This window comes from Eumetopias jubatus, unplaced genomic scaffold (genome assembly GCF_037043125.1).
Source record: "Eumetopias jubatus isolate StellerSeaLion01/CBP00866 unplaced genomic scaffold, mEumJub1_p1.0 scaffold_26, whole genome shotgun sequence".
Lineage (NCBI taxonomy): Eukaryota > Metazoa > Chordata > Mammalia > Carnivora > Otariidae > Eumetopias > Eumetopias jubatus.
In genome coordinates this window covers 627,207-698,920 of record NW_028274832.1, presented here as the reverse complement: position 1 = coordinate 698,920, position 71,714 = coordinate 627,207, and the positions used below count along the sequence as shown (strand labels likewise).

The 71,714-nt window shown below is 49.5% G+C and overlaps 1 long non-coding RNA gene across 1 annotated transcript; it reads right to left on the bottom strand.

Moving 5' to 3' along the window:
• Positions 1–35,456: 35,456 nt before the first annotated feature.
• LOC148162033 (uncharacterized) lies at positions 35,457–44,695 on the bottom strand. The gene is made up of 3 exons (XR_015767219.1): positions 44,568–44,695; positions 42,841–42,921; positions 35,457–35,723 (listed from the first exon to the last, which is right to left on the bottom strand). It is a non-coding gene; the product is annotated as an uncharacterized LOC148162033 (long non-coding RNA).
• Between the last annotated feature and the right edge of the window lie 27,019 nt (positions 44,696–71,714).

Sequence of the window (71,714 nt, the reverse complement as noted above, 5' to 3'; positions counted from 1 at the left end):
CATAATCATAATGAAACTGGGTAATTATCTTAGTAATGGATATAACCACCAGACAAAAAAAACACTAAGAAAACAGAAGATGTGAATAGTATGTTATAAGTTAGCTGAATGGAATGTATAGAACATTGAACCTAATTCTTTTCAAGCACACAGGAATGTGTGAGAAAACTTATAGTCCATATTCTGGGCCATGAGGCACATCAGCAAATTTCAAAGAATTAAAATCATAAAGAGCAAGATTTGGGGGCAATGAAATTGTGCTGGAAAAGAATAAGAAAATATGCGTATGTTTGGAAAATTTTAAATATTCTTCTAAACGACCTATAAATTTAAAAAATCATACTGGAAATTAGAAAATATAACTGCCTTCATCTCCTTGGGCTGCTGTACCAAAACACCATAGACTGAGGGGCTTAAACGATGGACATTTATTTCTCACAGTTCTGGGGGCTGGGAAGTCTGAGATCAGACAGAATGCCAGCATGGGAGAGCTCTGGTCAGGGGCCTCTTCCTGGCTTGTGGATAGTTGTCTTCCTGCTGTACCCTCACATGGCAAGAAAGAGAAAACGAGCAAGTTCTCTGGTCTCTTCTAATAAAGTACTAATCCCATCACACTCATGACCTCAACTAAACTTAATTATCTCCCAAAAGCTCCATCTCCAATACCATCATATTGGAGGCCAGGGCTCAACATATGTATTTGAGAGGGGCACAATTTGGTGTATAGTATATACTAAACAATAAGGAAAATACCTCAAATCAAATTCCGTATGATACAACTGAATCATTATTTTATAAGGAAATGTATCACCTTAAATACACATATTAGTAGGGGGAAAAAGCTGCAAATTAATAAACCAAGTAGTCATCTCAAATTGGAGAGAAAACAGCTACGGAAAAGGAAAATTACGGGCCAATTTCACTCGGAGACATGAATGCATGAATCTCAGGCAAAACATTAGTCACTGAAATTTAATCAATATATTCTAAGAATAAGCTAATATGAACACGTTATGTTTATACAGTGGTCATCTGTGAGTGACAGAATGAAATACTTTTATTTTGCTTTTGATACTAATCTTTATTTTGCAAATTTTCTAAATAAATACTCATTTATGAATCAGGAAAAATATTTTCAATATTTTTAAATTAATAATTTTCTGCTGATCTCTCATACTTATGAAGCCAACTAGTTCATAAATGGCAAGAAGAAAAGAGCAAGAGGTAGCTCAGAAAAGCCCTTTAATTTGAGTAATCACAAGGCTACAAGACCTACTGCGTCTCAGTGTCTCTATTTGGTTGAGAACAAAGAAAGGATGGATAGGAGTAGAAACGGATGTACAAAGGTAGGGATGTGATAAGAGCAATTCGTAGGCTTTTTGCCCAGGCACTAAGGGAGCGATCTCATACACAAATGTGTCTATAAACAGAATCCATACTGCACTTTAAAGAATAATTTAAAAGCACTTTGCAAATAGGGTTAAGAAAACAGGAACCTAAAATGCTCAAAAATCAATAGTTCTGTCCTATCCCAACCTGGTGAGTTACACAAACAGATATTTGAGCTTTATATCATTTTTTAGAAACACTGGAAGCTGGGGGGCACCTGGGTGGCTCAGTTAAGTGTCCGACTCTTGGTTTTGGCTCAGGTCGTGATCTCAGGGTTGTGAGACTGAGTCCTGCATTGGGCTCCGTGAGTCTGCTTGAGATTCCCTCCCTCTCCCCCTTCTCTCCGCCCCGCTTGCACTCTCTCTCTAAAATAGAGTAAATAAATAAAATCTTAAAAAAAAAAGAAACATTGGAAGCTGGATGGTTAAGTATCAAAAGGTTTAAAAACATCTACAAGCTCTTACCTAATAATTCTGCCTTTAGAAACTTGTCCTTCATAAATTATCAGTGATACAAACAATGATTTTGGTATAGGTTATTGATTATTGATCAAAGCATTATTTATGATGATAAATATTTTAAAGCAGCATAAATGTCCAACTATATTCAATCAATTGGGACATCCACTGGAATAGTATGCAGCCATTTAAAATCATGTTTTATAAGACTATGATATGACACAAGAAATTCTCACTATCTAGTACAAAGAAAGAAAGCTGTTCATAAAACACTATGGAATGAATCCCAACTTAGGATATTCATATCATACCACACATAAAGGTAGAAAGACACAATGGCTATGGTCGTGTAGTAAGATTATGAATGTTTGTTTTGTCCTTTATACTTCCTGCTTGCTTCAATTTTTCTACACAAAACATTTGTATCACTTTCAAAAATAGAAAAAAAGTTTCAAAAAATAATTTTTAAAAATTGCTTATCTCAACTAGATTCAAGTACCCTTCATCAATCCAAATCTACTTCTAGTAAGGGTAAAGGGGAGGTCAATAAAGAACTGATACATTAGTTTTCTACAGCTGTATAACAAACTGAGCAACTTAAAATTTACATTTATTATCTCGCAGTTTCTGTGAGTTAAGAGTCTGAGCAGGTTTACCTAGGTTCCCCGCCCAGGGTCTCACAAGGCTGCAATCATGGTGTTGACCAGGCTATGTTCTCATTAGAAGGCTCAAGTGGGGGGAAGAATTCCCTTCCAAGCTCACTTGGGTTATTGGTAGAGGTTGTTTCCTTTGCTGTAGGACTGAGCTCCCCTGCTTCTTACTGGCTATCCCTAAAGGCCACCCTCAACTTCTAGAGGCCACCTGAAGTTCTTGCCATGTGGGCTTCCCCAGCATAGCTGCTACCAAACAGAATCTCTAAATGAGTTTCTAGCAAAATGGAATTTTATGTAATGTAAAATAATCAAGGAAGTGACATTCCATTACTTTTCCATATTCTATTGGTTAGAAGCAAGTCCTACTTCAATAGGAAAAGATTATACAAAGGCATGAATCATGGGGATCATGGTGAGGCCATCGTCATACAGTCATACAGTCTGTCCACTATATCTAGTCTCCCAGGGCAGAGCCCAGGCAAAGGAGGGAAACATGTGCTTGCATCTGAAGGCTCTTCTCATCAACTGACTACCCATAAACAAAACTGAACCCTGCTCTCTCTCCACAGCTGGAGCAGAATGGTACTGTAAGAAGTGAAGGGAGAGTTCATCATGAGTCAGAGTTAACACAGAGAATTTAAGCAGGGAGGTGGGAACTGTGCCAGCCCTGAAGGATAGTTAAGACTTAGATCCCTGGAAAGAATAAGAAAGGGAGGCTAGACTAAGGAGAGCTAGAGAGACAGAATTTCCAAGGCGGGCTTCTGGAGAGAGTAAGTAGGATGGTTTGTTCACAACAAATATAAACCAACATATTGGTAGTTTCACATTCTAGTCAGTCCCCTGATGACCAACATACCTGCAGACCTTGCACACTTGTAAAACTTCAAACAAGACCTAGAGAGGAACGCGGTTTGAGTTTTGGCTAACTGTGCAGTACTGACATCAATTAACCTCCAGAGTTTGGTAAATGTTACTAGTATTTGTCCTGAGCTTCTGGGACATGGAAGACTCAACCTCCCTGCTCCATTTGAAACTAAGTATGGCCGAAAAGACTCCTCCTGGCCAACAAAATGTGAGAAGAACGGTACTGCAACCCTTCTAAAGCGGTAACTGCTGGTGTAAGGCTCTCCATGTTCTAAAAGGATCCAGATCCAGAATATTTAAGAATCAATTTTGCCAAACTTCCAAGGAACAAAAATCCTTCCCTTTCAGAAACTATTACAGGGAAGATGAAGCATCACCATGATACCAAATCTGAATAAGGGCAACACAAGAAAAGATTAATATTGGTCAATACTTCTTACGAAAATATATGCCAAAACTGTAAATGAAATATTACTATATTGGATCCAATAATAATTTTTTAAAATAGTCTGTCATGACAAGGTAATGTTTATCCCAAGAAATCAATGATGGCTTAAAAGTAAAAGATTAAAATATTTCATCTCAGTCACAATTTATTTTTTTCTTTTTCTTTTATTTTATTTAAAGATTTTATTTATTTATTTGACAGAGACAGAGACAGAGAGAGAGAGAGAGAGAGAGCACCAGCAGGGGGAGCAGCAGGCAGAGGGAGAGGGAGAAGCAGGCTCCCCGCTGAGTAGGGAGCCCCATGCGGGGTGATCCCAGGACCCCGGGATCATGACCTAAGCCAAAGGCAGACGTTTAACTGACTGAGCCACCCAGACGCCCCATCAGTCACAATTTAAAAAAGAAAAAACATAAAATCATCTAAGTAGGTAAAGAAAATCATTTGTTAACATTCAAAATCTATTAATGGTGTTTTTAAAATCTTTTATCAAACTATTAGCAGAGGAGACCATCCTTAACCTAATAAAAGGAATCTACCAAAAAACAGGAGCAAACCTCATATTTAAGGCTCTAAAAGTATTGCCTTTAAAGTGTAAAACAGTATTAGCATAGCCCTATCATTCTACGCAACTTTGTCTAGTGTCCAAACAATGGAAATAAGACAAGAGATAAATAAAAGACTTAAAGGCTAGGAAGGAAGAAATGAAATTATCATTATTTACATGGAGAAATCAGAAACAGATCCACATGTTTGTAAAATTTTGTGTTTCAAAGGAAGCACTGCAGATCATTGGGGTAAGGATGCTATTCAATAAATAGTACTGATACAACTGGTTATGCATTTGGAAAAGTTCTAAAATTATATCTCTACCTCACACCTCACACAAAAATAAGTTCCAAGTAGAATATAAAAAGCAAACATTCAATTTTTTATAAAGATGAGAATACCCTATGACCTTGGGGTAGCAAAGAATTTCTTAAATAAGACTCAATAACCACAAACCATAAGGAAAAGATTAATAAATCTGACTACATTAAAATTAAACATCTGTTCATCAAAACAGCATTTTTAAAAGGATAAAAAAATAAGCATAAATAGAATCCAGAATATATAAAGGACTTCTAAAAAGCAGTAAAAAGGACAACCCAGGTAACAAATGGACAAACAATACACAAATACAATTTATAGAAGAGGAAACCTAAGTGGCCCCTAAATGGATAAAAAATCCTCACACTTACTAGTAATCAAGAAAATGTAAATTAAACAGTGAGATATTTCACACAAGTTGACTAACAACAATTAAAACATCTGAAGATGCAAGGGATTAGAGAGGCTGTGAAGAAATAAACCTTTGGAAAATACTTTGACGACACGCCTGAGACTGGAATTGGCCCACCCTATGACCCCTACAATCCCACTTGTACATGTAGACCTGAGTGCCCAGCACAGAGAAAAGGTGGGTCAGCAGGAAGCGGCAGTAAGCAAGGGTAGAGATTAGACAGACTGCTAGGAGAAAGACTTCAGATGGGAGTTAGGCCAGGAAAGAGTATTAAATGCCAGTCTGCCCAGGAGATGAAAGTAAGCATCAGAACCAAGCTCACCTGGGGCAACTTCTTCCCAACAGCAGCTACATCATTTTGTGTTCTACTGCCTATATCTGATCATATCCTCTTTAAACTCCGCCAGCTAAAACTTTCTAGAACAGTTCCAACTTGTGTCAGGTTCCTATGGCTGCTCTAACAAACGTCCACAAACTCAGTGGCTTAACATAACAGAAATTAATTATCTTTCAGTTCTGGAGGTCAGAAGTCAGACACAAGGTCTTACTGGGCTAGAATCAAGGTGTAGGCAGGGCTGTGTTCCCTTCAAGAGGCTCTGGGTGAGTATCCATTTTCCCACGTTTTCCTGCTTCTACAGCTTGCCCACATTCCTTGTCTTGTAACCCCTTCCATCTTCTAAGCCAGCAATGACGGGTCCTCTTCCTCATTTCACATCACTCTGACACTAGCTCTTCTGCCTCCCTCTTCCATATTTAAGGACCCTCTGATTAGTTTGGGCCCACCCAGGGAAATCCCGAATAATCATCTCCTTGTTTTAAAATCAGCTGAGTAGCAACTTTCATTCCATCTATTACCTTAAATTCTCCTTGCCATGTAACATAACATATCCATAGGTTCTGGTGATTAGAATGTGGAGAGCTTTGGGAGACCATTATTCTGCCTGCCACACCACCTCCAGTCAACTCTCCCCCACACCTCTGAGTTCCAACACTTTCACAATGCCATCCAACCTTCACCACCACACATTCTGTTCTCCAGTTACATCAACCTTCTGGTCTTTTTGTAATCAATTTTAGACCCATCCATGCCCAATTACAATTCGCCCTTCAGGTCTCAGCCCAAGGCCACCTCCCTTCTGAAGCCTTCCCTGATTCCCAGCCTAAATGAATTACCCCACTTCAACACACCAACCCAACTTTCTGTGTATCCAAATTGCAGCACTCAGTGTGGCCCCCTGTAACCATCAATTTACATGTCCTTTTGTCAGTCCAAAGTAGAGCCCTTCCATGATAAATACTACGTCTCCTTCCCCTGTGGGTTTTCAAATCACAGCACTGGGCCAGGCAAAGAGTGGGCACTCAGAGAGTATTTCTGAAGTTTACAGGAGGCAGAAAGAAGCTGCCCTGGGTTTCCCTCAACAAAACAGGTTACTCTTTCACAGAGTAATGTGAGTTAAGTGCACAGCTGATGGGGCCAAAGAACTAGTTCAGATGCTCATAGCAAAAACACCTTAACAATTCACTGCATAGTTTGATGCACAATTTACAATCATGTGGAAGAATCTCTGTACCCATTATTTCTTATTGCTAAACTGTGGGGCAATTCTAAAGGAACTGACAAAAATTAACCTCAAGAGGATAAAGAATTTATCTAAAATGATTTACAAAGATTTCCTCAAAATTATAGAAAAGAGAGTAGATGTTGCTCCAACACAGCAGAAATGCCTGACAACTGACAACTGCCCAACAGCCCTACCACATACGCAGAGGGTTCCAGTCCCTTTCTGCGAAGGCTGAAAAGCACCACATGAGTGTGAGGGGTGCTACAACTGACCTTGTTTAGGGAAAAACAAATTGCCTCTATGTACAAATATATGTATACATTACAATAAAGAGCACATTTTTAAGAGGGTGGTTGTTTAAGGAAACAGGATCCCATTTAATTTCAATGATTTGTTACTTGATGTCCATACTACAGCAAGAAAATTCCCACATGCTGAGACTAAGTGAAGGAAAGGAAATGTTGAGTCGACACAATTATCCACTTGAAAAAAAGAGACAACATGCTCAACTGTTCAACTTTTCTTTAAATGTGTAAATTTTGAGAATGATTTTATTTTTTTAATTTGAATGCGATTAGTCAACACATAGTACATCATTAGTTTCAGATACAGTGTTCAACAATTCATCAGTTGCGTATAACACCTAGTGCTCATCACCTCACGTGAACATACTCCAAAAAACCCTCTCACACTGGAAAGGAAATTTAAGACAAAGAAACTGAAAAAGAGGACCTGTGTTCAGCACCATGGACAGCGGGCACACAACCTTGCGGCAGTCCCAGCTACCAGGCCTGAGAGCTCAGACATAGCCAGGCCGCCCCCAAATCTACAGTATTCATTGCAATGTTTAAGTTGGGACTGATTCGAATACATTAGAGGGTATTTTTCTTTGTTCTGGCCAACAAGGACCAGGCTTCACCAAAGGGATGTACAATTCCCATCTACCAAGATCTGCTTCAGTGATCTCTGTTACAGTAAAGCCCTGAGGTTTCTGTGAAAATAGGAATGACTTTGCCACTGACACATGGCAACCAGCCCAGGAGATGGCTACACCTCCAGGAATGAAACTGTTCAAACTGAAACACAACATCCAGCCTTGAATGGCTACATTGTTTCAAGGACCTCACGACACAGCCTGCTCTCAGCCTCTCTGCAACAACAGGGAAAAAGATAACTTCCTTTTAAACGTCCGGCCAAATGAACCCATGTGTTGAAATTTTCACCTAATTACCTTAAAAATATAATCACAAAGTTGTATATCTTCTCCAATGCTGAGTATTAATAAGGGTATCTGGAAAAGTGATATTCTGAGGTCCAGTATCACCACTAATCAGCACTACCTACAGCAACACCAGTCACAAAGCCCTGAATTCTACACCGGATGCCCAATCTTTCCAGTGAGAGGGACACAACTTTCCTCCTTTTACCATCAAAGCTTTTTCAAAACCTTAAAATATTGAGTATCAGCTAAGAATATAATGAAGTCATGTAAGTTCCAAAACACCGGCAATGAACTTGCACTGTACAGACAACAGCATCTACGTACCAGTGAAGAATAACAGTGCTCGCAACAGCAGTGCTCTGGAGCATCGGCGCGGCAGGGAGCGCACGCGCCTCTGAAGACCCCGGGACCGCGGGGGGATCTCCGAGTCTGAAAACGCCAGCCGCAACTTCTCCAGCTGCTGGGATGGGAGGCTGGGCGAGGTCTTCCCCCTTCCCGTCCGCCGCCCCTCCGGGGGGCCGCTGGGCTGCGCACAGTCTCTCCGCCCCGCAGCGGTGTCTCTGAGACGCCTGAAGACGAGGCGCCGTCCTGCGCACGGCGGGGCCGGGCATCGGTTCCCGTCGGGGGGACGCACACCTGCGGCCAACATCTAAGCCAAGGCCAAAGCGCGGACCAGGGGCCCCACTCCCCGCGAACGCAGCCGAGGTCCGGCGGGAGCGGCGAGGGCCCGCGGACGCAGCCGAGGTCCGGCGGGAGCGGCGAGGACCCCCCGGACGCAGCCGAGGTCCGGAGGGAGCGGCGAGGACCCCCGGACGCAGCCGAGGTCCGGCGGGAGCGGCGAGGGCCCCCGGACGCAGCCGAGGTCCGGCGGGAGCGGCGAGGGCCCCCGGACGCAGCCGAGGTCCGGCGGGAGCGGCGAGGACCCCCCGGACGCAGCCGAGGTCCGGCGGGAGCGGCGAGGACCCGCGCCACGGGAGCGGCCGGCACTGCAGGGTGCGTGTGTCGCCGTCCAGGGTCCAGCCGCGCCGCCCGACGGCCCCTCCCGAAGCGCCGCACGCCGCCAACCCCGCCCGCGACCGGCCGCGCTGAGCTCACGGCGGAGCCGCGGAGGCTCCGAAGCCCGCGCTGCGCTCCAGAAAGGCAGGAGGAGGACGCGCAAACCCGGGCCGCCCGACAGCGCACTTTCGGCCGACTTTCCAATTCGGGAGGAGCCGGCACTACGCTCCCGACCCCGCAGCAGCAGCAGCGACACGCAGACCCCGCCGCGTGCCCCCGCCGCCCCCGCGGCCGCGCACCGCCGCCCGCGCGCGGGGAGCCCCGGGAGGTCCCGCCGCCCGCGCCCCTCGCCGCCGCGCCCAGCCTGACGGCCACCCCGCGCCGCCGCGGGAGACGCTGCCCGGAGTCCGGGCCAGGGGTCAGCCGCCCAGCACCAGCGCCCGGACCCCGCGGCCAGCAGCGCCGTCCCTGCCCCTGACTTCGGGAGCCGCGGGGCGGCCCGCGGGCGGAGCGCGGCCGAGGCCGTGGGCGCCCCCGGGGCGGCGGGGCGCACGCGCGGACCCCCGGCCCCGGCCCCGCGCGCCCGCCCCGCGGCCGCCCACCAACTTGGTGGGGCCCCCGCGGGGCCCTCGGGCCCTCCCGCCCGGCCGGCGCCAGGCGTGCGCCGCGCAGCCCCCGGAGCCCCGCGGGCAAAGTTGGCGGGGCTCCCCCGGCCCCCGGCCGGCGCCTCGCTCAGGCCCCGGGCTGCGACCCCAGTCCCTGCGCGCGACCCCGGCTCGACCCCTGGACCCGGGCCAGGACCCCCGCCCCCGGCCCCGCCCGCGACCACTCACCTGTCCGCGGAGGAGGGCGTGCCCGCCGGCTGGCCCGGGCCGGAGCCCGGGGTGGGGCCGGGATGGTGGGGGAGCGGGTGACGACGGGGCGATCGAGGCGGCGACAGAGCCTGAGGCGACCGAGTCTGAGGCGACTGAGGCGGCGGGAGCTGCTCCTCGCGCTCCAGCCGAGGCGCTGCGCGCGGCGCGGGCCCACCCCCTCCGAGACGCTGACCAATCCCCCGCCGCCCGCCGCCGCTGGCCCCGCCCCCCGCCCAAGGACTGGGCCTCGCGAAAGCGGGCGCGGCGGGCCAATCGAAAGGAGGAACGGCGACGGATGAGGCCAATCGGAACCCGGGAAGCTCTACGGAAAGAAACCAATGAGCGTCGCGGGGGGTGGGAGGGAGGTGGTGAAGCAGGACCAATGGTGATGGGGGCGTGACGGAAATTAGGGCGGGGTCTTGGGCTTCCGAGTCACTGGTCGTGGGCGGGGCCGCGAGCCTGTCACTGGGCAGGGGCGGTGCCAGACTTGAGGCAGCGCCCAGGGTGGGGCGGGGCCATAAGTGAAAGGGGCGGGGTCTCGGGCGAAAGGGTCACTGGCTGGGGCGGGGGCAGGGGCGGGAACCACAAGTGGGCGGGTCCTAGAACTGGGGCGAGGCCACAAATGGGGCAGGGTAAGAGGCGGGCTAGTAGCCGGGGACGTGGCCTGGGGGGGGGGCTCCGTCGTAGGTGGAGGCGAAGCAGGGCCACAGTGGGGCGGGGAGGGGACGGGGAGGGGACGGGAGAAGGGGGAGCGGGTCACTGACTGGGGGCGTGGCCTGGGGCGGTTCCTGGGAGTGGCGGAGGCAAGCCCTGGGAAGGGGAGGAGATATGGCGGGGGAAGGGCAGGTCCCTGGAGCGTCGGGGGCGTGGCCTGGGCTGGGACAGTGAAGACGGAGGCGGGGCCAAAGGTGGGGGTGGGAAGGGCGGGTCCCTGGAGGGAAAGGGGTGGGGCGTTGGCCGGGCGCTTCCCAGGGCTAGGCGAGGATGGGGAGGGCGGGGAGGGGAGAGGGAAGGTAAGGGGCGGTAACTTGCCGTGGGCGTGGCCTGTGGCGGGGACGGGTCACTAACCGGGGAGTGGCCTGGTTGCTCTCGGCCGTGGGACCGGCCCAGTGGACCTGGACCTGGGCCCTCCGCGGCCGGCGCCCTCCCCCTCCTCTCTCCGCAGGTCTCGGAGGCGCTGGGCAGGGGTCCTGTAGCAGTCTACATAGCGGGCAGTCTCCCGGCCTGCGGGGCCTGGTCCTGAGACCCCGCCCCTCTCGGGCCGCCGGCCTTGCCAAGTCGCCCCGCCCCGGGCGAGCCTGCCCAGCACCTGTCCCCGCCCCTCAGCAGGTGCCCGGCCTTCCTGCCGGCCTTGGAATCCATGTGCCAGTCTGCGGGTCCCGACGCCCCTGACGCGGCTGCGCTTCTGCCTCGACGTTCGCAGGTGCGTGGCTCAACACACCTGCCCGCAGGTGACCCAGGAAGGTGACCAAGACCGTCTGAAGAGCTACTAGGCTCTCCTCAGGGGACACAATGCCTCTCCTGTTTTTACTTTATTATCCTTTCTTGACTACCTCCTGGCCTTCGTTCTGCTTTATTTGTATTACGGTCACTTCCGTGCAGCTGAACCCTTGTGTCTCATCTGTGCATTTGGGGCCTGTTTTTAGCAAAGATTATTTCTTCCAGTGCAGGATCGCACAGCAGAGCCACGTCACAGGCACCGCGGCGACCTCCGACTGCGCAGGAGTGACCCGCGGGGCAGCCAGGCCTACAGGGGTCCCGGACTCCCTACCCCGCACCCCTCGGGGAGCCACGGGAAGGAACTCGCCCTCGCTCGGCCTCCTTAGGCCTCCCTGGGCCTCCTTAGCACCCGGAGGGGTCAGCTGGCTGCCAGGGCAGGGACTGGGGGATGGGCCTGGGGATGCAGCTGTGACGCTGGGCGCCCGTATTGGTACCGGTTGCCCCTAGCCTGGGGCAGGAGACATTTCCCAGGCTTCTCCTTTGTGAACCCTACTCCTTCGTGGGCCACTGGAAGCCCACCCACTGAAAGATCACCATCATGACCACTTCTTTTTGTAGGATCCTCGCCCCGGTACACAAAGGCCCCTTTGGGCATTCAGAGACGGGCGAGGCTGGGCGACACTCAGACACAAGGCAGCAGTCCGTACAAGCATGGGGGGGTCGGGAAGAGCTGTGTCTCATTTGTCTTCACATGTCACTTGTGTATTCAAAGACAGCCTTTTAAAAAGAAAGGGCCCCAGACTTCAGGGTGAGAGGGTGTAGGTGGGACCCACCCAGAAGGGCGGGAGCTCTGGGGAGGCAAGAACACAAACAGCATCTGGGTCGCGAGTCCTTCCAAAGAAAGGGGTCACAGAGGCAAGGGCCACCGCAGCAGTGTGGACAGCAGCTGTCACTTGGAGCAGAGGGACATGCTCAACCGTGTGCTCTGGGAGGACCGCTCTGGGGGTAGGAAGTCGGAGGAGGCAGAAGCCCTGACTGGATCTCACAGTCAGGGTGAGGGAGCACAGTGCTGGGAAGTGAGCAAGAAGGAACAGTGGCAGAGCATCCCGCAGGACGGGGACCCGGAGACCGGGGTTGCAAGGATTTATCACGTCCGGACTACACGGCTGTGGCTATCTCCCTCACCTTGACTCTGTGGGCAGAGAGGATGGAAGGACCCTGGGGTCTCCGCTACCAAGGCCAGAGTGGGGGGGTGGGGGTACAGGCAGAGCAGCTTCAGTCCACCCCCGAGATTGCAGGCTGCCAGCCTCGCACTTCCCCATCCTCTCCAGGGGCCCTCGTCCCCTCAGCTGCCTTCATTGCCTCCTGAAAGACACAGTTAGTCATTAGGGAATTAATGATAGTGTTTTTGGGACAGCATGTTGGACCCTAACAACTTTCAATTATTTCCAGTTCCTGCCAGCCCTGGGAGGAAAAAAGCAGCTCATCTCGTGCCTCCGCCCTTGACACACAAGACAATCCACGTCTGCTGGTGTATTATCATATGTTAGCAGATCTCTGAGAGCCAAACTGCAGACCACAGCAGCTGGGCCGGGGCCTGGAGCAGGCCTGGGCTCCTCCCCCTAAGCAGGACCAGCCTGCCTCGAATTCCCCACACACTGTGCTCCCTGCACTTCCCCTTCATTAGCACCGTGTGTGCGCTGTTCACCACCCTCTCAGTCGCTGTCACTGCAGTCCTTCCCGTGAGGAGTGCACCCAGGGGCCCGCATTTATAAATAACTCCATGGTGTCTTGTTGGGGGATACAGAGAGAGAAGAGGCTTGTAATTATCATCTGCTTGGAATGACGTCAGACCAAGCCCTAGGAAGCCTCAGAGTGCCCGGCCTTCCTGATCGTCACTCACACCCCACCACCAAAGAGTCGAGGGTGGCCTCATTATCTCCGGCCAGAGCATGGCAGGTGGGGGCAAGGAGCCTTCCCGGCTCCATATCAGGTGGCTAACAGGGTCAGGAAAAGAGTTGCACAGAAAACAGTCCCAGTGGCCAACTGTGTCTGAGTCTTCTGGAGGAGCGCAGGCTCCAAGGCGTGACCGCACGTGGCACCCAGCACCCGTGGCTACAGAGGTCCCCTCACCTGCTACGGAGAGAGGTCTGGTGTGGCATGCGGGTGTCTGCAGGCCTGTGGGAAGACTTTGCCTCCAGTCTGGGCCTGTTTTCTGCAGGGAAAGCTCGCATTGTCATCTCAGCCACCCCTTGCGCTCAGCCTAAAACACAAGGACACTACCTGGGGACAAGTCGGCAGCCTAGGGAACCAGCGTTGCTGCTAAAACCGCCTTCACAAAATGCTGAGGCAGGACCAGACCGCCAGGGGCTGGTCCGCACAGCTGCCTCTGTCTTGTCATAAAGCACGGCCTTGGGGGCGGCAGGGCTGGGTCAGCTGAGCTCAAAGGAGATTCTATGATGGCCAGAGTGGTGGAGTGAAAATCGGAAAGTGAGTAAACCAGTCCCCGCACCAGCTGCCCTGGTCAGGGAAATATACCCAATGCTGCAGATGTAGGTTCCTCCCTTGTGATGTGGGAATCGAAAGCTGTGCACCTGACCTTTCTTACCTGGTTGCTATTTTATTAGGCGAGGCAATCAAGGCGGCTCCTCTCGTAACCCCCTGGCTGAAGGAGCAGCTCCTAACCCGTCACGAGCCACGTCCCTGGCCCGTGACTGGGACGGGGGTGGGAGGAGGTGAGGCTGCACCTGCACAGAGGCAAAGCACTAGCCAGCTGGGCTTCTGAGGTGCCCCTGCCTGGCTGGAAATGTGCTCCAGAAGGAGAGGTGAGCATGCATGGAGCCTCCAAGACAGATGTGCGGGAAGAGGAGAGAGAGAGAAGCATGCCCATTAACAGCGCTGCCGCCCACCAGGACTCACAGATGCTTTCTCCTGTGGGGCTGGCAAACTGACCCACACTCTACAGCTGCCCTGCGTCCTGAGCCTGTCCTGGAACCGCATGCTGCCCCGCTCTGCATTCCCGTTTAGCCGGGCACACCCCCGACAACAGCCAGCAGACTGCTCTGTGGGTATAAGGGGCTGGGGGACAGCAAAAGCTGTCCTTATGGTGGACACGGAAAGTTACCCCCATGCTGGGAAGTTGGGCTCAAACCACGCATGGCAGCCGTGGCTCTGACCCCAAAGGATAAACATGCTGGGGGTGAGCAGAAGTCCTGCTGTCACCTGCCGGGACACTGGCTTCCCTGGTGGGGCTCCCTGCTTTTAGTCTGTTACAGGCATGGTTGTACTCCAGGGTCTGCTTGTGGGTGGGGGCCTGGGTTTCGTCCAGAGTGTTGTTATCATTCCCAGGGAACTGGAATCACTGACCTATGTCCTCTCGGCCCTTCACATGAAAAAGCAAGTGAGTCACAGCTGCCCTTGACTGCATCTCCCAGTTCAGACAGCAGGCTCTGGAGCCGATGCGCCACTGCCAACAGGGAGAGAGAGCGGAGCTCGAGACAGAGAGGGGGACGGAGCCAGAGCCAGAGAGGGGGACGGAGCCCGAGACAGAGGGGGGGATGGGGCCCGAGATGGAGAGGGTGACAGAGCCCAAGCTGGAGAGGGGGACAGAGCTCGAGACAGGGAGGGGGACGGAGGCAGAGCCAGAGAGGGGGACGGAGCCTGAGACAGAGGGGGGTGATGGGGCCCAAGACAGAGGGGGGGGACGGGGCCCAAGACAGAGGGGTGATGGGGCCCGAGACAGAGAGGGGGGACGGGGCCCAAGACAGAGGGGGGATGGGGCCCGAGACAGAGAGGGGGGACGGGGCCCAAGACAGAGAGGGGAGAAAGAAACAGAAAAGGAGGAACAGAGAAAGGGAATGAGACTGAGAGGGAGAGACAAAGAGGGGGAGAGAAACAGAGAGACAGGCTGCTCCTTGTGTGGGCTCCTGGCCGGATCTCTGGGACCACCCCCGCACACACTGCCAGCAGAGCATGGCACACATAAACCTTTATACGTGCAAGGTCTCTAGTGTTTGCTGTAAGGCAGAGAGGTGTGGCTTCTTCCTTCTCTCTCACAGGAGTGCGAGCCCTTCTACCTCAGGAAGACTCCTCCCAGTGAAAGTGGCAGCAGAAATCCCACCTCTTCCCACGGCGCCTCCACGGAGGCTCTAGAGTGAGAACTGCTGTCTGTGTTTCAGTGACTCCCCACCTCCCCACCCTGCACACCTGTTTGGCCAGCAGGAAGAGGCTGGGAGGGCAAAGCAGAGCTTCTAAATCCCTGACCCGAGGGAGGATCCGCCAGGCTACGCGGCTGGATGCAGGGGTGCTTATGGATGCCTGGATTTGCCAAGTGGATCGAATGCTCCTCAGTGGACTCCTGCAGTGGCTGTGTTTCAATTAGGGTCATGGGCAAGTTTTCTGTTGACATAAATAACCTCAAATTAACATCAGTGGAGATGGATTTAAACACACAGAATATTCGTGCAATAGCAAGAGTGTGAGGGGGCAGGCATGGCTTAGCTCTTCCCACGGGAGGGTCCTATCTCCTTAGAACCCCAATTTTCTTAGGGTTTCATCCATGGCATCCTTCAGCAACTGCACAGCCTTTCAGCTTTATTGGTTTAGTCCCTTGCTGGCAAAGACCTCTGATGAGAACTTTAAGGTGGAATTCAAGAATGTAAGTGTTGAGAAGCCATTAAAATGTAAATTATGGGGCTCTGAGGGCTGTCTGTAGCCCTCTCCCAATTGCCCCCTTCACCACTGCCTCTGTCGGGTCCTTCACACATGCTATCCCAGGCCAGTGGGGAGCTGAGGAGCTTGCAGACCCATGAACAAAGGCAAGGCAACAAAGCAAATCATCGAAAGCTCTCGGGTGCACTGCACCTGCCACTCCCCCCACCAAGATGGGGAGCCAGGGGTCTAACACTAGGCAGTGTGAGCAAAATCAGAGCAGTAGCACCTAGTAGGTGTGTTGCAGATGCAGCTTCCTTCCCCCCAACCAACCCAACATCCAAAGCAGCCTGAGGTCAGTCCCTCTGCGCCATGCTTGGTGACCCACTCATAGACAGATGGTCCAAATCACAAAACCGCAGTGGAGAAGAAGCACGTCCCCACAGCCGCCTGCCCTGGGCTGCTGGACAGGCTGACTCTCACAGCAGTCAAACCTCCCAAAATGCAAATTAAAGGTGCTTGGTTGCACTAATAATACGACAAACTCAGGAGCTAGGCAAATTGCCACCGTGTCTAATGCTAGTGGGCCCACGGCTCCATGCTGCGAGTTTCCACAGAGGGGCACGGAGGTGGCAGTCTGGATGAAGCTGGGGAAGTTTGAAGTGTGTTTGCAGAGCACTTTATATACGGTAGCACACGGCTGAACAGGGCTGTGGGCCTGATGGCAGCTGAGACGCCAGGCTGAGAGAATGCACCGCTCCCCCCACGAACCAACCACACAGGCACACACACACTCTGAAGACAGTGGCCAAAACTAAAAACTGATGCCTGTCCCTGCCAACCCCTGTCCATGTGGGGAAAGGATCAGGGTGGGCAGAAGTCCTAGAAGGCTCTGCCTTATCAGGATGACACTGTTCGGGAGAAGAGGTCCCCCACCTCTCTCCCCTCCACCCAATGGAGGAGACGCTCTAAGACACTCACTCACTGGGGCCAGGCGGACAAGAGGGACACTGACACTTCAGAAACCGCCAGTGCCCACCAGTGTCCACCAGTGTCCCCCCTGCGTGGGACAGGGTAAGAGACCGCAGGAGAGTGGGGTACTCATCCCCGCCACATGACACGGACCAGGGCTGGCTCCTCAGCTCCAGACCCCTGAAGGCAGGAGGCGAGCGGGAGCATGCTGACCAGCGGGACCACACTTCCAGGGTGCAGCACGCCTGGAGGAAAGGACGCCCCTCCGGTTCACTGGGCACCCTCCTGGCTGCCTGGGAAAGAGCGTGGATGGAAGGCTGGCAGGAGAAGAGCTGTGGGGCAGACCAGTGACCTCAAACCCCTTCCACCTCCGAAGAAAAGTTATTCGTCCTTACAGAAGTTGATAGATCCTTCAGCATGGGCTTCCCTGCCTTGTCTCCCAGCACCCCAGTGCTTAGGGAGTTCCCAATCTATTGACGTACTGTCCGCGGAAGATAAAGATGGTTGCAAATTCTTTGAAAATGTGACATCCATGCTCCTTCTCCTTGAAACTAGGTGGGTTCTTTGACCAACAGAATAGAACAGAGGGGATGCCGTGCTAGTTTCTGGGGCTAGGCCTCAAGTGGCTTCCAGTTTTTCTCTCTTGGAATACTTGCTCTCGGGAAGCCAGCCAACATGTAGGAAGTCCCACCACCCCGGACGGCCGTGTTGTGAGGAACCGCAAGCTAGCCCCATGTCGGGGCCGAACACAGAGAAAGAGGCATCTGCAGCCCCAGTTCTCACAGCCTTCCGGCCCAGGGAAGAGGGCTCAGATGGTGCCAGCCTTAGCCACCGTATGACTGCAACCACATGAAGGCCACACGGGGCCTGCCACCCCCCAAAGGGTGAAAGAAAATTATAAATCATGGTTTGAAGCAGCTACGTTTTTAAGCAGTGTATTGTGCTGTAGGAGACCATCAAACAGGATTCCACACAACATTGTTTTCTACCAAGAGACCTATTTCAAAGTAAAGAAGGCATGAACGTCGGCACATGACCCTGGCTTCACAGCTGTTACCCTCACCCCATCACCCAGAAGCAGCGACCTAGTAAGGAGGGTGGGAAGGCGTGTTAATGGCTGAGCTAAGGTGCCCACCCTGGGCCAGAATCCCGCAGGATTCAGTCACTGTCCCCCAGGACGCACGGTTTGTGCTGAAGCGATGGTCCGTGAGTGGCCCTGGGTCCCCAGCACCTTGAATACAAGCTCCAGGAGCCGCAGAACAGAGCATGCTCGCCCTGTTGCCGCTGTTCCCGTGAGCCCCAGCACGATCGGTGCTTCCTCTCACTGCAGATACCGGCTCTGCGGGGTGGGGTATCCCGGTCCCTGCTTGGGGGGACGTTTCTGCCTACGTCTCCACCACACTGGAAGCCACGGTTACATTCGGCTACGTCAGGCTTCCCATGCCTGCGGTCGAGCACTCGGGGAGCCGACTTACTGTACTGCTAGGTAGTCAACCCCAACTCCATGAAGGGCGAGGCATGCTGATACTCACTGGGGACGGGACAGAAATGTCTGGAACTGGCAGGTTCACTGGGACACTTCCACGTCCATGCCAAGTGGTAAACTCTAAGTGGACAGTGGCAGCACCCATGGCCCATCAGAGGCAAGGCAACCGCGGGACAAACACATCAGACCAGCCAAGCTTCGAGCTGGGAGAGACCAGCCCGAAAGGGGGGTGGAGGAAGGAGTATGATTTCAGCCGTGGGGCCGGTAGCAGGGACCACTGCTTGGCTGGACAACCTGTGTTCTAACCTTTTAGTAGACGGCAGCTAGATAACATCATGAAGGATCATGCTGCACTGCCCTCTCAGGAAGTAAGTCAGGGCATCTGTCCCCGGGCCAAACGTGCATGGCATGCCCTGGGATGGACTCACTTGTGGGTCTCGTCAGGTCGCCCGGCGGGAGCAGCTCTGCCAATGCGAGCGCCGGAGCCCGAGAGCTTCACAGAGCGTCGGAGCCTGATGACGACAGCTTGCGGCGAAGGGAGGGCACAAAAGGCGGCGGCGTTAAGAGGCTCTGTCCCGCGTCCGGCCCGATGGCGTCCCCGCGGCGCGCGGAGGGGGTGTGTCCCGGCGGCCCCGCCCCGGGCTCTGGGCGCTGGGGGCTGGGCGCGTGCGCGTGCGCGAGGGCGCGCGCCGGAGGCCGGCCCGGGGCTGTGCCCCAGGTGCGCGTGTCCGGGGACGGCGGCGGCCGCGGCCCCCGGAGTCCTGCCTTTCCCGGTCGCCGGGGGCTTCCCGGTCCCTTAACTCGCCGCCTTGTCGGGCTTCCCCTGCGCGCAGGTGTGTGCGGCGTTGTCCCGCACCTACGGAATACGATTCCCGTAAGTGGCCTCCAAAGAGTGGGCCAACAGTCGAGCCAAGAGAGTGCTCAACTTCGCGCTCCTGTTGTTAAAGTTTGTTACTGATTCATAGCTTGGAAGTGTGGTCTGAACTCTTTCCCTGCTTTAAAATTGAGGTTTTTTTCTGATCAAAAATAAAGCCAGCTGTCCGCGATGTAATTGACCCAGGACCGACAGAGTTAGCTGTGCCTGCTCCCCTCAGTCATAATTGTTGACCGAAAAAACTTGACTTCCAATGCCTGCTGTTGGCCGGAAGCCTTACCGGTAAAGTAAACGGTGATGAACGCGTTTTGTATGTTGTGTGTATAACATACTGTGTTCTTACGATAAAAAGCTAAAGAAAAGAAAATGTTAGAGAGGAGCTCATGAGTTAGAGAAAATGCATTTACAGCACTGTTATGTATATTTATTGGGAAAAACCCCCGTAGAAACCCATATTATTCGGGGGCGCCTGGGTGGCTCAGTTGGTTAAGGGACTGCCTTGGGCTCAGGTCATGATCCCGGAGTCCCGGGATCGAGTCCCGCATCGAGTCCCGCATCGAGTCCCGCATCGAGTCCCGCATCGAGTCCCGCATCGAGCCCCGCATCGAGCCCCGCATCGAGCCCCACATCAGGCTCCCTGCTCGGCAGGGGATCGACCTCTCTCTCTGACCCTCCCCCCTCTCATGCTCTCTCTCATTCTCTCTCTCCCTCTCTCTCAAAAAAAAAAAAAAAGTTATTCAAGGGTCATGTGTCTTGGCAAATAGATTTTCTGGTCCAAGATGGAAATGCTACCGGAGTAGTGGTGTTCTTGGAGACCTCCTTCTAACCCACCCCAGTAGGTGGTCATTTCCTTAATGCTCCTTGAGAGTCGGTTTGGAGGCACCTTTATCATGGGGTCACTTCTCAAGAGGAGACTCACTCTAAAGAGTCCCAGCGGCCCCACTGGTTCCAAGGTGCAGCCCCCTGCAGAACACCTGTCTCTCCTAGCATCCCACAGTCCGTCTTCTTGGAAGTTGCCCAAACTGCTTCCTGGCCCCCTTCAGACAACCAAGGACGGTCAGAAGTACCTGCAGACAAACTGAAGTCTCTTCTACTCCAAAATCCCACCTTAATAGGATGCTTCCCAGTCCAAGACTTTTCCCCTTCTACCTGATAAAACTCAATTTCCTTTCTAAAACCCTTGAAAGTGACATCAGAAGGGCTCCCTTGCTGCAAGTTGATGGGTAAACAGCCTTTATTAATTTTGTCTTGAGGTCGTTTTGTTTGTGATAGTTTGAGGTATTTATTTCAATGACTTTTATTTTTTACTTTGAAGATTTTAATTGGTCCTTTTTCCTATCCATCTATTCTTATTTCATTTCTGTCTTTTGTTTCTTACTTTCAATTATCTAAGGAGAAGAAAATGTTTTGACTGTTGACTTGTTAACTTTCTTAGCATTGGGTTTCTTCACATGTCCTGGAATTTAGGTTTGCGGGCAGCGGGCAGGAGATAGCGGCTCTTCCCCCTTCCCCTCCTGCTCCTCACCCTTCCCTAGTCAGTGGCCTTGCCATCGCTTCCACCTTCAGCCCAGAACGGGGTCCCACGTGGCATGTCAAGGCTTTCAATAACAGGGAGAGCATGTCAGATGCAGGGTCTGCAGGCAGTGGTATTCATTCTTGGTCTTCAGTTTGGGTCTCTGTCTTTGTACTCCTAAGCCCCCACTGTGTTCAAAAGCCCTAGGCAGCTGTCAGCAACAGGGTTTTGTTGGTTGTTTGGTTTAGTTTCCTACACCACGTAGGACAGCCTCACCCAAGCCTGTGGGGTGAGCCCCTTGCCCACTCCGGTGGCCAACTTCCAGCCCCAGAAACCAGCCGACAGGAGCCACTCTCACCTCTGTTTCTGGTCCAAGAACTTTGGTGTTTTCGAGCCCTGCTGTGTCTTTTTGTTTTCTGTTTCCATAATTTATAAATCCATTATGACTATGTGTTTGAAGCAATGTGTTCAACATAAACTTCTAAATTCTAGTCTCATCTTGACTATTTTCATGTATTACCTTCTCCATTTGAAAACTTATTTTTAAAAAAGTTAATATTCTTGAGTAGTTGCTCCAACTTTCTGGTTCCAGTTTGCTATTTCACTGCTTTTTATGTGGCTTGAATACAGGCCACTTTGTGGACACCCCTCTCAAATGACGCCGTGGCCTCCTATGTGCAAAATGAACTTGTGCTCATTCTTTTCCTTACTCCGACTCACTGCGGCAGCTGACATTCACCTCTTTCAACAGCTGACATTTGTTACACCAAGTGCTCGACCACACTCCACAGAGGACACTGTTAACACAACAGCTCAACCACACTGAAGACTTAACATTGTAACACCAGGTCCTTACATATTTCCCTTCTGTGATAACTTTGAGACAAATCCTCTGGCTCTCCTCGATTAACTCACTCTCTCCTGGATAGTTCTCTTTCACAACCTACCCACTTTAAATAAGAACCCCTCCAGTCTTTTTTCTACATGCTGACCTCTCCTGGCTCCATTTCTGCATTGCTAATTTAGGTCAGTTTAGCCAAGATTCTTCAGTCCCATTTTGTGCCCAGGTGAGGGATGGGTGTGGTGGGGATGCAAATATAACTAAGACATGGCGTCTGCCCTGCAGGAGGCTCTTCCTGGGCAGGGAGGCCATTCTGCAAACTGCTGGCTGCAACTTGGGCCACAGTGGAATGAATACGTGCATGCTGTAAGCCTAAAGTTCCGTTAGGGTCTTTGCAGGAGCTGGATGGCCTGCTGCAGCATTCAGTTGAAGAGTTTACTGGAGGAACTGTTTACAGATGTGTGGGTGGGAATAAAAAACCAAAGCAGTTGGAGGGACTCCCGGGGACAGGTAGATGGGAAACCGTTCTCACCTCCAGGCTCAAAGAGACCGGAAGAGGAAGAGTAGTACTGGAGCCAAGGGGAGCCCAGGAGCCAGATGCCCCCCCAACCCCTACCCAGAGATGCTGAGGCTATAAAGCCGGGGTCACAGCACACTGCTCACAGGTAAAGTCTACCTGTCATCTGTTTGGTAAAGATAGTTTGTTTAGACATAACCATGCTATTTTATCAACATATCATCTATGGCTGCTTTCAAGCTATAATGGTGGAGTTGAGGAGGCCCTACAAAGCCTATGTGGCCCTTTACAGGGAAAGCTTGCAACCCCTGTTACAGAGGCCCAGGGCCTTGCTAATATCTGGGAACGGGAGGGGGGCATGCCCCGACAGCGCAGGGATGGACTGTTTCTATGGGGACAGCACTTCCCTTGAGCAGTCCCTGAAGGAATAATGAGAGAAGGCATAATAACACGTTAATGGAGGGGACTGGAGTGACAGAGAATACTTGCATAATCTTTAGGAAGGCATGGAACGAGTTTTCAAAAAAAGAACAGATGGAGGAAAGAGCAAACCAATAAGATGGTAGAGTTACACCTGAATGTCACTTCATGTACATTAAATGTAAGCCGACTAAGTACACCAATAAAAAGTCAAATTGTCAGATTGGACTACAAACCAAATCCAGATATATGCCTGAGGTCTAAGAGGCCTCATATGGAGAAGCAGAAAGTGAAAGGATAGAAGACCATGTGATCACTGGCCATAATGACGCCTCGTGAGTGTCCCTCACCTCCGCAGATGAGGACCCCGAGGCACACCATGGGTACGCAGCTGACCTGGCTCACAGCCAGAACTCGAACCCAGGCTCCAAAGGCCATGTTTAGCCTCTGAACCAGAGTTGCCAGCTGAGCGAGAATAAAGAGAATACTGACCGCCCGAGCTTGGACATAAGGCGAAAGGAGGCTGGCATGTCATTTCTTCTCACGTAAGGGTACAGGCCACCCGAAGACTGGGAAAATGGACTTCGTTCAACTGACTGCTATTTAGTAGAGGTCCCCAACTTAGTGAAATTAGACATTTGCGTGAAGGTTTTTGCCGGTAGAAAAGCAAATAATTTCGGTCCGGGAAGAAAATAGAACATCAAAGGATATAGTTTATTGTCCTTTACGATATTAACCACTTTTGTGTCTAACTAAGTGACCTGATCCTAACAGCTGTGAATTCTAGGTCCTGAAAAACTCTCCGAGGCTGTCTTAAGGTCCTACTCACCCGCAGTCAGCTAGCGGGCGATACAGAGCTAGAGCATCTCTAACACGAGACATTGCAGGAGGCATGGGGCAGAGTCAGCCCTGGCGGCAGCTAAGATCTAGAACCATCTGATGCACTAGAACGTACCCCCGAGTTGACTCGAGCCAGCCATGGAAGCAGCTCGAGAGCATGAGCCAGTGCCCCCACAGACGAGAGCCCCTCTGCTCCGACCCGTGGACCCCGTCCACAGGCAAAACCCGCTCCGGCATGAGGTCCGGAGCAAAGCCAACTGCACACCAGTTCTCTCATCCGATCCAGCATCATTGCCAGAGTGAGAGCCAGCCCGAGATCGAGAGCCACTTCTCAAGGCAGCTCAGTGCTGCTATGGGAGGCTGTGCGGGGTTTCCTGTGAAAGGCACAGGGACAGGCGGTGGGGATCAGCACAGGGTGATCACCCTGGCAGGGTGGTGATCTTCTCTCCTCCTGCCGCTTCGGCACCATCTGCAGATGGAGGACTGGCCACTGCAGCGGGGCTGGTCACCACTGCAGGGTTGACGGGGCTCAGAAGCAGCTACAGACCCAAAGCCCGCTCCAGAGCTCGAGGCATTTCCATCTTCTGCTGCGGTGCCTTTGTCGGGAGCTCGGGAGCTGGAGCCAAGTGCGCCCCAGTGTGGGTAAGCCCCCTGCCCCTGCAGCCAGCTCCTGCCCCCGCTGCACAAACACAGGGGCGCTTACCAACTAGCGAGCTAGAGCAGACACTCAGACGTGCGCCAAGCGAGCATTACCTCCACCCACAAAGCCAGAGCCACCGAACACAGCAGCCCCCGCACCGACTGCGGACGACGGCCCCCCCCGGCGGCAGCTCCCGGGCTAGAGGCCCCTCTACCTGCTCGCCTGGACCAGCTCCAGTGCAGCAGTCCTCTCTGCTGCCGGTTCCTCCACCAAATTTGGCAACAATGCCAGCCTGAGAGTTCACTGAGCCCTGGAGTGCATTCCAGAACCAGCTTGAGCCCCACCACCGGGGACGGAGCCAGCTCCAGCTGCAGCTCCAGCTCAGGTCCCGGGCTGGTTCCACGGCAGGAGCCGGGGGCATCCCTGGCATCGGCCGTAGCTCCGGCCCATGGCTCGAGCCACTCTGCCGAGGTCCACCTGTCACCGAACCTTTTTATTTTTTTCAAGAGAAACTTTTTTTTAGCATTTTATTTCTTAGAGAGAGGGAGGGAGCGCAGAAGCAGGGGGTGCAGCAGAGGGAGAGAGAGAGAGAGACCCCCCCGCTGAGCAGGGAGCCCGCACCAGGACTCGATCCCACGACCCTGAGGTCCTGACCTGAGCCGAAGGCAGATGCTTTAACCGACTGAGACACCCAGGAGTCCCCACCCTTCACCCTTTTCTGTTACAGGATTTATGATTTTTACATTTAACAGTTAATATTTAGATTCAGTAAAAGTTAAGCTTCCGTCACTTTCAGCTGTACCATTCAAGGCTACTTCCTCAGGCTCCTGCATGAGCTCAGGCTTGGGTCAGGTTGACCTGGGTTCAAAGCCACAGCGGAGCCATGTCACAGCCCTGGGACAGGCAAGCTCCTATGGGAACTCTTGGAATCATGCCCGCGGCCATTGCGTGGGGAGGGGTAACTTGCCAGTCTGAATGCCAGGGGTCCCCGTGATGCACAAAGTGCTGCCATGGGAACCTACATTCCAGAAACAGCCCCCTGCCCAGCTCATTTCGTTGGAGATCCTCGAACCAAAAACATGTTTGCATGTTGCATCCCAAAGACCGGAGGCTACAGGCTGAGGAAAGCAAACTGTGCAAACACTCCCTCGCTGGGGATGTCGTGTCAGGGCTCCCCGACGTCTCTGTCCATTTGGCTGGAAAGACCGAAAGGAGACACCAGGAGGCCCAGGGCCAGCCACCCAGCCCCACAGGGTCTAATCGATGTATGCAGCCCCAGGTCCCCTCCCCGTGTGTGCGTGTGTGTGTGTGAACAGGGGTCATGTGGGGCGGGCCAAGCCGTTCAAGAGCAGGCTGATGAGGGGTCAGATACCCAGGGGACAGGTCATGTTCAAGGTCAAGGCTGGGTGGGTGGGACGGGGTGTGGGGGGCTGCGCGCTTCTGCCTCAGGGTTTATCCCGATGGCCCTGCGGGGATGGGTCAGTGTCCCGCGTGCAGGGCTGTGCACGCACAGGTGTGGGTCTGATCTGGGAGCAACAAGGAAACGGGGCAGGGGGACAGGGAGGTTGGCGGGGCAGGGCTGTGATGCCTCTGGGCCGGCTACCCGTCCCTGTCTTTACAGGCCACAGATGAAATGGGGACGAGGCTGGCAGACACTTCCTCCTACTCCATGAGCTGGGGCGTGACCCCACAGGGGTCCCCAGGAGCAGGGGCTGGGGATTGTGGGGGAAGGCCTCTGAAACCACCCAGACCACTGTCCCTGGTGGTCATTGACTGGATTGTGCTCCAGGAGCCGGAGCCCATGGAGGTCAAGCCCGAGGCTGAGAAGCTTGGGGCTGGGTGCCTGTGGGTGTGTGGGGACGGGTCGGGGCTGGCCCCACAGGGAGGAGCCCCAGAGGCTGGTGAGGGTCCAGGAGAAAAGACTGGGCTCAGAGGGCCCAGCGGGTGGATGGCAGGCGGGGAGACGCCCCAGAGAGGGCTCCTTCCTGGCTGCGGCTTCTCTGGGAGGCCCTGGGCTGGGCTCTGTCTTGCAAAGGCCCATGGAGAGGAGCCATGGGCTGAGCTTTTCTTCTCCTCTCTCAGCTGCTCCACCATCTCAGGAGCTAGAGCCAGGCTCCACCTGTGTCCCTAACTCGTGTGAGGAGCCAGGTGCAGGGGCAGAATCCAAACCAGTTTCCATGGGGCTCTGGAAACACAGGAACTGTCACTCAGCTCGGAGGCATCACAGCCCTACCCGATGTCCTCACTATCCCCCTGCCCAGCCCCCTGCTGCTCCCAGATCAGACACACACCTGTGCGTGCACAGCCCAGAGTGTCCCAGAGATGCCCCAGGTAGGAAGGAGACCTCCCTGGGACGTCTCCCGGACTGCAGTCCACCCACTGGACGCTCGGAACCCAGTCTTTCCTCCAGGTCCCACACCAGCCTCCGGGGCTCATCTCTGTCGGACCAGCCCTGACCCTTTCCCCCACACACTCAGGCACCCAGCCCCGGTGTTCTCACCCTCAGGCTCGGCCACTGTGGGCTCTGCGTGCTCCAGCTGGGTCAGCAGAAAGTGGGCTTGGTGCTCCAGGTCGGAACAGGGCATGTTGAGCTTCACATGGGCCACCAGCTGCTTGAGGCAGGGAACGTCTTTGGCTGACAGAAGTCCTCCGAGTCTAGTCCAGCCATGTGCCCAGAACAGAGGAGATGGCCCTGGAGGTAGGTGGGCAAGAAGCAAAGTCAGTGGCCGGGCCTGCCCTTCCACACACCCCCTGGGCAGCCTTGGGGATGCTCCATGCAGAGGTCAGGCCCCCCCCAGCCCACCCACACTGGACATCCAGGCAGGGGCAGGTGTGGCCAGCAGGTGCGGGGGGCCGGCAATCTGCATGAGAGGGAGCCCTCCATCACGGGTGTGAGCACCCCTGCCTTCCTCAGGGGAGCGTGCCCCACGCCTCTATCTGTCTGTGGTCCCTCCTGTTGAACTGGAAACCCAAGGAGGGGGTGGTGTGGGTGCAGTGTCTGCTCTGTCCCAGCGCTGGGGAATCACAGAGGAACTGCAGAAGTCTGTGAGGGAAGAGGGAACCCAGCGGGTCCTGGGTTGGGGCTTGCTGCGCGGAGCCCACTGGCTCTAGCTCTGCAGGGGGAGCGAGCGCCTGCTCCGTGTCCGGGGAACACCCGCAGCTGACTGTGGAGCTGGGCCAGCTCGGATTTTGCATTGGCTCTAGCTCTGGAGTTGGTGATGGAGCCGTAGTTCCAGCGGGCTTACTCACACTGGGGCGCACTTGGCTCCAGCTCCCGGGCTCCCAAGCTCCCAGCAGTGGCACCGCAACAGAAGATCAAATGCCTCGAGCTGCGGAGCGGGCTTTCGGCCTGTAGCTGCTCCTGCATCCACGTCGACGGTATAGTGGTGACCAACCCCGCTGCAGTGGCCAGTCCGCCATCTGGAGATGGTGCCCAAGCAGTGAGGACGCACGGTCCCTGCTCGCGTGGGGCTGGCCGGAGTAGAGGTCAAACGAGGACTTCACGACCCAGGGGAGTGTCTCTGATCAGGTGGGATCAGGTGCCGGGAGCAGCGGTTCAGGCCCTTGCCCCTGTCGGGCACCTCAGGACCGACCTGTATGGGGCACGAGGTGAAGGGCATGCAGGATCCTTGGGCTGAATCCCCCCGTAGCCATTACCCCCAGGTAGCCGGTCCCGTCACCGCCCCGAGTTTTGTCATCCATGAAATGGGCAGGGGAGGAAAGCCGTTCGTGTGTTCAAGAGCCTTATCCAAGTGCGGAACCGGATCTAGATCATCTCTGGAGGGGGATTCAGCTCTAGCAGCTGCCCCAGAGCTCGAGGCAGGTCCAACAGCGATGCGAGCCGCAGCTCCCGAGACTGGGGCAGCTGCAGCTTCAGCTCTCGCGCCAGCTCTGGGATCAGAGCCCGGTGTGCAGCCTGAGCAGCTCCGACACCAGCTACGGAACTCGCCAGCCAAGGGCCAGCACCTTCATCATCACACCCTCGCCATCGTGCACGAGGTCAGGAGAGGGGCTGGGGACCGAGAGGGTCCCTCCTGGGCAGGTCACCCCGTGTGCTTTGGTCACTCCATTCAGAGCTCGCCCTCCCCACCCCTCCCACAAGTCACAGCCCCGGGCGTCCCCACCCCTGCTTCCCAAACAAGGCTCAAGGTGGACAAGCAGACCATGGATGTTGGAATTCGAGACTTGTACCCTAAACACTGTATACGTGTTGACCCACAAACTCCCCTTTATGGATTCTGTTGCAAATAGGGGATTATGGACACGGGTCTTCCCTTCAACAAGCTGGGATTGAGCTGCCCACAGTAGGTGATGGGTGCACCTGCAGGCTGGGATGGGTGCTGCGCACCGTCCTCCCAGACAGGGGTGCCGTCACCCTTTCCTCCAGGGGACCTCCGCTTCCTCACGTTCTCCCCAGGGCTGCTGGTCCCCAGACCAGACACCTGCCGGTCTGAGGGTGACCAGCGCTGCCTCCATAGGGTTTTTTGTTTTCCCAGAGTCCTTACCTGGTAGCTCCGCTTCTCTGATTCCCCCCGTGCCTGTCCCCACTTGGACTTGCATGCGTGTGGTCTCTCCCTGTGGAACCCAGTGACTTGGAGCATGGTTTGGACCAGAGTCCGCTGAAACCTTTCTCTGGCCTTGGGTTGTGAGCAATGCATTGCCTTTTGGGGTGTGTCTTCCAGCTTTCTGCATTTCCCTGGGTTCTGTGTGGGCCACAGGAGGAACCAGCCCTGTCCTGTCTGGGGTCAGGCTGAGGTGTCCCAGCAGGAACAGGGGTCTCAGCCCCAAGATTGTGCCCATAATTCTTAAAGTGGCCTCTCTGATTACGTCTGATCTGTAAGCCGCCCCAGGCATTTCAATATCGAATAAGGGAAATTCTGTGTCCAATAAACACAGAAGGAAACGAGTTCCCTTTGAAAATAGGGGGGCAGACACAAAGGCCCCTATTGCGTGATTCCACGTACAGGAAACACCCAGGAAAGGAACAGAGAGAGAAAGCAGCTTATGGGTCGCCAGGGGCTGGGCTCGGGGAGGAACGGGCAGGGAGGCCTTCTGGCTCAGGGTGTCCTTTGCGGAAGCAGATATTGTGCAGCAATGTTCTGTGGTGCGGTGGCACAGCATTGGGAATATAATTAATGCTGCAGACTTGTCCAACAGAAAACAATTAATTTTATTTAAAATAAATAATAAACAGCGTAGAGGATAAGGAAAGATAATATAACAGTTAATATGTACCAGAGAGAAAGAACACAGGGGGAGGGGATGAAACAATCTGGCGGGGCATCAGGGTCGGGTGATGGAAATAAGGGGAATTGTACAAGGGGCTCTCCCCACGAGGATGTGGGCTCTGGCTGTGGTTCTGGGAGCCCTGCAGGAACAGGAGGAGGGGCAGGGTCAGATGCAAGAGCAGGGCCAGATGCAAGAGCAGGGACAGGGGCCGGATCCACGGTAGGAGCTGGGTCATGGGCTAGTACAGGAGCACAGGCAGGGCCAAGGGAAGGGCCCGCGGTGCTGGAAAGCAGGGGAAGGGGCATCGGCTCTGGCAGGGGCAGGGGCAGGAACGGGGACCCAGGCAGGGGAAAGGGCATAGGCTCTGGCAGGGGCAGGGGCAGGAGCAGGGACCCAGGCAGGGGAAAGGGCATTGGCTCTGGCAGGGGCACGGACAGGGACACAGGTAGAGGAACGGACAGGTGCAGGGGCAGGAGGTGGGTCATGGGCAGGAATGGGTGCACATGCAGGGGCAGGGAAACGGGTAGGGAAAGGGGAAGGAGCTGGGTCAGAGGCAAGCACCGGAGCAGAGGGAGGGGCAGGGGAATGGACAGTTGCAGGGGCAGAAGCCGGGACAGGGGCAAGAACAGGAATAGAGCCAGGGGCAGGGGAAGGGGCAGGATCCAGGGCAGGAGCTGGGTCAGGGGCAAGAACAGTTGCACACGTCGGGGAAGGGGCAGGTGCAGGGGCAGAAGCCGGGACAGGGGCAAGAACAGGAATAGAGCCAAGGGCAGGGGAAGGGGCAGGATCCAGCGCAGGAGCTGGGTCAGGGGCAAGAACAGGTGGACACGTCGGGGAAGGGGCAGGGGCAGGGACAGAACCCGGGTCAGGGGCAAGAATCGGAGCACAGACCGGGGCAAGGGAAGGGGCAGGCTCCAGGCCAGGGGCTGGGTCAGGATCCGGAGCAGGGGCAAGAACAGGTGCACAGGCAGGTGCTGGGGAAGTGGCAGCTGCAGGGGCACGAGTAGGGGCAAGGGAAGGGCCATCGGCTCTAGCAGGGGCACGGGCAGGGGCAGGGACATGAGTGGGGGCAAGATTTGGGTCAGAGGCGAAAACAGGGACACAGGCATGGGCAGGGGAAGGGGCAGGATTTGGGTCAGGGGCCAGAACAGGAGCACAAGCAGGGGAAGGGGAAGGGGCAGGTGCAAGGGGAGGGACAGGGTCTGCAGCAATGGCACATACAGGAACCAAGGCAGTATCTGGGTCAGGGGCAGGGACAGGGGCACTGGCAGGGGTAGGGATGGGTCAGGATCCAGGGCAGGAGCAGGGTCTGGGGAAGGAGCAGGGCCACAGTTCGGGGCAGGCACAGGGGCCCTGGCTCCGGCAGGAACAGTGGCAGGAACAGGGGCAGGCTCTCCGGGCACAGGTTGTCGAGCAGGCCCTTCCTGGTCGGTGTCAGGCTCTCCGTGGGCAGGTGCCGGGTCAACTGCCGGCTCCTGGGCTCCTGCTGAAGTCTCTGCAGGCACCACCCCTCCCTGGAGAGCTGCTGATGGAGTTGGAGGCGGCTCTAGCTCCTTAGGTCGTGAAACGTCTGTGAGAGGAGAAAAGCTCACCCCCGTGCCTGCTCTCCGTGGGTATTTGCAAGACAGAGCCCAGCCCAGAGCCTCCCAGAGAAGCCGCAGCCAGGAAGGAGCCCTCCCCGGGACGTCTCCCCGACTGCAGTCCACCCGCTGGGTGCTCTGCACACAGTCTTTGCTCCTGGCCCCACACCAGCCTCTCGGGGCTCCTCCCTGTGGGGCCGGCCCCGACCCGTCCCCACACACCCACAGGCACCCCGCCCCAGGCTTCTCAGCCTCGAGCTCGGTCTCCGTGGGCTCCATTCCTGGAGCACAATCCAGTCAATGACCACCAGGGACAGTGGTCTGGGTGGTGTCGGAGGCCTTCCCCCGCAATCCCCAGCACCTGCTCCTGGGGACCCCTGTGGGGTCACGCCCCAGGTCGCGGAAACGTCACGGCTGTCCGCCAGCCTCCTCCCGATTTCATCCGTGGTCTGCAAAGACAGGGACGGGTAGCCGGCCCAGAGGCATCACAGCCCTGCCCAGCCAGCCTCCCTGTCCCCCTGCCCTGTCCCCCTCCTGCTCCCAGATCAGACACACCTGTGCGTGCCCAGCCCTGCACACGGTACAGTGACCCCCGCTCCAGGGCAATTGGGATAAACCCAGGGCAGAAGCTCGCATCCGCACACACCCCGTCCCACCCAGCCACCCTTGACTTTGAACAAGACCTGCCCACTGGGTATCTGACCCCTCATCAGCCTGCTCTTGAATGGGGTTGGCCCACCCTACATGACCCCTCTTCACACACACACACACACACACACACACACACACACACACACACACACACACGGGTGGGGACCTGGGGCTGCACAGGTGGATTAGACCCTGTGGGGCTGGGTGGCCGGCTCTGGGGCTCCTGGTGTCACCTTGTGGTCTTTCCGACCAAACGGCCAGAGGCGGTGGGGAGCCCTGAAAGGACATCTTGAGACAGCATTTGCTGGGCGCGCTTTCTTCCGTCGGCAACCTCCGGATCTGGGAACACAGCACGCGAACATGTTGGTTTGACTATCTCTAAAGTAATGAGCTGGGCCGGGGGCTGTCTCTGGAATGTGGGTTCCTGGTTACCTGGGTTCCAAATTCTGATGGGCTCTGTTGTCAGGGAAGTGAGGTCACCATGGCCGGGGTCCCCTCACCCAACTTCCTCCTCAGACAAGAGCCCCACCCGCGAGGGCCCCTCCCCCAGCTGTTCAATGCTGACCCCCCCCATGCCCCATCTATACAGTGACACCCTCCCACCCCACCCCACCCACAGCCCACGCAAGGCCTGGGTGCAGCCCTTGTGTGAGGACACAGAGCTGGGTTCACCCTGGGCTCCTGCGCGTGCCCAGGGCTGTGACCCTCGACAGACCCTGTGCAGGCCCTTCTGCACTTGGGGTTTGGCCCCTCGACATGCTTCACTTAGCCGCTGAGGCAGAAATGCAGTCCTGTGCTGAGCCCTTCCTCCCAGCCTGCTGTGGCCTCGCCTGCTGTGGCCTCGGCGTGGCCGTGAGACGAGCAGGACGTGGCCGCCCTCGGTGGGAGGGGGGACAATGGCAGCAGAGCCGGCGCGAACCAGTCACGGACAGCCACCCCCCAAGGCGGGCGCAAGCTGCGGAGACCCCCGCCGCCCAGTAGGGCCAGCCTGCACCACCTGACCCCATGCTGCCCAGACGGGAAAGCTAAGTACATTCGTGTCGGTTCATAGCACAGAGATCCTGTGGGTGGTCCTTACGTGGCAGTAGCTGACTGATGCCGTTCTACTGTGTTCTCCTTGGGTGGCCCTAACCGCACCAGCGAATTGCATCGCCAGCTACATACTGGTGACTCCACGTGTCCGGCTCCCACATCTCTCTGTCCTCTGAACTCCAGCCCCTCACGTGGCATCTCCGTTTGGGGGTCCTGGGCTCCAAGCTCAGCCCCCGAGCCTGCCCGGGGCTCCCTGTCCTCAGACTGAACCTCCCTCCACAGCCTGTGCTCTCCCCCCCCTCACCCTTCCCTCCGCTTCCACCACTCTGGGGTTTTTCACAAGTGGTCTCCTCTTCCGCGGAAGCCCACCCAACTTCCCTAACTACCTCTGTGCCTCAGCTCTCTTCCGAATGTCCCTTCCTCCGAGAAGCCCTCCCTGACCCCTTCTGCTCCACCCGGCATGAGTCAGACCTGCCGTCGTTTTGCACTCTCTGCAGACACTCTTCCACGATCTTGTGTGTTGTGTTCTGGGATCTCTCACCTGCTCAGGAAGGGCCAGACGGGCACACACGGAGGATGGCCTGCAGAGATGGGGGCAGTTTTGGGGGACGCACCAGCCCTCGAGGAGCACCCATGGCCACCAGCAAACCCCCAGGTGCTGGGGCAGAGGAAGCGGCAGTCTCCATCCCAGCCTCAGAAGAACCAGCCCTGGCTCGTGAGCCTTCGGGTGGACGGGAGCGGCACTCCTGTGGCCTCCTCCGGCAGCCACTGTGCACCGCTGTTCAGCTCAGCACAATTCTGATGAAAACTCCTTTGTTTATTCCTCGTGCAATGAGACTTTGGGGTCTTTGTTTCCAGGTCTGGGATCACTCTTGGGTGTCGTCCAGATATTTTAGCGTCTCGTCTAAGAGCCCTCATTGTAGTGGACTCTTCTTAAATCCTCGTCGGAGACACAGGTGCGGAATGTCCTTTAATTCCCTCTGAGGTGTCCACGCTGAGCGAGCTCTTCAGCAGTCTTCTCGAGCCTGGGCTGGTGTGTGCAAGGCGGCCATCCGTCTTGGAGCACAGTGTCCTCAGCTTCTGCTTGCCACCACACCCTCCAGATGACCAGCGACCCTGTCCCACTGTGTCTGAGTCATGTTGGTGTCCCAGCTTCCCCCGTGAGCCAGCGCTGGAGGGCTGCATTTGTATTTCCCCTTCTCACCTCGGAGCCTGGGAAGGTGGGGTGGGGCTGAGGACACAGCGCAGATCAGCTGAGGCTGTGTGCAGGTGTCTCTACAGAATCTGAGCGCTTTAGAGATGTGCCACCCTGAGGTCAGCGGGGCCAAAGCCAGGGGAAATGTCATCATCTGCCTGGAGACGGGAAGGGGTGAGGGGCTGATGGAGGACCCTAAGAGTGAGCAAGAGGAGCATCGAGCCGAGGATACTGGGCTTCTGGGGGACACTGCTCCCTGATGGAGCGGAGGGGAGGTGACATTCTAAGCGGAAAGAACCTGGGTGAACTGAGTGGGGGGGGGGGAGTAAGGAATAGGAATTCCAGGACTGAGCGAGGCAGGAGGGCAGGTGAGTCCACCCTCAGGGGTGCTTCCCTCCCTGAGTCTCAGCTTCCTCACCCGTGGAAGGAGGAGCACCCTAGCACCTACCGCAGGTGCCCTGCTGACTAGAAAGAAACCTCTGCCACGTGGCCGGCCATGTACTAGCTGGAGAGGAGGGGGCGATCGCGGGCATCTCGCCGGCCCTCAGAATGTCCCTTCCAGCCCCCCTGGCGGGGACACAGTGTGGCGGCCCAGCCATCCTAGGGCACAGCCCTGGTGGCACCAAGGAGCGCTCAGCCAGCTTCCAGCAGGGGGCGAAGGGGCCCCAGGGCCAAGGCGGTGAATGAGGTGCTCCACCTTGGGCGGGATGGCCAGGCTGCCAGGGCCTCCTGCTGCTCCGGGCGGGGCGCGCGGATCTATCCGGGCCCGGGTTCCGTCCGGACGTTGGGCTGGCCGAGCAGGGGACCCGGCGTGGGGCGCGGGACTGGGGACCCAGGCTGGTGCTCACGGGCAGGTCCCGGAAACCCCGTCTCTCCACCCGGCGGGGTCCTCAGGCCCCCAGAGATTTCCTCTCTGGACCCTGGTTCTCGCTCCCCTCGCTCCATCGGGCGTTGGGGAGTCGGGTCCCCCGGAGCCGTCCCAGTCCGACCCCGGGAAGCCGCGGCGCAAGGTCGCAAGGTCGCGGAGGGGCTGGGGTGCAGGCAGCGCCAAGAGTACGCGAGGAGGTCTCCGCGGGACCCGGGGCCATGGCTGAACTGCCCCAGAGTCAGGCCGCTGACGGGAGGTCCCCGGGTCCCCTGGCAGGAGGGGCCGCGGCAGGGACGACGAACAGCGCGCCCGAGGGCCTGCAGGGGGCGCCCCCATCCGCAGGGTGCAACGGGAGGTCCGGAGCTTCCTGGGACCGGTGTGCTGGGAGCCGGGAGACCGGGAAGCCGCGGGCGCCCCTGGGGTCAGCGGTCCTGGTCCCGCAGAGTTCCCCGGTCCTGCCAACGCCCCCTGTGCACCCGCTTCGGGCTCTCTCTGCACTGGGGTGCTCGGGGCTGGGCGAAGGGCTGTGCGGCCTGGCCTGGGGTGGGGAGCCGGCGAGCGGGCGCAGTGGGGGCCGCCCCCAGGACTCAACCCTGGGCGCAGAACACGGGAGAACGCGGGCTCAGGTGGGGACAGCCCTCCTGTGGCCCAGGCGCAGGGGCCCCGGGGCTCGCGGTGCGCTAACTTCCAGACTGTGTGCACCTGCGTCCTAGGGCAGGCAAGTGTTTGGGGGGTTAAGGTAGAACAGAGGCGTCACCGAGGTTGGGGGAGGAGGCCGCGGCCTGGAGTCTCTGGAAAGAGCTGTTGTGGGATGTGTGCTCAGGCTCGCTGTCCCCCAAATCACTCCCGAGTCGTCCCTGCTTACTGTCAGCCCGGGCTCTGCTCCTGTCACTGACCTTCAGGAAAGCCGGGTGGTGAGTGTGCTTCTCATTTCACTGGTGCAAAACTGGCTTAGGGAGATCAGGGTCGCCCTCCTGGGTCATAAGGCAGGAAGGGCCAGACCGGAGCCTGGGATCCAGGTCTCTTCAGCAGCAGCCCGTCCTTCCTGGTTCTGCTCTCAGCCTCCTTTATCATAGTTTGTTCCTTTTTTCCTTGAAAGATTCTTTCACAGCATTGATACAATAAACCACACACGAAGCGTGCAGCTTAGTAAGTTGTGACCCATGTAGACACCTGCGGATCCGGCGCTCCTGTCAAGGCAACGACGCACGTGTCCCCCCACGGGCTGTCCCTCAGGCCTCTGGTACTTGCTGTGGAACACAAAGGCAAAAGAAATAGAGAAAAGAAAAATCAAACTTCCTTACAGTTCACAGCCCATCGACAAGTCCTTGAGACAGGCAGCGTGACCTTCCCCTGGGAGTTTAACTGCCCCAATGTTCACACTTGCTGGAGGCAGAAGACAGCCTTAGTTTGACATTAGCCTGACCTCCAGGATCCTGTAAAAATCCCCTTGGAAACTTCCTTTATCTCTGCGCCCCCACAATATGTGTTAGCCATCATCCCCCAAGCATATGACCGTTGATATACCTCTGGAGAGTCTCACGACTGAGGTTTTACTGGGCGGGAGTAAGTGACGTTTTCCTAACCGCAGCTAGCCCCTCGGGGTCCTGGAAACCTTGCTTCCAAATTCCTTGGAGACTTAGCAGTATCCATTACACCCCCTAACTTGAAAGTATAGGATCAGTGTCTCCTCATGACCCCAGTGCAGCTCTTTCTACCCTCGGGTCCTACCCCCGTGCTTTAATAAAACTACCCTTTTTGAGCTAAACACATCTCAAGAATTCTTTCTTGATCGTTTTCCCCCGGACCCCATTTCCCAGCGTACTCTGCTGTCTAGGTTGACCTCAGGCTACGGGGACCAGTGCTCTACCTGCTCTGGGACTCTTGAGGAGCAGGGGCTCTGTCCTTGGTCTCCATACACTGTGGTTCCAGCAACATCTAGCCCATGACTGACCCCATGCAGACCTGAACATAGAGTTCAGGGCTTTTGAGAAACCTGGCAAACAGTCCCCATTCTCAGATTCCCTACATCCCTTCATCTGTTTATTTATTCATTCCACCGATATTTTTAAAGATTTGATAAGTACCAGGAGGCCTGGTGCTGGGTGGACACCAGGTGAGGAGGTGACCTGAGAGATATGAATGGGGAGCTACATTAGTTTTTCTTTTATTGTTTGTGCTTTTGGTATCCTACGTAAGAAATCAGGTTCACTCAACAGGTTCTCACTCTGGATGAGGGCTGTTTATGGCTGAAGCCGGGAACAGCCATGGCCGAGTGGATCTGCACTGAAAGCTCCTCGGCACCTCGGCTGCTCCTGGAGAACACACACCATGGATCACAAAGAGGGTACGGGGTTGCGGCTCCTTGGCGATCTGAGAAGAGTCTCAGAATCTCAGAGATCGTCGTCTATCAAGCCTTGGTGCTCAAAAATATGACAGAACACCCAGGCCAGATGTGAGGAGACAAGGGGCAGTATGATTTCCGAGAGGCTGTGCATTTTGACTGGGGGATGGACCCACCGTGAGCTAGTTCAATACTGGAGTCCGTCAGGCTACATTCTACATGAAAAAAGACGCAGGCAAAAGTGCTCCAGGCAAACAAAACATAAATGCATAAGTAACTGATTTACTTTGACAAGAGTAATTCCACACTAATAATTAACATAAAAGAGTTTTCATTTCTGGTCTGATTATTTTCAGACCTCTTATGACCTTAGCCATTTCCCACCCAACGGCCTTCCCCAAGTGCTGCTGCGTGATTCCCGTTGGTGGATCTTCCTAACTCCATCAGAGGTCAGCACTTGTGGCTGACCTCCCGGGAGCTTCGGTCTCCTCCTCCAGTCTGGCCTCCTGGGCCAGACACAGCCCAGCTGTGGATGCTCCCTGGGACTACTCATCCCCATAATCAGATCTCTGGTAGCACTTCCCTTTAACTACACATACTTCCACAAGGTCTATAAAATAAAGACTGGTCAAATTTTGCTTATCAAAATGTTTTTCTCCACTGTTTTTATCTAAATGTGGTAAAACTTGCTGACATGGCACCAACTACTTTGGGGAAAGCAGAACAGACTAAATCAAACGACTGACCAAAACCAACGACCAAGAAAGTAAACAGTCAACAAAGGCAAGTCTTTTATCCAGCAAAGTCATCAAAGGACAAATAACCCCACGGTACCTGCCTGTTCTACCTCAAGCCTTCCTTCCCACACTCTAAGTGGGTTCTACTGAGTTCCAAGCAGGGACGGGGCGGTGTGTGTGGAGCCCTGAGGTTCTGGGTCGGGCAGGAAGGTGTCCTCAAAGAGCCAGGGTGGGGGCACGTGGAAATGCAGTCCTGAAGGACTCCCAGAGATGCACTCTACACTCCTCTGTGTCCTTCAGCATCTCTCAGAGCCTTGATACTTGACTGATGATTAACTGTCCTTACAAAACAATGCTCTCAAGAAAACAGCAAGGTGAGACACATATTCCTCCCAAAGGATAATCATATAACTTACATGAAGAGCATTTTAAACTATAGAAGAAGCTGCTGTGAATTGCCTGAAGTGAGTGTTGGTCATCAGATTTCCCTTAAACAATGATCCACCGCAGGTAAGCTAATTTTTCTTCAATTTCCTTTCAAAATAAGTATGACATGATGGTAGGAAATGGCACCATAATGACTAGAATTTAAACGAATTAATTCTTCCCAGACTATTGTTAAGTACCTATAATCCACGGCGGCACAGCCCATCTTCCCACCTGCCTGTCACGACGACAACAGGCCTCAGGCAGGCTTTAGCTCACGTGTCTTCCCAGAGCTCAGGGGCTCACGCTTCATCCTGGGGCCCCACTCCACGAGAATGGTCCACGTGCACAGGGCTGCGTGCACAACGTCTGCGTGAAGTGCCACGATGTCATCTGGCCTGTGTGCAAATTCACCATCTTTGTTTCCTCTCTAGATGCACAACTAGTGACGGACTGTGGGCAGGACACACGGAGTACTGGTGGGCACGCGGGCAGAGCCTCGCCTCTCAGCCAGGCCAACTCAGCACCGCCAGGCAGCTGGCCCCACGCACCGCCCAGTGTGGCCCTTGGAAGCTCTTTCAAGGCGAGATACATCTGGGCCCGCTGGGGTCTCTGGCTGAAAGGCACCCTCTCCACGGTGAGCCCTCTGCATGAACGACTCAGGCTGCCGGCCTGGGGTGCGGCCCTGGAACCTCTGCAGTCTGGCCCACAGCTGGAACAGGAGAACCGCTCACGGCAGCCAACCATCATCATTCTTGTTCTCATGTCATGATGAAGCATCTACTTTTCATTTGGTCTCATTTCTTTCAAATCCAAGCAAAAACACTGTTACAGAATAGCTGACTTGGAGGCTGCAGATCTTTCCCCCTTTTGAAATCCAATCATTGGAACAGCTTTCTCCAACAGGAGGTCATGTCGGCTCCTGGCCCCTCAGCCACTGGTCACACAGATCACCATCTCAACAGTGGAGGAAGAAGGCAGAAGTGAATTTCACAGCCTGTCCACACAGAGCTCGTGAGTGGGGTAGGGGCAGAAGAGTGACTCAGGACCGGTCAGGACGGTCAGGGGCAGGCTGCGCCCACAACTACTACGGAGCTGGCTCTGGCCTGGCCGATTCCATGAGTGAAGAGTAAGATCTGGACTTTGGCAAGCATCTTCAAAGCGACACCCCATCGCTCCGAACACACATGGGAGTGTATGGAGTTGGAATAAAAAGGGCGGGGCCGACGTGTTCAGGGTCATCCTGCACTATGGTCTTGCACATCAGCAGCCCAAACTGACAAGTCACTGTGCTTTCTTTTCCAGTGTTTCTGTGAGCCTCTGCACCTACACATCAGGGACCCACCATCTGCCTCCCTCACACAGACAGGAAATAGCTTCCCCAGGGCCCTGAGGCGGCCTCAGCACCTGACCAACAGCAGTGAAGTCTTGTGCTACAAGTCACCAAGTTTCTCATTTAAAAAACTATCAGCTGGCCAAACAGGGTAAATAATTTTTCTTAGAGGGGTGGGGCAGAGAGAGAGAGTGTTAAACGGGACAACCTGAGATCATGACCTGAGCCAAAATCAAGAGGCGGTCGCTTGACTGACTGAGCCCCCCAGGCGCCCCAAGACAGGGTAAATTCTTGAGACGACAGTGCTCAACATCTGACTGGGATCTGTAATTAAAATGCAAAGTATGCATTTAATATTTTTAATGGGAAACCAATTTGGGAATAAAAGGCTTCACTGCAACTATATTTTTATATGGCAATAAATAGAAAATGAAATTTTAAGAAGGTAACAAATGAAACAGCATCAACAAAATCTAACTACCTAAAAATAAATCAAACAAAAGGTGTACAAAACTCTACAGAGAACTACTGGGTATTTACCACAAAGATACAAATGTAGGGATCCGAAGGGGTACGTGCACCCCAATGTTTATAGCAGCAATGTCCACAATAGCCAAACTGTGGAAAGAGCCAAGACGTCCATCGACAGATGAATGGATAAAGAAGATGTGGTATATATACACAATGGAATATTATGCCGCCATCAAAAGGAATGAGATCTTGCCATTTGCAATGACGTGGATGGAACTGGAGGGTGTTATGCTGAGTGAACTAAGGCAATCAGAGAGGGTGCCTGGGTGGCTCAGTTGGTTAAGCGACTGCCTTCGGCTCAGGTCATGATCCTGGAGGCCTGGGATCAAGTCCCGCGTCGGGCTCCCTGCTCAGCAGGGAGTCTGCTTCTCCCTCGGACCCTCTTCCCTCTCGTGCTCTCTATCTCTCATTCTCTCTCTCTCAAATAAATAAATAAAATCTTCAAAAAAAAAAAAGAAAAGAAACTTATAAGTTAATCAGAGAAAGACATGTATCATATGATCTCACTGACATGAGGAATTCTTAATCTCAGGAAACAAACTGAGGGTTGCTGGAGTGGTGGGGGGTGGGAGGGATGGGGTGGCTGGGTGATAATTGGGGAGGGTATGTGCTACGGTGAGCGCTGTGAATTGTGCAAGACTGTTGAATCACAGATCTGTACTTCTGAAATAAATAATGCAATATATGTTAAGAAAAAAAAAAGAAGAAGATAGCAGGAGGGGAAGAATGAAGGGGAGTAAGTTGGAGGGGGAGACAAACCATGAGAGACGATGGACTCTGAAAAACAAACTGAGGGTTCTAGAGGGGAGGGGGGTGCGGGGATGGGTTAGCCTGGTGGTGGGTACTAAAGAGGGCACGTTCTGCGTGGAGCACTGGGTGTTATGCACAAACAATGAATCATGGAACACTACATCAAAAACTAATGATGTAATGTATGGTGATTAACATAACAATAAAAAATTAAAAAAAAAAAACTCTACAGAGAACTACAAAGCTGCCATCAGATCCAAATCCTGAGAGAAAATCCTTGTGCCCTCTCCTGGCTCTGGAGGTGACTGTGCCATGTGGGGTACTTTTCCTCACTACAGAAACTGGAGCTCACAGTGTTTTCTTTCTCCCCTGTGTGCTGCGTGCACGAGCTACAGGCAGCCCGAGCTCCCTGCACCTGACCCGTACGGTTTGGGGACACAGTGGGACGGGAGCAAATTCAGGTGACTGCCTTCATCCCAAGCAAACCGGAAGTCTAGAGGACTCTTTTACATACACCAATATTACAATCTCTCTTCTAAGCTGAAAATCCTTAAATGGCTTCTTCCTTCTTCTGACAAGACCTTCAGGAAGGAGCCTGGCTACCCTTCCCCCACATCTGCACGCTCACTCACATACAGTCTCACACGCTCGGCCATGCACACAGGTCACGCACTGTCCCATGCTCAGTCACGCACTGTGTGAACTGCGCTTTGCAGCCTGGTTGTGTTCAGCCAAACTCTCGCTCCCTCGCACTGATTTCAGGGGGATTCCACACATTGTCTAGCAGACATTTCCAACTCTTACCAAGTGATAAGCAATATAAATCTGTGAAACAGAAAGGAAGTAAGCAAATATTATTCCAAAATATTAATAGTGGCTAAGTTAATAACTTTTTTTTTAATTTTATCCATTTTTTTGACAGAAGAAAGATTTGAGAGCGCACAAGCAGGGGGAGTGGCAGAGGCAGAAGGAGAAGCTGAGCAGGGAGCCTGATGTGAGGCTCAATCCCAGGACCCTGGGATCATGGCCTGAGCCAAAAGCAGACACTCAATTGACTGAGCCACCCAGGCGCCCCCTAAGTTAATAACTCTTATCGTACTAAGGAAGCCCTTTGGAAAGGCTTTTTCTCAAATAATGCTAAATTGTCTTTAATTAGAAGATGCTTTCTTCATAAATATTTTTACAAAAACACATAAAGATCTCGGTATTCTCTCCAGACCTCATTATGCACTGCCTCGTCTCCCTCATCTGTTTCCATGAACACCTTGAACATATTGTTACCGAAGCACTCGTAAAAATAAAGTTACAAAGCAATGGCCAATGACTATCTCCTCCACAGGCATCCTCATTTTTACATCCCCATAATTTCCTCATTATCTGGCATTAGCAAGTGCTTTCTCAAATGATGACAACTGCTCACTAATCCTGGTACGTGAACAAGAGGGAAACGAAGCAGACTATACCAACAGAAATCTGCAGCAATTAAAAGTAAACTATAGACATATACTAAAACCCCTTAAGGATTATATATATATTTTTAAAAGATTTTATTTATTTATTTGACAGAGAGAGACACAGCGAGAGAGGGAACATAAGCAGGGGGAGTGGGAGAGGGAGAAGCAGGCCTCCTGCTGAGCGGGGAGCCCGATGTGGGGCTCGATCCCAGGACCCTGGGACCGTGACCTGAGCCGAAGGCAGACGCTTAACGACTGAGCCATCCAGGTGCCCCCACAAACCCCTTAAGTATTATGAAGCATTTATAATATCAGCTGTTAAAATCAAAAGTTACTGAGTCCTCCAAATCTGATTGGGGAGTCACTGGGGAGAAGGGACTTCAAGCTATAGCAAAACACCATGATCGTGCAAAGAATCCAATGAAGCACACACGTGTACATGAGCAGATGCACAGCCATCCAGTCAATACAAACCAGGAAACAATGTGGGTATCACAGTCTATTAAATCCTATCCAAACTCACACTGAACTAGTGAAAGTACTTCATCTTACTGGCTCGTAATATTTTCAGGGAGAAGGACTTTCTCCAGAGTAAATATGCTAAACAAAAACACTGGACTGAGTATATCCCACAGAGACTGGATGTGGGAAAATTTAAGAACTTGAAACATTCTCTAGGCTTTCCCTTTTCAGTTCAAAGCTTCTGTTCTCATTTATTCAAATTTAAGGTTTGCTGTTTTTAACTTATATACACAATGAATATATTTGTATTTAACACAAGATTTAACTTACCCTGGTAAATGTGCCTTCAAAACTATGAATATCCAGTTGTGGCTTCTGGGCATACACATAAGCACTGACTGAAAAAAGGTCCTGGAATACAGAATATCTGAATTCATTACATTATAATTAGACAAAATTACTTGGAAATTTTTCATTCACCAACTAATATTTTTCATATGTTATGTACCAAAAGTGATGGTCGGTTTTCCTATACTTTGTGTGCCAACACTAGGTTAGGATGGAGGATAACTAAGGGAAATAATTTTTAAGCTCAACAGAGGTGTGGCAATTTCTCTTGGTTCTAAAAGACTACTACTTAATGATAGGTGTATGTCGAGCACTTGGGAGTTGCTCAAAAGCTCCATGTCGCCTGGGGCTGTCCCAGATTCCAAGTTTAAAGGTGGAAATATACTTCGTGGAGTTCTGTCATACTGTGTATGAGTACTCAGGAGTTACATGGGTACCCAAGAATTTAGTGGGATTTAAATAGTCCTCACAATTCTGCATAAGTTCTATAAAACAATTTAGCCAATTCCTAAATTTACTTGCATGTTTTTCTAACAGCTACTGCATTTGCCATAAACAGGTGACTTCCTTGAAGCTATGAACATACTGCATTTCTCCCATGTGCCTGAAGCACATCCCCACGATCTATATTTATAAAATTGTATGGGAAGGCTTTAACTATTCACACATCACAGCAACTTTCCCAGAACTAGCTCTGAAGTAGAAAAAAGTCGTTTAGATTACCCGACTCACAGGCAACAGGTAAATGCTTAAACAGTAAGTCTCTGGACATGACACTGAAGCACCTTATTTTAAGGCAATTTATAAAAGTACATCTGTTGATTTATAAATTTTAGTTTTTAAAACTCTATATAATTTTATTAAAATAATGTTATAATAGGTGAAAATGTATTGATAACAAATTTTACTTTTTTAATGGTGCATGATTATGTTTACCAGGAGATCACAAAGAATTTATAGTACCAAAAAGTTCCTTGCCTGTATGGACTTTAACCACCAACACCCACACAGGATTCTGACTGTACTGCCTACTAGACAGCCCAAGGGCGAGTGACTTCCCATTTCTTCTGTGTGGTGATCCCACACATCCTAACGTGACCGGCGTGTAACTGACATTAGGAGACAAAACTCCAAAGCACACAGGTAGGAAGCATACCTGAGTTCACAGAGGGAGGATGCAAATGATCATGTGGATGTAGAGTGACCTACTGAATTTGTTATAATCTAAATATGCTCCTGTATTTTTCAAACTGATTCATGTGGACACAAGTAATATTCTTAGTGGGTGAGTTACATCCACCAATGGAGATGATACTGGAGCCTTTCAGAGTAAACTATCAGAAGTCTTTGAGTTCTTGGGATTTCAGTTGTTTTAAAATATATATATCTATTCTTAATTGGCTATCAGAAAGCTGGACAAGTACAATGCTATACGGAAGTTTCAGAAATCTGTCCTTATTACAGGCCTGAAATTTAAACAAGACCCACATCAGCTAGGAGGGAAAGAACCCCAGCCCACTGTGTCCCCATGCTCCTCGCCAGGGCTGCTGCCTGCCTGCCCTCAGGACCCTGAAGCCACAGTGCCCTGGCCCATGCGCTGCCCGCATTTCCAGTCTCCCTGCTGCCCTCTGAAGGAAGACTAGGATTCCTTTTCCGTTTCATTAATAATCTACGCGTTAACAACGGGCATCACGTACATCTGAAGATACCTGAAGGCATTTGGGGTCTGTTGAGTCCAGGGTTCCAGATGATGGGACTTCCAGGCCATGCTGTGAGAGCTGTGCTAAGACGCAGCATCAGCCCTGCTCCAAGGAGGGCTTCAAGATACCTGAAGGTACTCAACTGGAAAATGAAAAGAGACTTCTAAGTTTAAGGTAAATTCTGTAATACAAATGCAGGTTTGATACAACAATCTAGCGACTACTGAAAAAACTAATGGAAAAAGAGAAAACGAGCCACTCACACAAGAACTCGTCAGACTCAAGCTCACTGCACAGCAAGGTAAAAGCTGTGGATGGAGGGCCAAGCTGGTGTCTGAACAGGGTGGGCTTCCCAATGTGTCCTGAGAACGAGGCACCCCATCTCCACCATCCCCTCAAGCCCTCCTTGGAGCAGGGCTGATGCTGCGTCTTAGCACAGCTCTCCCAGCATGGCCTGGAAGTCCCATCATCTGGAACCCTGGACTCAACAGACCCCAAATGCCTGCACTTGACTCTAAGCTGGACCCTACGTGGTCTGCCAGGGCCGTTTCAAGCATGGCACGATCAGCGCCAAGCTGAATCGAGGAACAGGCTCGCAATCAGAGCTGGGACCTGCAACAGGTGTAAGAATTCACAAGCCCTGAAGGGAAATTAACCATTAAAACAAGCCGGATGCTGGCTGGGCCATCTGGTTTCCCTGAGCTGCCCACGATCAAGGGCCCATGCTCTGATGGGCCATCTGAAATCAAGATGCTAGGGGCACCAACTTGTGACCCCTGCCCAAAGCTGCAAGAGGGAGGTCCATCCCATGCTGGTGACCCTCCACAGCCCCATCTGTCTCGGGAGTGTCTGGCTGCTGTTAACTTGTGCTTGGCATTCCAGATCAGCTGCAGTTTGCAACAGTGGACCACGAGCCTGAACCCACTTCCCTCACCTCCCCCTGTATGCACCTGAGAGTAAGGTAGTTTGATTAGTAAGTGCCGCTGCCCCAGAAAGTACATGATCTCTGGGGGCCATTCCCCAGATAAATGATGGGGACAAAAGCGGTGGTGGGGTATGTAAAGCCATTTTGAAATGGTCTGAAGATTCAGATTTCCTCTTGACCAATTCCTAAACATGATGTGTCTTCAGGATTAAGTTGTATGAAAGTATTTTCCTGTATGGGGAACCTGGGTGGCTCAGTCTCTTAAGAGTCTGACTCTTGATTTTGGCTCAGGTCATGATCTCAGGGTCATGAGCCTGCTTAAGATTCTCTCTCCTTCTCCCTCTGCCCCTCTGCCTCCACCCCCCCCACACTATCTCTCTTTCTCTAAAGAAAAAAATAATTTCATGTAAAAAATGCTTTGTGCTTCTTCTTCTTTTTGTTTTTTAAGATTTATTTGAGAGAGAGCAGGAGAAAGAGCGAGCGGGGGTGGGGGGAGAGGCAGAGAAAGAATCTCAAGTGGACTCACCGCCAAGCACGGAGCCTCAATCTCATGACCCTGAGGTCCCTCGATCCCTCAATCTCATGACGTGAGCCAAAACCAAGAGTCAGACACTCAACAAAATGAGCCACCCAGGCTCCCCAAATGTTTTGTGCTTCTTGCATAAAACCCTTTCAGCTGAAAGTCTGGGAAGACAACATGAAGACCCCTGGTGGCACAACACTGGGGAGGAGCAGAGGAAAGAGGGCACTTTTGCTTCTCACAACTGTCGGCAGGCTCTCCAGTCCAGCAGGAAACCCTCCTGCTGCCAGTGATTGGCATCTGAGATTCAAAGGGGCTGCCAGGCCTACAGCACGTCTGGCAGCTGGGATTTCTCACTTGCACATGGTGGTAAAAGGTGAACGGTACTGTTTTAACGGGCTCTGGCCAGGGCCTATACGAGGCAGACCTGGCAGCAGGCATGCAGACTGGTCTCACCCGGCTGCGTGAGGTCCCAGAACAATACTGCTAGCACTTCTCCTGTGAAGACACCTTGGCTGAGGCAGTAGGCTGTGCAGAAAAAGGAACGCAGACTTGAGAAAGGCCTGCTCACAAGCAAGGCTGGGCCTTGGGTGAGGTCTAGAGATGTGGATTTCAGGAGCATTCCCACCATTCCCAGATAAGAAAGACTCCCTGTGCCTGAATGATTTATTCAAGCAGCGTGGTTTATACCGAACATAGGCTTCCTTCTGGGAGTCTGGCACCTTGACAAGTGCCAGACAGAGGAATGCCTCCATGAGTCTCTCCTGTGTTTCCTTGGTAGGCACCATCTCACTTGTGTTCTCGTAACGAGCTGCTGGGGGTGTGCAGCGCGTCCTGTGAGGGTCCACTGGGAGGCGCTCCGGAACCGTGCACCATGCTTCCTCCAGATTCACCCCAGGGCCTTTCACTCGGCTGTCTGTGCCCTGGGTCCCGTTGCTAAAATCAATCATGGTCATGAGGAGGACTATGTGCTGAGTCCTGGGGGATTCTCCCCGGTAATCATTAAAACTGGGGGTGGTCTTGAAGGTCCCCCAAAACAGAGAGTTGACCATTTTTATAGTTCTCATTTTCATTTTTTGTTATTTGTTATATTTTGGGTTTGCCTCAGAATAAATGTTTTAGCGTGGCTTCCGCACTTAGAAAAATCACAGACTTGAAGGCATGAAGACTCAGAGGCCAAAGATGGGGGTAACCACAGCGGCTGAGGAGCGACGGGGGACGTGGAGACCTGAGGTGGGAGAGTGCCTCGGAGGGGCCCTAACTCCGGCATCCTCTCACCCCGACCCCACATGACCCACATGCGGGGCGGCTTTCCAGCAGTCCAGCTGAAAGAAGTGAACAAAGACCCCCAATTGCAGGGAAGCTAGAGCTCAGAGTTCGACTTCAGCCCAGTGAACTACCAAGTAGAACAAAACCAAATTCAAAAAACAGTACCCTTTAGAAGACCATAAGGCAATCCAGAGTGTCTATAATGTATCATTAGAAATGCTGAAGACACCATCCAAACAAACTTCTAGACGTATGAAGACATAAGAACACAAGATCCATATTCAGGAAAGAATTCCATCAATAAAGACGAATTCTGAGATGAGCAGATATCAGAATTAAGAGATGAGATTTTCAAAGCAATTTCAACATCTCAAAGAATTAAAGGAAAATCTTCTCCTAAAGCAATGGGAAACCACAGTACAGAAAAAAATATATATTTAAGGAAAAGAACCAAATGGAAATTCTAGCGTTAAAAAAATACAATATCTGAAGTAAACTTATTGGACGAACTTAACAGGAGATTGGAGATGAAAGAACGTTTGTATCCTTTGGGTAAATACCTAGTAGTGCAATTGCTGGGTCGTAGGGTAGATCTATTTTCAGTTTTTGAGGAAACTCCATACAGTTTTCCAGAGTGGCTATACCAGCTTGCATTCCCACCAGCAGTGTAAGAGGGTTCCCTTTTTGGAGAAGGAAGGTCTTGGTGGGAACGCTGAAGGGAAGCACTGACTCTGAATAGTAGGAAAGAGGATATGGAGTAAGTAAAGGGGCTGGCCCTTGGAATTGGGGATTGGAGAGGGGAGGAAACCCAGGCTGTAGCCAAGAGCTCTTCAGGGAATGAAGTGGGGGGATGTCTGGAAGGGTGGGGTGGGGCCCCAAAGTCCAGCTCCTGAATGCCAAGTTAAGGAGTTTAATTTAATTCTACAGTTAGTGAGAATAACTGCATTGCAGTACATTTAGCAGGGGAGAAAAACTGTTTTGGGAAGATTTATGTTTTAGAGGGATGCAAAAAAGAGTGTGTTAGATAGGTGCCAGAGAAAACTGGGATCCCTATCTCTAGCTTGGTTGGGGCTTATTTGCACAGTAGTGGTTGGAGGATGCCCAGGGGTGGTAAGAAGGGACCAGCCCTGATGCACAAGCACTTTTCAAAGTAGCTTCATAGCTTCTGCTGTCCTTCTGGCCAAAGCAAGTCACCTGTTCAGGCCCAGATTCAAGGGGGTGGAAAATAAACACCATTTCTCCTCTCCCTTCCCTTCTTCCCTTCCATTTCCTTCCCTTTCTTTCTTTCTTTTTTCTTTCTTTCTTTCCTTCCTTCCTTCCTCCCTCCCTTCCTTTTAAAAAGATTTTATTTATTGGACAGAGAGAGACAGCTAGAGAGGGAACACAAGCGGGGGGAATGGAAGAGGGAGAAGCAGGCTTTCTGCTGATGCAGGGCTCTATCTCAGGACCCTGGGATCATGACCTGAGCCAAACGCAGATGCTCAATGACTGAGCCACCCAGGCGCCCCAACACCACTTCTTGATGGAAGGAGGGGCAACACGGCAAGGCAAACAGGAGGCGTATAGGGAGGGGTGAGGTTCTGGCCATTTTTGAAGCCTCCTACCCTGGGCTAAGGGATGAAGAAAACATAAAGTTCTACATGCTTGGAGGCTGGGTTAGAAAGAGCAGAAATACATGCACCCACTTTGTGGAATGCGCCTAAATACCTTACATCTTAAAATCTGATCTGCTTACCCTCTGATCTGGAGAGATTAACCCAGAAGTTATGCAGAGCATTTTGGACAAGTATTTAACCCAGCTCTCAGAATCCGGGTGTCTCGAAAAACAGACTCAGATACTTTGTCTTTCCCTGGTTCTTTTGGATTCTGAGACATTTTAAAAATAAAAGTGAACACTGCATTTAAGCAGTTGGAAGCATTCCTGGTTTCTAATCAGCCTATGGCTGCAGGGGCACTCCCTCAGAACAAACCTCATGTTCTGAGTCCTCCCACTACCAACAGTTTACAGCCTACTGCATCATAAGCACAGTATATGGGGTTGACACGATTTTTGGAGACCTTAAAAACATTTTTTTTTGAGTCATGAAAACATTTTTAATTCAAAATTGCAAAAGATACTGAAAAATCTAAATGCACATATATCATTAAAATAATTTGAAGGCAATTTCTAGGTATTTTTACTTCCTTAGAATTTTCGATTAGAGATGGCCCCCAAAATCACACAGCCAATAGCAATTTAAATGACTTCTTTATAGTCAAATAAATCCAAAAGTGAAATGATAAATATTCCTTCAAACTTTTTTCATGGCAAGAATCCAAAAAATCCAAAAAAGATACTGAACGTACCATGGGGATGAATGACTGTGTTCGGTAGGTCTGGAGGTCCCTAATATAAACATCTGCTGAGGGTCTCCGGGGGGTCGTAAAACACCCCGGGGGCAGGGAGGCGACTCTACCGAGTTGGCAAGGGCCTCACATTCAGGGCTATCTACGCTTTCCGAGCGGGCAAACCCGTTAGCAGAGCCACAGAAGCCAGGGTTCCAGGGGTCCGCCCGAAACGTGTCCGAAGCCAGTCCTTCCTGGCCTTTGACCTGCTTTGGCCGAGCCCAAGTTTTCGTGGGAGACCGGCTTGACCCTGCGCAGTGCTCTGCCGGCGGGGACGGGCGCCGGGCCACGATGATTCCCTTCTGCCGGGAACAACTGCACCGAGACTGTGGCCGGCCGCGCACCTGCCACTGCGACAGAGGGAAGAACCCGTTCCAGCAAACCGACCCGCGCCCCGTCCCCACCGGGCCGGGTACTGCTCCTGACAGCCTGGCTCCGGCCTCCACTTCCTGGGGGCGTGGCCCCGCCTCCTCTCCCCAGTAGGCCACGCCCCTCGGCGGCTCCCGTTCGCAGACGTCACGGCGCGCTTCTCTGACGCAAAAGCGCCTTCCTCTGACGTCAGGTCCCGCCCCAGCCCCGCCCCGCGCCCGGCCTCCGCAGCTAGAGCGGCTTCGCCTGAGGCGGCGGCTGGGGCGGCAGCTGAGGCGGCTGAGGCGGCTGAGGCGGTCGAGGGGGCCGAGGCGGCGGCGGCGGGGGTCGCGGTAGCCGACCCTGCGGACGGCGGCCCGCTGTCAGTCCGCTCCCGTCCCGGACCGGCGGGCGATGGTGCGGCGGAGCGCGCGGATGCGGGCGGCGCGGCGGCAGGCATGAGGGAGGATGGAGGGGCAGGACGAGGTGTCGGCGCGGGAACAGCACTTCCAGAGCCAAGTGCGGGAGACCACGGTGAGTCGGCCCGGGCCCCCCGCCCCTCCCGCCCCTCCCCCCGCCGCGCCCGGCGCCCCCCGCCCTCGGTGCGGGGTGCCCCCTGCCCCTGAGCCCCCGCCTCCTCCACGGGCCCCCCGCGCCGGAGCTCCGGGGGGCGCAGCGCCGTGCCGTCGGGCGGGCGGACCTCCCGGCGGGGAGCACCTGCGTGGTGCCCTCGGCGCCCTTCTCGGAGCGCGCGTCGGGACCCGGGGGCGGGCCCGGCCCGGCCGCGGCGCGGGCTGTGCGGACTGCCGAGCGCCGTTGGCTCAGCCCTGCGGGTTTGCGTGGGGAGCCCGGCGGCGCGGGCGGCGGCGCGGGGGCTCCCTGTTCCGTCGCTGCGGCGCCGCCGGGACGTCCGCTGTGGTTGCCTTCCGCCGCGCGGCGCGGAGTGTGCTCGGCTCTGTGTCTCGTACCGGCCCGGGGCCCGTTGTACGTGTTCGCGTCCCCTCGCCCAGCGGCCGGCCCGCCCGTCAGCCCCGCGCTCGGCCGCGACCCTCGCCGCGGCTGGGAAAGTTCTGCCGTGGCGTTGCCTCCTTCGGGCCCTTCTGGACCCTGCAGCCGGGGGACCGCCGCAGTCGTAGCTTGCGGTAGAGAGCGCTCTGAGCGAGTGGCCGTGTGGCTGTAGCCGCTCTCCGCCCTCGCGACGGGCGCTCCGGCAGTCCCCGGCCTGGGCTGCAGCGCGTCGTGTTTTCTGGTGCCCGGCCGTGTGCGCCTCTGGTCGGGGCTGTGCCTCGGAGAGGGACCCCTGCCTGCCGGTTCCCGGGTGCGCGGCCGCGGTGCCCTCCCGCAGCTCCGCGCCGGGCCCGCTGGCTGCTCTTTACCGACGCTCAGCACGTTCTTCTAATGTAAGCCATTGCAGTAAGCGTCTCGTATTTATTGCACAAAAACTGTGTTCGCACTTCCCTGACGATTAATGAATTTGAGTACCTTTTCATATACTTACGGTCATTTGCCACTCTTGTGAAGCATCTTCAAGTCTTGTCCCCATTTTTAAATTAGTCCTTTAATCTCTTAAATATTGATTTGCAACTTTTATGTTTTCCGAATAGGATAGTTTGGTCGAATATAGGTATTGCAATTTTTTTTCCATTTTGTGGATGCTTTAACACTCAGTGATATATCTTCTGATGAGAAATTCTTAATTTTCATATAGTTCACTTTAACAGAAATTGTTTTCTGGTCAGTTCTTTCTGTGTCTTGTTTAAGAAATCTTTGCCTATTCCAAAATTATGAAGGTATTCTCTGTGTTTTCTTTAAATGCTTTATTGATCCTCTCCACCCATTTAGATCTGCAGTTCATCTGGAATTTATTTTTTGTGTATGTTTTGAGGTAGGAGTCTTTTTTTCCCCCCCCACCTGGATGTCCAGTTGCTTTAGCACCATTTAGGACCTTTGTCATGACTTAGGTAACTATAATCGTGGGGTTTAATTTTGTAATCCATGCTGTTCCATTGAGCTATTTGTTTTCGGCTTTACTTTTTAATTAATTAGATATTCTGTCATTTGGATTGAGAAAAAGACTCATGTTATAGTAGCCAGGAGCTTTATTACCTTTGCCACTCTGAAAACGACTTAGTTTTGGCACTGATTTTAAAGTTCCTTAGTTCTGCCCCTTGTCACCCCAGCTTCCTCTGAGCCAGCACCTCTGGGTGGTGAACGTACTCCACCCTCTACAGAAGCTGTGCAGAAGTGAGCACGTTCACTGGGTTTCCCGTCTTTGGCATTCTTTTCTCAAATTATTCATATTTAGAGTGAACATAGATACTTGAGTTTTTTCTAGGACATGCTGCCAATTCTTAGTTAACTCCTTTTTGGTTTTGCCATGTAATGCTGTAAGTTTTACCTTTCTGATACAGTATACATCGCATGTGGTTAACATTTTTAAGTGTACAATTCAGTGGCATGAAGTACATTCACATCTTGTGCAACCGTCACCACTGCACATCTCTAGAACTTTGCTGTTATTCCAAGCTGAAACTGTCCCCATGAGTCATTAACTTACCATTCCTTTCTTCTTCCGGCTTTTGGTAACCACCATTCTACTTATGTCTCTATGAATCTGACTGTTCCAGTTATCATATAAGTGGACTCGTACAGTATTTGTCCTCTCATGTCTGGCTTATTTCAATCAGCATAAGGTTTTCAGGTTTCATGCATCTCGTAGCATGTGTCCGAATTTTTTTCCTTTTTGACATTGGATGATATTCACTTGTATGGACATAACCCTATTTTGTTTACCCATTCATTCAGCACTGGACATTGGGGTTGTTTCCTGGCCTTTGTAAATAGTGCTGCTATGAACACAGGTGTACAAATACAAATACCTCTTGGAAATCTTGCTTTCAGTTCTTTTAGGTATGTGTATACCGAGAAGTGGAATTGTGGCATCATATAAAAAAATTCTACGTTTAATTTTTTTGGGAAAAATTGCTGCAGTGGCTGTACCATTTCACAGTCCCACCAGCAGCGCTCCAGGATTCCAGTTTCTCCACTAACACGTGTTGTTTTAAAATATAATTGTTATCCTAACGGGTGTGCAGTGGTATCTCATTGTGGCTTTTATTTGCATTTCCCTGATGGTTAGTGATGTTGAGCACTGTTTGATGTTCTTCCTGGCCATTTGTATATCTTCTTTGGAGAAATATCTATTTGAATCCTTTGCCCGTTTTGAATTGGGTTGTTTTGTTGTTGACTTTCAGGAGTTCTTTATATATTCTGGATATTAATCCCTTATTAAATATCAAATTTGCAAATATTTTCTCCCATTCTGTGGGTTGCCTTTTTACTCTATTGATGATGTTCTTTCATACACAGCAGTTGTTAATTTTGATGAAGTTCATTTTATACATCTTTTTTTCTTTTTTTGGCTGTGTTTTTGGTGTTATATTAAAGAAATCATCACCAAATCTAATGTCATGAAGATTTCTATCTATGTTTTCTTCTTAAGAGTTTTAACTCTTACATTTGGGGTCTTTGATCCATTTTGAGTTAATTTTTGTATATTGTGTAGTGTTTAACTTATAAATACTCATGTAATAATCCTTTTTTGTCTTTAGTATTATGAATATCTGAGTTCTCTTGTCAATTACTTCAATGATTACGTAGCTAAAACCTATTAACCAGGTGGCAATGATCTATTTTCTTTCTTCCTGTTGCTGGCTTTTTTTTTTCCTTTTTATTTTGAACTTCAGGTGCACAGAATTGGATTAATTATAATCCTTGGTTCATACACAAATTTTTCATTGGTTCATGTGTGACCTGCTTTTGATTAACCTATTTTTAAATAGTATGCACACAGGAACTGTTACCCAGGATACTAAACCACTGACTCGAGCTTGTTAAGTATCCAGCAGGAGAACTGAAATATGGACAGTAATTTATATGTTCCTGTTCTTTATACCTGCCATAGTTGCACAGCATCACTTGTCTTTTGGTCCATCTCTTCTTTAAGTAGGCTCCACACCTAGCACGGAGCCCAGCATGGGGCTTGAACTCACAACCCTGCGATCAAAACCTGAGCTGAGATCAAGAGCTGGTCGCTTAACTGACTGAGCCTCCCAGGCACCCCAGTACTCTATTCTTCAAGTGCATTTACTTAGATGGTACGTTCCAAATGGTTTTCTTATGTTGCCACTTTCACTGATATAGCTGTTACTTTAAAATGGTCACAGAGTAATACATAACAGTACCAAAGTAGCCTCATAATCCCTTCATTAAATTAATAATAAATAACATTTATTGAGTGCTTACTAGGTATCTCATTTGAGTTTCACAACAAGCATATGAAGTAGGTATTTCGCAGCATGTAGCCAAGGTGGCATAGTCAGCGTGTGATGGAATGAGAGTTTGAATCCAGGCAGGCTGATTTCATAGCCTGTACTATATTTACAGTCTTATAAAGTTTAAACCTCCACCATAACAGGGTTATGTCGGATCCAGCTAGATTGGTTACATAAAATGCTTGTTGTAAGGCTAATGAAAGGACCAAGGAGAACTGGTGAAACTAGCTGGCAGGGAATTTTGGGATCTAGCTGCACAATTTAAATTCTTCCTTATTCTGGCTATGGTTTAAGCTCCCTAACTTGGCTGTTGTATTTTTGGTGCAGTTCTGGGGTTCACTAGGACTTTTACAACAGGGGAGATTTTAGGACCCTCTAATTTTCTTGGCTTCCTTTTGGCCACATAGAGTGGGGATATAATGGAGATGCCAGGAATCATGCTCTCTCTACTGCTTCCCTAGGTCAGTTTACCTGCCTTTTTCTACCAGGGTCTTGCCTTCATGTCCATGGCTCACTCCATGTACTGCAGATAAAAACTTTAGCCCTTCCCTCTTGAGAAGGGCAGAAGATGGGAGCCAGTCATCAGTCTTGTATCTAAATATGAAATGCAGGTGTCTGGAGGTCTGTAAGTTTTTTCTGAGCTTTGTCACTGCTCTCCAGCCAAAGACCACCAGGAATATACCTGTAGTTGGACAAGTTGGGTTGATTGCATGTTGCAGTAAGGGAAAATGCACACCATTGGGAATTGTGGGGTGTTTCAATAAGAGAGCATTTGAAAGGAACTTTTAAAAATAGGATTTGGGCTTGTGTGGGGTGATTTGGAAAGAGTTTAAAGAAATGGGGCTTTGATTTGTATTGGATGCTGTTAGGAAGCAGAGATAATTCTATGATTGAGTATCTTAATCTTATATAGAAGGAAAGAAGACTGGGTGGGTTGAACTTAAAACTTATTGTTAATAAGAAGCACGTCATTCATGTAAGCCATGGTGGGGAGATATTTAGTCATTTTTATGATTTGGATGGTATTCATGTTTTTGGCTTTGTTCAGGCATGATTACAGAGTGATGTTTATTCCTTGTCCATTATGGTCACAGAGTGCCCTTCTCTGATGTTGATGTTCTCTGAAGTTGTTTATTTTCAAGAGGAGAATCATCAAGACCTAGCTGTGAGTGCCTCACTCTGAGCTGCTAGCCAGTTTGTAGCAGCAACAAGGCCTAGCTGATAGTAGCTGGGCTTCCAGATGTCAGGGGCTGCTTTTCTCTTTCTCAGTGTGTTCCATAAAGTCTTACAGTTGAACGGCATAGTAGATACAAATCCAATAGCTGACATATATTGATTTTATAACATAGGTGAGCAAAAAGGAACGGGATAGAGGTAGAGAGGATTCTTCGTATTTGATTTTGCTAAACTGGCTTAAATGAACTTCCGGGAGGTGGCACAGTAGCCCATGAAGATGTTCGTGTGGGAATCTCTGGAACCTGTATGTTACCATAAATGGCAGAAGGGCTTTGCAGCTGTGATTGTGTTAAGGGAGAGATGGTCCTAGGTTATCTGGGTGAATGCAGTGTAATCGCAAGGGTCCTTTAAGAGGGAGGTGGGAGAGTCAGAGTCAGAGAAGGAGATGTGACAACAAGCGGAGGGTGGAGTGAAGCACTCTGAAGGTAAGGAGATTGAATAGCCTCTAGAAGCTGGAAAAGTCAAGAAAATGGATTCTCCCTAGAGTCCACATCACGGAAGGAACTAGCCTTGCTGACATCTTGATTTTAGCCAGTGATACCCATGTTGGATTTGTGACCTTTAGAACTATGAGGTAATAAATTTACGTTAGGTCCTCAGTTGTGGTAGTTGGTTACAGCAGCCACTCAGAATCCTTTATCAGGAGGCTTTGACCTTCACCGCTCTCCTTGTGAGTATACTTCACTTCTCTCTAGTTTTTTACTTGGGGTTGAAGGAGACTGAGGCATTTCTGATTGCGTGTAAGATTTTTTTTTTCCTTTTTATTCTTTCCATCTTAAGTGATAGTTGGAAGTACATTTCCTGAGAGGTATAGGCATCCAAAGAATGCCGTATCATTTCAGGACGATTTCTAGTGTTAGTTTTCCTTTTGTTTCCAAGCTAATTTTATACAGTAGGATAGAATATACTCTGAGAGCTGTATGCTCTTGTTTTATTCTGCACTGTATTTGTAGAAGGTAATTGTAGATATTTACTCATGATATGGTTTTGAAGATTATATACAAATATAGTAATATAGGTTAATTTTCTGAAAACCTTGGTGGTAAGATAATTCAAAGAACTTAAGACATCATAAGAAAAAACACACATGAGGTGATAAAGTTCAGAATTTATCTTTGAAAGCCCTTGTAAATGTTTTAACACTTAAGATGAAACAGTTCAAAAAGGGTACACAATAAAGACAATAAATTCTAATTTTACAGTTAATATCTGTTATCTGTTGTATGTTAGAATTTTCAGAATCCCCTTCCGTAGAATTTCAGTGGGATCCTTGTGATGCATTTTGGATTGTTTTGAATAATATGCATTATGAGAAGTATTTCCTTATGTCTGTTCTTTCATCCAGATGTCTTTCTGATTTTTGGCTCAGAGTTGTTGACTCCTGGGACCCAACTCCTCACTATCATTCCACTGGCACAGAAGAACTTGTGTGCTGGAGGTGGGGGATGCTTTGGGTGACTTTTCCCGATTGCTGCGTGGAGAACCCTAGCTCTGTGTCAGAGCACTTGTTATCTTTTATGTTCCTGTTTTTCTCCTGCCCCCACAGATGGTAGTGGGGTCCCTTCTGCAGCTTGGATTTGCCTTCCCGAGGTGACATTGTAAAAACTACTTCTCTGTCATCCCACTTTACTTGTGTTTCCATTGCTGACCCATCGCCACCAGGAGTGACTTGAAATTTGGTGGTGCCAGAAATTTTTTTTTTTTTAAAAGCTTTGTATAATTAAATTTGCATGGACTTCAAATTGTGTGAAGGGAACTTAAAGTTGGAGAGGGAATAAAATATCATTTTCTTTTCTTTGTGGGTCTTTTTGTGGCAGTACTCATAATAAAACTTGTGTTTCAGTTGCGTAGGCCATAGATTCTCTAGATAGAATTGTTAAAGTATTCTGATACTTAATATCAGTTTTTCACATGTCTTCAGGGCTTAGGCTTCAGGAACATTCCACATATCCTTTAATAAATTAATTTTTTTTAGAGAGAGAAGGAGAGAGTGGGGGGGGAGGGGCAGAGGCAGAGGGAAAGAATCTTAAGCAGGCTCCCAGCACAGAGCCTGATACAGGGCTTGATCTCATGACCCTGATATCATGACCTTACCCGAAACCAAGAGTCAGATGCTTAACCAATTGAGCCACCTAGGTGCCACCTGCCCCACATAGTCTTTAAAGTACAGTTTTTGGCCTTTAGAAGTCATTCATCTAACAGTATTTTAATTTTTCTCAAATCTGTGTATTTTTCAAAGAGCACCATAACTAAATATGGAATTTGACAAAAAGCTGGCCATCCAGGACTGCAAGCAGGATTGTTTCACTAGCATGCTAATTCATGATTCTATAGTGATTCTATGGGATTCATGTATGAGTTATTGATGTTGTATATTTGAATATCAGATGTATTATTGAGGCCTATACTGTTGTTATTCATAGTGTAATACTTTCTTTCAAAACTCCAAATTTTAACTATTTTATTGAGAGCCTGAGCTTCTCTTTATTGCACAACAGTGCTGAAAGCTGAACAAGGAGGTAGATTTGTTGGGTTTGGATTGGGGCAGTGTAGGTTCCAGTCATATATTTGCTATTTACTAGCTGTGTGCTACTGGGTGAATTCCTTAATCTCTTGGAACCTTAATGTTTCTTTTCTTGTCTGTGAAAATAGGAATTATAACACCTACCTTAGGGATGCCTGGGTGGCTCAGTTGGTTAAGCATCTGCTGTTGGCTCAGATCATGATCCCAGGGTCCTGGGATCGAGTCCTGCATTGGGCTCCCTGCTCAGCGGGGAGCCTGCTGCTCCCCCTGCTTGTGTGCTCTCTCTCTTTCTAACAAATAAATAAAATCTTTTTTTTGATTTTTTAAAATTAATTCAGAGTGATAGATACATTGCAAAAATAGCATGGTGAATCCTCATATACTCTTTTTTTTTTATCATGTTAATCACCATACATCACATCATTAGCTTTTGATGGAGTGTTCCATGACTCATTGTTTGTGCATAACACCCAGTGCTCCACGCAGAACGTGCCCTCTTTAGTACCCATCACCAGGCTAACCCATCCCCCCACCCCCCTCCCCTCTAGAACCCTCAGTTTCTTTCTCAGAGTCCATAGTTTCTCATGGTTTGTCTCCCCCTCCAATTCCCCCCTTCATTTTTCCCTTCCTGCTATCTTCTTTTTTTTTTTTTAACATATAATGTATTATATGTATAATATAATGTATTATTTGTTTCAGAGGTACAGGTCTGTGATTCAACAGTCTTAGACAATTCACAGCATTCACCATAGCACGTACCCTCCCCCACTGTCTTTCACCCAGCCACCCCATCCCTCCCACCCCCCACCACTCCAGCAACACTCAGTTTGTTTCCTGAGATTAAGAATTCCTCATATCAGTGAGGTCATATGATACATGTCTTTCTCTGATTGACTTATTTCACTCAGCATAATACCCTCCAGTTCCATCCACGTTGTTGCAAATGGCAAGATTTCATTCCTTTTGATGGCTGTATAATATTCCATTGTGTATATACACCATATCTTCTTTATCCATTCATCTGTCAGTGGACATCTTGGCTCTTTCCGTAGTTTGGCTATTGTGGACATTGCTGCTATAAATATCAGGGTGCACATACACCTTCGGATCCCTCCGTTTGTATCTTTGGGGTAAATACCCAGTAGTGCAATTGCTGGGTCGTAGGGTAGCTCTATTTTCAACTTTTTGAGGAACCTCTATATTGTTTTCCAGAGTGGTTGCACCAGCTTGCATTCCCACCAACAGTGTAGGAGGGTTCTCCTTTCTCCACATCCCGCCAACATCAGTTGTTTCCTGAATTGTTAATTTTAGCCATTCTGTGAGGTGTGAGGTGGTATCTCATTGAGGTTTTGATTTGGATTTCCCTGATGCCGAGCGATGTTGAGCACTTTTTCTTGTGTCTGTTGGCCATTTGGATGTCTTCTTTGGAAAAATGTCTATTCATGTCTTCTGCCCATTTCTTGATTGAATCATTGTTCTTTGTGTGTTGAGTTTGGTAAGTTCTTTATAGATTTTGGATACTAGCCCTTTATCTGATATGTCATTTGCAAATATCTTCTCCCATTCTGTCGGTTGTCTTTTGGTTTTGTTGACTCTTTCTTTTGCCGTGCAGAAGCTTTTTATCTTGATGAAGTCCCAATAGTTCATTTTTGTCCTTGCTTCCCTTGCCTTTGGCGATGTTTCTGGGAAGAAGTTACTGCAGCTGAGGTCGAAGAGGTTGCTGCCTGTGTTCTCCTTTAGGATTTTGTTGGAATCCTGTCTCACATTTGGGTCTTTCAGCCATTTGGAGTCTATTTTTGTGTGTGATGTAAGGAAATGGTCCAATTTCCTTCTTCTGCATATGGCTGTCCAGTTTTCCCAACACCATTTGTTGAAGAGACTGTCTTTTCTCCATTGGACAGTCTTTCCTGCTTTGTCAAAGATGAGTTGACCATAGAGTTGAGGGTCCATTTCTGGGCTCTCGATTCTGTTCCATTGATCTATGTGTCTGTTTTTGTGCCAGTACCATACTATCTTGATGATAACAGCTTCGTAATAGAGCTGGAAGTCCGGAATTGTGATGCCACCAGCTTTGCTTTTCTTTTTCAACATTCCTCTGGCTATTTAGGGTCTTTTCTGGTTCCATACACATTTTAGGATTATTTGCTCCATTTCTTTGAAAAAAGTGGATGGTATTTTGATAGGGATTGCATTGAATGTGTAGATTGCTCTAGGTAGCATTGACATCTTCACAGTATTTGTTCTTCCAATCCATGAGCATGGAACGTTTTTCTATTTCTTTGTGTCTTCCTCAATTTCTTTTATGAGTATTTTATAGTTTTCTGAGTACAGATTCTTTGCCTCTTTGGTTAGATTTATTCCTAGGTATCTTATGGTTTTGGGTGCAATTGTAAATGGGATCGACTCCTTAATTTCTCTCTCTTCTGTCTTGTTGTTGGTGTATAGGAATGCCACTGATTTCTGTGCATTGATTTTATATCCTGCCACTTTACTGAATTCCTGTATGAGTTCTAGCAGTTTTGGGGTGGAGTCTTTTGGGTTTTCCACATACCGTATCATATCATCTGCAAAGAGTGAGAGTTTGAGTTCTTCTTTGCTGGTTCGGATGCCTTTTATTTCTTTTTGTTGTGTGATTGCCGTGGCTAGGACTTCTAGTACTATGTTGAATAGCAGTGGTGATAGTGGACATCCCTGCCACGTTCCTGACCTTAGGGGGAAAGCTCCCAGTTTTTCCCCATTGAGAATGATACTCGCTGTAGGTTTTTCATACATGGCTTTTATGATATTGAGGTATGTACCCTTTATCCCTATACTCTGAAGAGTTTTGATCAAGAAAGGATGCTGTACTTTGTCAAATGCTTTCTCTGCATCTATTGAGAGGATCATATGGTTCTTGTTCTTTCTTTTATCAATGTATTGCATCACATTGATTGATTCGCGGATGTTGAAGCAACCTTGCAGCCCAGGGATAAATCCCACTTGGTCGTGGTGAATAATCCTTGTAATGTACTGTTGGATCCTATTGGCTAGTATTCTGGTGAGAATTTTTGTATCCATGTTTATCAAGGATATTGGTCTGTAATTCTCCTTTTTGATGGGGTCTTTGTCTGGTTTTGGGATCAAGGTAATGGTGGCCTCATAAAACAAGTTTGGAAGTTTTCCTTCCATTTCTATTTTTTGGAACAGTTTCAGAAGAGTAGGTATTAATTCTTCTTTAAATGTTCGGTAGAATTTCCGTGGGAAGCCATCTGGCCCTGGGCTCTTGCTTATTGGGAGATTTTTGATGACTGCTTCAATTTCTGTAGTGGTTATAGGTCTGTTCAGGCTTTCTATTTCTTCCTGGTTCAGTTTTGGTAGTTGATACATCTCTAGGAATGCATCCATTTCTTCCAGATTATCTAATTTGCTGGCGTATAGTTGCTCATAATATGTTTTTTTTTTAAAGATTTTATTTATTTATTTGAGAGAGAGAGAATGAGAGATAGAGAGCACGAGAGGGAAGAGGGTCAGAGGGAGAAGCAGACTCCCTGCTGAGCAGGGAGCCCGATGTGGGACTTGATCCCGGGACTCCGGGATCATGACCTGAGCCGAAGGCAGTCGCTTAACCAATTGAGCCAACTCAGGCGCCCCATAGTATGTTCTTATAATTGTTTGTATTTCTTTGGTGTTAGATGTGATCTCTCTTCTTTCATTCATGATTTTATTTATTTGGGTCATTTCTCTTTTCTTTTTGATAAGTCTGGCTAGGGGTTTATCAATCTTGTTAATTCTTTCAGAGAACCAGCTCCTAGTTTCCTTGATCTGTTCTACTGTTCTTTTGGTTTCTATTTCATTGCTTTCTGCCCTGATCTTTATTATTTCTCTTCTCCTGCTGGGTTTAGGCTTTATTTGCTGTTCTTTCTCCAGCTCCTTTAGTTGTAGGGTCAGGTTGTGTATTTGAGACCTTTCTTGTTTCTTGAGAAAGGCTTGTATTGCTATATACTTTCCTCTCAGGACTGCCTTTGCTGCATCCCAAAGATTTTGAACATGTGTTTTCATTTTCATTGGTTTCCATGAATTTTTTTATTTAAAAAAATTTTAATTTTTGTTTTTTTAAAGATTTTATTTATTTATTTGACAGAGACAGAGATTGCAACACCAGGAATACAAGCAGTGGGAGTGGGAGAGGGAGAAGCAGGCTTCCCCCCGAGGAGGGAGCCCGATGTGGGACTTGATCCCAGGACCCTGGGATCATGACCTGAGCTGAAGGCAGACGCTTAATGCCTGAGCCACCCAGGTGCCCTCTATGAATTTTTTTAATTCTTCTTTAATTTCCTGGTTGACCCATTCATTATTTAGTAGGATGCTTTTTAGCCTCCATGTATTTGAGTTCTTTCTGACTTTCCTCTTGTGATTGAGTTCTAGTTTCAAAGCATTGTGGTCTGAAAATATGCAGGAAATGATCCCAATCTTTTGGTACCGGTTGATCCCTGATTTGTGACCTAGGATGTGATCCATTCTGGAGAATGTTCCATGGGCACTAGAGAAGAATGTGTATTCTGTTGCTTTGGGATGGAATGTTCTGAATATGTCTGTAAAGTCCATTTGGTCCAGTGTGTCATTTAAAGTCTTTATTTCCTTGTTGATGTTTTGCTTAGAGGATCTGTCCATTTCAGTCAGGGGGGTGTTAAAGTCCCCCACTATTATTGTATTGTTGTTGATGTGTTTCTTTGCTTTTGTTATTAATTGGCTTATATAATTGGCTGCTCCCATGTTCGGGGCATAGATATTTACAATTGTTAGATCTTTTTGTTGGATAGTCCCTTTAAATATGATATAGTGTCCTTGCTCCTCTCTTATTATAGTCTTTGGTTTAAAATCTAATTTGTCTGATATAAGGTTTGCCACCCCAGCTTTCTTTTGGTGTCCATTAGCGTGGCAAACGGTTTTTCACCACCTCACTTTCAATCTGGGAGTGTCTTTGGGTCCAAAATGAGTCTCTTGCAGACAGCATATCGATGGGTCTTGTTTTTTAATCCAATCTGATAGCCTGTGTCTTTTGATTGGGGCATTTAGCCCATTTACATTCAGGGTAACTATTGAAAGATAGGAATTTAGTGCCATTGTATTGCCAGTAAGGTGACTGTTACTGTATATTGTCTGTTCCTTTCTGGTCTATGTTACTTTGAGGCTCTCTCTTTGCTTAGGGGACCCCTTTCAATATTTCTTGTAGGGCTGGTTTCGTGTTTGCAAATTCCTTTAGTTTTTGTTTGTCCTGGAAGCTTTTTATCTCTCCTTCTATTTTCAATGACAGTCTAGCTGGATATAGGATTCTTGGCTGCATATTTTTCTCATTTAGTGCTCTGAAGATATCTTGCCAGTCCTTTCTGGCCTGCCAGGTCTCTGTGGATAGGTCTGTTGCCAATCTAATGTTTCTACCATTGTAGGTTACATATCTCTTCTCCCGAGCTGCTTTCAGGATTTTCTCTTTGTCTCTGAGACTCATAAGTTTTCCTATTAGTTGTCGGGGTGTTGACCTATTTTTATTGATTTTGAGGGGGTTTTTCTGTGCCTCTTGGATTTTGATGCCTGTTTCCTTCCCGAAATTAGGGAAGTTCTCTGCTTTAATTTGCTCCAATATACCTTCTGCCCGTCTCTCTCTTTCTTTTTCTTCTGGGATCCCAATTATTCTAATATTGTTTCATCTTATGGTATCACTTATCTCTTGAATTCTGCCCTCGTGATCCAGTAGTTGTTTATCTCTCTTTTTTTCTCAGCTTCTTTATTTTCCATCATTTGGTCTTCTATATCGCTGATTCTTTCTGCCTCATTTATCCTAGCAGTTAGAGCCTCCATTTTTGATTGCACCTCATTAATAGCCTTTTTGATTTCGACTTGGTTAGATTTTAGTTATTTTATTTCTCCAGAAAGGGTTTCTCTAATATCTTCCATGCGTTTTTCAGGCCCAGCTAGTATCTTTAAAATCATCATTCTGAACTCTAGTTCCGACATCTTACTAATGTCCATATTGATTAGGTCCCTGACAGTTGGTACTGCCTCTTGTTCTTTTTTTTGAGGTGATTTGTTCCATCTTGTCATTTTGTCCAGAGGAGAATAGATGAATGAGAGAACAAAATGCTAACAGGGTAACAACAACCCCAGAAAAATATACACTAAACAAATCAGAAGAGACCTGAAACGGGGGGGGGGGGGGGGGGGAAGAAAGGGAAAGAAAAAGATAAAAACAAACAAACCAAAGAACAGATTATGATCAAATATGATCAGGCTGGTGCATAGATCAGTGCCACACACTAGATTTTGGGCATATTTTGGTCTGTTAGAAGAAAGTGTCTCCCAAAATATTAAAGAAAAACTTACATATGTACAAAAATAAGGGTAAATAGGATGAAGGGAGGGAATATGACTAGAGGTGAAAATTATAAAAGATTTTATAAAAGGAATTGATAAGAAGTTGGTTGAAAAAAGAAAGGAGAGGATTAAAAAAAAGGGAGAGAATGTGATCAGGCAGGAGACTAGAACAAAGCCATACACTAGTGATTTAGGGTATTTTTTGGTCTGTTAGAAGAAACTGTATCCCAAAATTTTAAAGAGAGAACAACTTATATATATATATACCAAAAATAAGGTTAACTACTCTGAAAGGTTAGAATATGACTCTAAAAATGAAATATAAAAAAGATTTTTTAAAAAAAGGGATTGATAAGATGTTGAAAAAGGGAAAAAGAAAAATTCAAAAAAAGAAAAAAAGAGAAAGTTAAAAAAAATTAACTTTGAACGACTAAAGAATCATGGGAAAAAAGCCATGAATTCTATGTGCAGTATTCCCCTAGCGCTGGAGTTCTCCCGTTCTCCTTGATCGGTAAACTTGGTCTTGGCTGGCTGTTGGTGCTGATCTTCTGGGGGTGGGGCCTGTTGCCGTGGTTCCTAAATGTCTTTGCCGGAGGCCGAATTGCCCCACCCTTGCCAGGTCAGGCTAAGTAATCTGCTCGGGTTTGCTCTCGGGAGCTTTTGTTCCCTGCAAGCTTTCCGTGCAGCTTTGGAGGATGGAAGTGAAAATGGCAGCCTCCCAATCTCTGCCCCTGAGGAGCCGAGAACTCGAGCCCCCAGAGAAAAGCAGTCAGTCACTCCCGTCTCCCCGGTCTCCTGCCACACTCTGTGCTCACCTGGCCTGTGACCAAGGGTTTCTATCTCTGGCTCAGGACCCCGTGTGGTGTCTCCAAACCCAGCAGATCCCTGCGGTGCGCTTCCGCGCCGCTCCTCCCGGGGGAGGAAGGAGAGTCTCCCCGGATCTGCCGCTTGTTGGGTCCCTGCTGGAGGAGCAGTGGCCCGACTGAGCCGCGGATCACAGTTTATGGCCACCCCGAGCTGAGAGCCCACTCCTTGGCTCTGTCTCTGCAGCCAGCTTCCCCACTCCGATACCTGGGAGCTCTGCCGCACTCAGGCACCCCTGGTGTTTCTGTGACCCCGAGGGTCCTGAGACCACACTGTCCCAGCGAGGGTTCCAACCCCCGCTTAGCCACTGGAGCGACGTCCCTCAGCAGAGCCGACTTCTAAAATTTCTGATTTTGTGCTCTGCTGCTCTATCACTTGCCAGTGACGGTGGACGGAGGCCCCCTCCCCCGCCATCTATCTTCCCGAATGTTGCCTCGGGTTCACTTCTCGCATGTCCTGCCTTCCAGAAAGTGGTTGCTTTTCTGTTCAGAGAGTTGCTGCTATTCTTTTCTTCGATCTCCCGGTGAGTTCGTAGGTGTTCAGAATGGTTTGATCCCTATTCAGCTGAATTCATGGGACCAGACGAAATTTAGGTCTCCTCCTCCTCTCCTCTCTTGCTCCTCCCCCCCAATAAATAAAATCTTAAAAAAAAAATAACACCTACCTTAAAGGTGTGACAATTAAGTGAGATAATGCTAGGAGAGTGCTTGGTATGGTACTGGAAACATGACCATTACTTAGTACCTTGGGATTTATTATTTCTGTTGACTTTGCTGTATTCAATTAAGCTTCTTTAAGAATAGATGATTTTTGAATGTGTTTCAGAGTTCTAGTTATCAAGAGCACTTGATGTAACTTTGTTAACTTGAGGGACATCTAGATAATGAAAGCAAGGTGATGGGAAATTTTTTCTTCATGTTCATGCTTTTGTACTTACTCTCTAGGAAGTTACATGCAGTAACTTTTAAATATGTTCCGGGGCTGGCTTCATAATTTTTTGGGTCCAGTTCAAAGTGAAAATATGGATGCTTTTTTCAAAAAGCAGGGAAAGAAGTGCTGTTAGAGGTACTAAAATATAAAGCTTTTCCTTTTATTATGTGTTTTTTTTTTTTTTTCTAAATCGCCATGGTGTTTTTTTGTTTGATATCCAATGTTCTTAAATAAAAATTTTTTACTTTTAATTCCAGTATAGTTAACATACTGTGTTATTATATTAGTTTCGGGTATACAATACAGTAATTCACCAGTTCCATGTATTACTCAGTACTCATCAAGTTAAGTGTACTCTTCTTAATCCCCTTCACCTATTTGGCCCATCTCCCCACCAACCTCCCCCCTAGTAACCATCCCTGCTTGTTCTCTGTAGTTGAGTCTGTTTCTTGGTTTGTTTCTTTTTCCCCCTTCCTCTGTTTCTTTTGTTTCTTAAATTCCACACATGAGTGAACTCATGGTATTTGTTTTGTCTGACTTAATTTTGCTTTGCATTATAATCTCTAGATACATACATGTTGCCATGGCAAGATTTCATTCTTTTTTATGGCTGAGTAATATTCCGTTGTATATACATACCACATCTTCTTTCTCCATTCGTCAGTTCCTGGACACTTGGGCTGCTTCCATATTTTGGCTGTTGTAAACAATGCTGTAATAAACATAGGGGTGCATATATCCTTTTGAATTAGCGTTTTTATTTTTATTTTTTAAGATTTTATTTATTTGACAGAGAGACAGCAAGAGAGGGAACACAAGCAGGGGGAGTGGGAGAGGGAGAAGCAGGCTTCCTGCTGAGCAGGGAGCCCGATGCGGGGCTCGATCCCAGGACCCTGGGATCATGACCCGAGCTGAAGGCAGACGCTTAATGACTGAGCCACCCAGGCACCCCTAGTGTTTTTATATTCTTTGGGTAAATATCTAGTAGTGTGATTACTGGATCATAGGGTAGTTCTATTTTTAATTATTTGAGGAACCTCAGTACAGTTTTCCACAATGGCTGCACCAGTTTGTGTTCCCACCAACAGTGCCCAAGGGTTTTTTTCCTCCACATCCTCTCCAACACTTGTTGTTTCTTGTGTTTTTGATTTTAGCCATTCTGACAGGTGTGAGGTGATATCTTACTGTGATTTTGATTTATATTTCCTTGTGATGAGTGATGTTGAGCATCTTTTCATATGTCTGTTGGCCATCTTGATGTCTTTTTTGGAGAAATGTTTGTTAATGTCTTCTACCCATTTTTTAATTGGGTTTTTGGTTTTTGGGTGTTGCATAAATTTTTTTAAAATATATTTTGGATACTCACCCTTTATTGGATATGCCATTTGCAAATATCTTCTCCCATATCATAGGTTTTCTTTTAGTTTTGTTGATTGTTTCCTTTGCTGTGCAGAAACTTTTTATTTTGGTGTAGCCCCAGTAGTTTATTCTGCTTCCCTTGCCTTAGGAGACATCTAGAAAAATGTTGTTATGGCTAGTGTCAGAGAAATTACTGCTTGTGATCTCTTCTAGGCTTTTAATGGTTTTGGGTCTCACATTTAGGTCCTTAATCCATTTTGAGTTTATTTTTATGTGTGGTGAAGAAAGTGGTGTGATTTCATTCTTGTACATGTAGCTGTCCAGTTTTCCCAAGATCATTTGTTGAAGAGACTGTTTTTCCCATTGTATATTCCTGCGTCCTTTGTTGAACATTAGTTGACCATATAATTGGGGGTTTATTTCTGGGTTTTCTATTCAGTTCCCTTGGTCTGTATATCTGTTTTTGTGCCAGTACCATACTGTTCTGATTACTACAGCTTAATAGTGGAACCTGTACATGAATGTTCACTTGAAACCTGGAATTGTGATACCTCTAGTTTTGTTTTTCTTTTTCAGGATTACTTTGTTTATTCAGGGTCTTTTGTGGTTTCATACAAATTTTGGGATTGCTCATTTTAGTTCTGTGAAAAATGCTGTTGGTATTTTGATATGGATTACATTATATCTGTAGATTGCTTTAGTAGTACAGACATTTTAACAATATTTGGTCTAATCGATGAGCATAGAACGTCTTTCCATTTGTGTCATTTTCAGTTTCTTTCATCATTGATTTATAGTCTTCAGAGTACAGGTCTTTCGACTCCTTGGTTAAGCTTATTCCTAGGTATTTTATTATTTTTGGTGCAATTATAAATTGAATTGTTTTCTTAATTTCTTTTTGCTGCTTCATTATTAGTGTATAGAAATAATGCAGCATTAGTTTTAAATGCAAATGTAAGAGCATTGAACTCGTTCAAACACTGAAATTACGCAATTTATATTTAACAGTTAATATATGTGTATGTGTTTTCTTCTCACCAGAACAGTGGAAATGCTGCACAAAAACAAACTCAACTTTTTTTTTAAGTTTTATTGAGATGTGATTCACCTACCATATAATTCACCCAATTTAGTGGTTTTTAGTATATTCAAGAGTTGTGTAACCATCACCACCATTTAATCCTAGAATATTTTTATTTATCTCCAGAAGAAACCCTATACCCAGAATATTTTTATTTATCTCCAGAAGAAACCCTACACCCAGAATGACTGCCATACACTATAGCAGTCATTCCCCATTTCCTCCTGAATTCTCTTCCCTCCAGTCCTAGGCAACTGCTAATCTACTTTCTTCATGGATTTGCCCATTCTGTATATTTCATATAAATTGAATCATGCAATATGTGTTTTTTGGTGTGTCTAGCTTCTTTCAGTTAGCATGATGTTTTCAGGATTCATCCACATTGTAGCATGCATCAATACTTCATTTTTTTGTGGTCAAATAATATTTCATTATAGGGATGTGCCACATTTTGTTTATTCATTCTTTAGTTGATGGAACTTTAGATTTTTTCCACTTTTTGGCTCTTATAAAAAATGCTGCTGTGAACATTCATGTACAAGTTTTTGTGTGGATGTATGTTTTCATTTCTCTTGGATGGAATTTCTGGGTCGTATGATACCTCTGTGTTTAATATTTTGAGGAACCGTCAAACTGTTTTCCAAAGTTGGAGCACGATTTCCCATTTCTACCACATTTCAATTTTTCTACATCTTCTTTAACACTTGTTAACTGTCATTTTAATTCTTTTTTAAAATGACTTTATTCGTTTGACAGAAAGAGAGCACAAGCAGATGGAGTGGCAGGCAGAGGGAGAGGGAGACAGAGGGAGAGGGAAAAGCAGGCTCCCCGCTGAGCGTAGAGCCTGACATAGGGCTCAATCCCAGGACCCTGGGATCATGACCTGAGCGGAAGGCAGACACTTAACTGACTGAGTAACCTAGGCGCTCCTTGAGTTCTAACTGTAGTCATCCTAGTGAATATGAAGTGTTATCTCATTGTGTGTGTGTGTGTGTATTTTAAAGTTTTATTTATTTAAGTAATCAATCTCTGCACCCCACGTGGGGCTTGAACTCACAACCCCAAGATCCAGAGTCGCACTCTCTTCTGACTGAGACAACCAAGCATCCCTCATTGTGGTTTTGATTTGCATTTCCCTAATGACTAATGATGTTGAACATCTTCCCGTGTGTTTATTGGTCATTTGTGTATCTTCTTTGGAAGAGTGTCTATTCAGCCTTTGTCCTTTTTCAGATTGGGTTTCTTTTTTTTCTCATTATTGAGTTGTATATTTTCGATATAATGCCCTTATCAAACATATGACTTGCATATATTTTCTTCTATTCTGTGGGTCATCTTTTCACTTTCTTGATTGCGCCACAGAAGTTTTTAATCTTGTTGAAATACAATTCACCTATAAAATTTTTTTGGTCACTTTTGTATTTATGTCATATTCTAGAAGGCCTTGCCAATCAAAGGTCATAAAGACTCTTGTACTTTTTCCCAAGAATTTTACCATTTTAGCTGTCACATTTATATCTGATCCACTTTGAGTTAATTCTTGTGTATGGTAAAGAAAGGGGCATATCTTTTTTGGTGAGCTGTCTCTTCAGATCTCTAGCTCACTTTTTAATTTGTGTTGTTTTTTGAGTTTTAAGAGTTCTTTCTGTATTTTGGGTTCAACTTCTTTACTGGCTATGTGTTTTGTACAAATTTCCACCAGCCTGTGGCTTGTCTTCTCTTAGCAGTGTCTTTCACAGAGCAGAGGTTTTTATTTATTTATTTATTTATTTATTTATTTATTTATTTATCTATCTATCTATTTATTTATATATCTATCTTAAGATTTTATTTGTTCATTTGACAGAGAGAGACACAGCGAGAGAGGGAACACAAGCAGGGGGAGTGGGAGAGGGAGCAAGCAGCAGGCTTCCCGCGGAGCAGGGAGCCCGATGCGGGGCTCGATCCCAGGACCCTGGGACTGTGACCTGAGCCGAAGGCAGACGCTTAACGACTGAGCCACCCAGGCGCCCCCAGAGCAGAAGTTTTTAATTATAATCCTGTCCAACTTATCATTTTTTTCCATGGATTATGCTTTTCAAGTCATATCTAAAAAGTCATTGCCAAACCTAAGATTACCTGCATTTTTTGCAGTTTCAGGTTTTGCATTTAAGACTGATCTATTTTCCGGGCGCCTGGGTGGCTCAGTCGGTTAGGCGACTGCCTTCGGCTCAGGTCATGATCCCGGAGTCCCGGGATCGAGTCCCGCATCGGGCTCCCTGCTCAGCAGGGAGTCTGCTTCTCCCTCTGACCCTCCCCCCTCTCATGTGCTCTCTCTCTCTCTCATTCTCTCTCTCAAATAAATAAATAAAATCTTTAAAAAAAAAGACTGATCTATTTTGAGTTAATTTTTGTGAAAGATATATCTGCATCTAGATTCATTTTCTTTATATGTATATATATATGTTTAAATGCATTTAGCCAATATATATAGTATGTCATTAGTTTCAGATGTGGTGTTCAATAATTTATCAGTTATGTATAACACCCAGTGCTCATCACATCACATGCCCTCCTTAATGCCCATCCTTCCACCCATGACCCCTCCCGCAACCCTCAGTTTGTTTCCTAGAGTTAAGAGTCTCTCATGGTTTTTCTCCTTCTCTGATGACTTCTCATTCAGTTTTCCCTCCCTTCCCCTATGATCCTCTTTGCTATTTCTTTCTCTCTTTTTTAATTATGTTATGTTAATCACCATACATTACATCGTTAGTTTTTGATTCTCTGTGCTATTTCTTATATTCCACATATGAGTGAAACCATATAATTGTCTTTCTGTGATTGACTTACTTCGCTCAGCATAATATCCTCCAGTTCCATCCACGTTGATGTAAATGGTAAGTATTCACCCTGTCTAATGGCTGAGTAATATTCCATTCTATGTATATACACCACATCTTCTTTATCCATTCATCTGTCGGTGGACATCTCGGCTCTTTCCATAGTTTGGCTGTTGTGGACATTGCTGCTATAAACATTGGGGTGTAGGTCCCC